This window comes from Gavia stellata, chromosome 2 (genome assembly GCF_030936135.1).
Source record: "Gavia stellata isolate bGavSte3 chromosome 2, bGavSte3.hap2, whole genome shotgun sequence".
Taxonomy (NCBI): domain Eukaryota; kingdom Metazoa; phylum Chordata; class Aves; order Gaviiformes; family Gaviidae; genus Gavia; species Gavia stellata.
In genome coordinates, this window is record NC_082595.1 from 23877016 (window position 1) to 23949104 (window position 72089).

Consider the following 72089-nt stretch of genomic DNA (forward strand, 5'->3'; position numbering starts at 1 on the left):
CAAATTATCTCTATGGAGGAAACAAAAACATTAATTAAAGAAAAGATTATGTTGATCAAAAGAGGAACTCAAAACACCAATAAACAATGTAGAACAACTTCCTGAACAGAAATCAAATCATGCCAGAGCTGCAAGTTCTACACCACAACTAAGCAAAACTTCCCTTCCCTACTCAGGAAACCAGTCAGTTCAATTGTCTTTACCCAAGAGCACCTCTGGCACAAAACATAAGTCTGTTATCTCTTGGAATATGTGCTATGAAAAGAAGAGTCTCTCTAAAGAGACTTATCTGCAGAGACCCACGCTTTGAGTTGTTCACAAGACACTTTTTACAGAAACTAAAAAGGAGCCAACTGCCAAGCCTCAGACAAACTACTGAACTAAAACAGTTGATAGTCACTAATTCCCAGCATCATCACTGGCCCAACACACATGGCAGCTATCATTCTCTTTAGCCTGTATCATTTCCAGCTGCCAGCCTTTAGTTATAGAGACTTGTCCCACAATACATTGCTCGGACAAGTAAAACAAGGTAAAATCCAGAAACAAATGTCACCCCTATCCCATCTTCAGATCCACCCAAAAAAACCAACTAATCATATCCTCCTCAGGGCATGGTGAGACCAAAAGCATCCCTGATTACCTGCTCCCAAGCTCAGAGTTGTAACCCTCTGCCAAGACAGTTGTTACTCAGACCAACGACTCACAACTCATACAGAAATTAGACACTGAGTGGACACTGGTGGAGAATACTTTCATTAACATCAATCACAAGAGAACTTTCTAAAGAAGCATCCTTGGGCCTTGCCATTAAAATCAGACCTCTTGCATCTCACATCTCAAGAGAAGCCCTGGGTGGGTAGGAGGAGTGCCAGTTGAAGGGTTTCTCTGATGCACGCAGCACCAGCTGCTGTTGGAGGCCAAGGGACTCTGGACCTTCTTCTGTGTGGAATTCCTTCACTCCTAAATAACATGCTGGAAATTTGCTTTGGAGGTCTACATTAAGACATGGCACCAGTTGTTGGCTAAAACATGATGCTGACCTGTTGGTACAAGGATTTGCTTGAGCAAATTAATTTTAAACCTTATCATCACAGCAACAAGTAAATTAATATCTCTTAAATCCATGCTTAGTGTAACTGTTTTTCTGAAATAGGTTTGAGAATAACCACATGCTTCAAGGTAGACACTCAGAAACACTGAGGTGGGTTGGAAAGAATGAAATGCAAGTGGTGTCACCAGATACCATTCCTTGTGCCAGCCACGACCTCTGTTTGTTGTTTGGATGATGATCCTTGGCAGATAAGCCATGATGTGGAAAGGTTTGATCCCGTAGGGGTGGGAAGAGTGCTGATGAGCACCTGATCTGATACCAGGAGGCCATTATCTCTGGTGGAGGACTCATGCTGTGAAAGCACGAGGGATTGCAGGTGGCTAGAGTTTGGTGAAGATGGATTAAAGCCAAATGGGACTGACAGGCACACTAGAGAGGGAGAGAGACATGTAAAACTTTGTGTTCTCTTTGCCATGCATAAGTTCATGTAGGTCCTATGTGTAAAATGGCAGTAGACACCTATGTTCAGGGACCTGCATCCCAACCTTCCTGTACTTCCTGTTTTCCTCTCACCTCAAATGATATCCTGACTTGGAGAGAGCAAAGAGCTAGGAAATGCTGATGCTCATGTTACTCCACCTCTGGGTATGGGTGGTCCTCCCAGCAATCCCGCCTCACTTTGACGGCACACTGTGGCAGCCCCTGGTCTGCTTACATTAGTATTTATGGCAGATGGATCAAGCATCTTCCTAAGGCTACAGCTGTCAGGACAGCTAATGAGGTGCATCTGACAGTATTGCTTTCACAAGACTTTACAAGGTGTTGTTAAAAGCTGTTTGCTGTCACAAAGCACAGCGTTTGAGCAAGACGTGAACTCTTCTGTGGAAACCCAGGACAAACTATCAAGACACTGAGATATTAATATAATATATATATATTATTATATAATAAAAAAGAGATGCAGGACACAGTCAGACCCTAAGGGTCTGAACAGTCATTGCAGAACTGTGTTTACTTTTCACTGAACTTGTGCGTATCCACAGGGCATGTAAGTGGGTCTTTACAGTACAGCGAGATCTCCATCACAGCTCTTCCTGCGTCTGCTGTCTCAAACTTACAGACAGGGATGAGACCTGCTGTGGGGACATCACAGCTCAGGATACTTTTGTGTATAATTTCTTAGGATATTAAAGTGGCTAAGGCATCCTTTGTTGTACCTGCCTTGTATCCTTTTTTACTCTGTTATCCTGGAAGAAATAAGTGATGAGATGTAAGTTCCCATGCATGGGTGGATCTCCAAGAAGTGAGACTAGGCAAGAAAGGCACCAAGTGACCTGTGCCGCTAGTTTCAGTACCTGGGAGAGCTTGAATATGGGGTTTCACATCCTAAGGAAAGGCTGGCAGAAGGCGCCCTAGAGCTGAAATCGGTGATGAGCTATAACTGCACTCCACCTGCCTAGAGGCACGTGGGCCCGCATTAAAAGTTCCTCAGTATGGCAGATGGGTACTAACCCAGGTTCAGACAGCCTGAGATGAAGATAGTGCATCTGTCTGGAGATGGAGATGAACTGCAGTCAGTTCTTTGGAATCTGATGTGTGATACAAGACCTGTTACTGAGGTGATTCAGGTGTGATCAAATTCTGAGCTGGTGAAAGAAAGCAATTCAATCCCAAGATAAATTCTTGCTTTTTGAATCTTGTTTTCATTCTAATTTAGGATGAAAAGTCAAAATTTAAATGAATAAACAAAATCTAGAATAAAAATTTGGAGAGAAAGAGAAAAATGTATCCAAAGACATAGAAACCACCTTATAACAGCATTATATAATATAACATAAAAAAATACAACATAAAAAAATATGCAATGTAACAATGAAAGGGAAGTGAGAAGGCTGAAAATAAATTGATAGAGTTGGGGTGCAATCTCCCATTTTCATTTTAAGTCATTCCAATATTATTCTTTTGAAATATTGCATCAGAATTTATACATTCCCTTTAAAAAATGAAATTTCAGGGAAATTAATTTTCCATATGTTTTGAAAATAGTGGAGAAATCACAGTCTTTAGTCGGTAATAAGTGATAACAAAGAGTTCTTACCAATCTGGTCTTCAAACTTGCATTTAAAAGTATTGCATAGATGAAACAAACTCTTTGGAAGCAATTGATTTGCATTGAGCAAATTCCTGTTCTTGCCAGATGAAGCCATAATTTGGGTCAGATGTCTGGGCAATTCACAGCCAGGAATAGATGAAGAATTGTTGAGATTTGCTTTGAAACACATGATGGGGTGAATTTCAATTGTCAAAATTCTTGTAAAGTTGAAGCAGGGTAGGTTCCTGCTGACTAGATATTCATGAAAAATAGCTAGCAGCAGAAGAATGGAAAAAATGAGTGCAAAATGCAAGCCTGGGAATATAGCAAAAGCTTGAACAGGAAGCCCAGTCCTTGAGAAACATTTTGACACCCTGAGTATGAACCTATCTTCAGTGGGATCTGTCGTCCCCACATTGCAGGCCACAGGCGCTTTCAGAGCCGCAAGGGGTTTACTTTGTAATGCACCAGGAACGTGTCGTTGTACCCTGAAGCAGCACTGTTCCCATGCTAAAAAGAGAGACACAAGTTGTTAGAGACAGTCTGGAGCCTGCAAATGAGAGACATACAGCCTTGGCTGGAATGTACGATGGCAGTGGAGTGTCGCTTGATTTCGTAATTGTCTGGGATTTTCCAAGGCACCTCGAGCGGTTAGGTACCTGCTTCTCACTGGCGGGTACTCACAGTGGGACTGTGGTGTGTTGCTTTCCTGCACTCCTTTCAGCATCTTTAATAGTGATGACCAGAAAGAGGCAATTCATTTTTTCGGGGGCAGGGAACCTGTTTCCTTCTGACATGGGAAGGAATATCAACTTAAAATTATTCTCATCAAAGGGAGGTAAAGTCACATGGGTCTAGGATAGCGTGGCTGCCAGGGTGCTCCAGATCCAAGGCCCCCAGTGTCCATTGGTCAGCATGGAGGCCTATGGTCACTGCATTATCCCATGTCTGTCCCTGCACCTCAGGCCTGGGCAGCCCTGGGAACCCACAGCCCACTGGCAAGGCCACCCAGGGGCTCACAGCGAGCGACTCAGCAGGGTTTCCACAGGAGCCAGCATCTTGTACCTGTATTGCGTGAGTTACTGCTCCAGGCAACAGGAATACAAAGCTGAAGTACACTGATGCCTCCTCCCACACAGGTATCCCTGCTGGACTCAGATCAGACTTTCTCAGAGTTTTCTAAGAATCCAAAAGAAAATACTTCTAAAAGCCCTGTAATTTCAGAAAGAAACAAAAGATATAAATTCACCCTATGTTTGAGATCTGCTAGAGCTAGGAAGTCTTCCCAAACCTTACTTGAGCATCCTACTGTACTCATCACAGAAATTACTGCAATTAGAAAAATTAAAATTCTGTGTATAGGAGTTTCTTTAACATTTGACTTGTAACAGTGACCATTAGATGCCAGTCTCTCAAGAAATTACAATTTCTTTAATGCTTTTCAAAAGAGTGAAGAGCATGGAAAAATACAAAAGGAAACCCTATTCTGTCCATACTGACAGTGCTATTGTAGGGAAAATAAGAGTCTTCACAAACCCAAAGTATACTCAAGTTTACTTTTCCAAATTAACACTCACTATTACTAGCCACTGTTACATAAAGCAAAGAAATTCTCCCCTGAAATTGCAATTAAATTTAAAAAAAATTTGAAATTTGAAATAAAAATAATTTAGGTATTACTTTTTTGGCATGACCATCCTGGTTTTCAGACAGCTCTTATTATCTTGTGAACCTTTCTGCTGCAACGTTCCTTTACTACCAATCTGCTTTTCTTTCTTCCACGAAGAAAAATGCAAGACTTTGGTGATGTTTCAATTGATTGTGCTACTGACTGAAATGGAAGTTCAGTGTCACCATGGCTGAGTGTATGTATAACTTGGTCTTTAGGAAATGAAGACAAAGCTTTGAATGTAATTGTGCTAACAAACAAAACACAGTGGGTGCTTAGATCTACTACAATTTGTTCTTATTAAGTTTTGCACCAAGAAAGAGAAAATTATCAGAGAAAAGAGAAAATTTGCCAACTGATCCACATTTTTAAATTAATAAATCAATGGCAATATATTTATCTCTAATATGCTTAGTGTACCTTTTCACCTCTCAAAAGCTTATAAAATCAACAACCCACATCGGCTGAAGTTGTTCAATGCAATAACGTATTGTGGAATAGGCTGCTGTGTCTTTAAAACTTGGTTTTGGTAATGTAGAATTAATTTACTTTCAATGCCAACTTTTATGCTGCTTTTTTATACAGAATTCTGGTTCAAGAACTGTTGCTAAAGAACATAGCTGAGGATGTTATCTCTGCTGTTCAAGCAAACACACACACACACATCTATATAAAACATCTTCTTCTTGTAATCTTTCACTGCTAGATTCAAAGTAAGTAAAAAAATTTAATTTTTTAACAGAATGAGACAGAGAGAATAAGATGGAGTGTACAAAAGTACAAAAAAGGTGTTAAAACTAAAACAAAGGGAACAGGAAATGTCATACAGCAGCCAGCCTCAGATAGAGCTATACATATAATTGATCAGTGGCTTTTCTTTCTCAATAAAACAAAAACTAGGCAAAATAGGATTTTTTAAAAAAGTTTGAATGATCTATTACCTTATGCTTTGTAGATTTAAGCAGTTGTAGCATTAATACTGTTTTTTCAGGTTTTAAATGAAAATGTTCTTTTGAAATGCATAATTGACTTATGTTGACTAATTTTTTCTCTTCATTCGCTTTTGTTGAAATGCTGAACTGAACCTGAAAACATATTTCCATATTTCTCTCCCTGAATTGCTTTAAGCTACATGGTCTACAAAGTACTGAAATACTCTGATGCCAAGATATTTCAAAACTCTAATTTGGTTGCATAAATATTGCATCCCCCTCACTTTCCACGGCTTCATATTGTAGACATTAAATGATATGTTAATAGTACTATTATTTTGAGAAATCTGATTTTATATGCTCTCAGGGTGATAGGCTTTTCAGTAAGTGGAAATCTGATAAAAATCTCTTCTGAGCTACAGCACCAATGTCTGAAGAGTGACCACGAATTTTGGAAGAGGGAAAGAAAAATGGAAACACATCAGGACATGGCTTGAAACATTTGAGAAATTTCTGCCTTGTGTTACCAATGCATATTGTGTTTTAGAAGTTTCTAAAGGCAAATGCCTACTCAGTGGGTGGCAGAATAGCAGAAAACTCTTCCTAGCAGAGTACAGAAGGAGAGAAGGAGAGGTGACTGCTCAGTGCCTCCATCAGTTGGGCAAGTATGTGGAGACACTTCTACCTTTAAAAGCAGGGTGTAGGGGCATTAAATATGCCCCAGTACTTTTTCATGCATCGATTCATGAAAAGCCTCCAACCCTTTTAATGAACTTTAATAGATTGTTGTGGCACATTATCAATTTTGAAGCTGCTGTAAATGTGTTGTTAATATGCTATGGTATTTGTAATTGACTATGACCTCCTGTGACATTAAAAATTTGACTGTCCGTCCCGAAAGACATCCACAAGTTTTATGAGTGTGCTTCAATAAACCTTTTAACCAAGAACATATGCTCAATAAACAAAAAGCTTTTATTGATTTCATAAATAGCAAGACAATGTCAACCCTGAGCCAAGCAAACCATTGCACAGCTCACTAAAGTGCTATGGTATGTGTGTAATGGAGAATGGTAGGTATATGCCAGGGGGACCATTACTGGTCTCCTTGTCTTGGGGCTGGGACCAGTGAGAAAACTGTCTTCCCCCTCAACTCTACGTAGGATTGCAAGGGATTCCCTGCACAGGAGTGGCAGCTATGGAGGAATGGCTGCAAAAGGGTGCTGTGATCATGTTCTGCATCTTCTCTTCATGTCCTTTTCCTTGCATAGTCACAGCATAGATATTCTCCTGACAGCTTTTCAATCATCCTCCAGTTCTTTTGGTTCTCATCCTGTAGCATGTGTCTTGTCTTCCAGTCTTTTAGTCATGTTTGCCATCTCCTGGGAATGACTCATGAGATCAACAAGCATTTTTACATGGGCCATGCCCAGGCAGGGGTTACCAGAACAGAGAAACCACATAGTTACATGGCATAACGATGTTAGCCAACTGCCAGCATAGATAAAATGTTATTTTTCCCTTTTTTTTTTTTTTTCAGTTTTGGAATTTAATTTCTTTTTGCTCTTGCCATTGTGGGGAGTGCCTGAAAATGGAAAGGCATTTTTCCAGTTAAATCTTCTGGCAAATGTCTTGTACCATTGTTATGTGCCCTAACTTAACACTCCTTTGTCAGATGAGTTCTACTGGAGATGTTCTGATGATGATGATTAGATGACATTACCCTTATTTTTTTGTACATATCTAATGCAATTCACTGGTTTTGTCACAACACCTGGTGCATTTCAGGAGTGGCTTTTTTCCCACATATGGTTTACCGCTCTTGATATATTTTAGCATTCTGTGATTGCTGGGAAGAAGCCAATGGGGAGGCACATCTCCATGGAAAGACCTCTCAACAAGTTGTTATGATAGAGTCTGATCCTCCATAAGTTTCTCCATGAGCTCTTTGGCATATGCCAACAATGTTCAGAGAAAAGTGGGACATTCAGCCCAGGCTGTGCCAGAACAATGTGATTAGGCAGGCCAAGCCTAGTACAAGCTAAGGCCTTGTGGGATGGCAGAGGCAGGAATAATTGCAGCTCAAGCTTGGATATACATCAGCATGACGTTTTTACATATTTTGCTTTCAACTCCTAACAAAGTGGTAAAATCCTTTCCAATTATTTTGAGAAAAAATATGGGTTAAATTGGAAAAAAATGGACAATATTAGTAAGTCTTTTTTTTCCCTACAGGAAAAAACAATCCACAGTTACTACTGTGTTCCTTTTTAGTTTCCTATAATGTTTCAGCAGTATCTCTTCTCCGTTCAGGTGTTCATATTATAACATAGATGAAGAAAACTAATTTTCCAAAATAAAATAAAATAAGCATAGTGGAAAAAGGGATAAATAGACCCAGCTTGTTTCCACTATTCTGGAAGCCATTATAAGCAATGACAATAATTATGCCTCTGCTTAATGTTGCTGACACTTCCCTATTTTCTTCCTTCCTGTATTTTCCCTGCTTGGTATCTGCCTAAGACTGATTAAAAGAATAGGTGAAATGTTCAGCATTTTTGGGGAAATCACTCATATGGGGAAAACAATACATTTCCCTCCAGTTTTAGGAAAACCAGAATATTTTACTTAAAATACGATAATTTAAAGTAAAATAATTCAAAAATTAATCCTGAGGAAGATACCAGCCTTTCTGAGGATGAGGTAAAGGGAAAATAAATGTCTTTTCCTTCATAGAAAATTCTTAAAACTAGTTTGTTAAATAGAGAAAAAAACTCCATGTTTTAGAGTTGGTAGTTTTCACTTGACAGTGATTTATCCTGGTGCCATTCCCCACTGAAATATAGTGAAAAGTGTCCCATTTTCACACTTTAGATTACTTGTATGCTTTTTAGAAACTCTTTAAAATTTGCCAGATAATTCTCCAAACACCTGTCTGTATCGAGTATGGTCTAGTCCCTCCCAGCAGGCTGAATATACTTGATCTCCACTAAATGGCTGAACAGCCTCCATCCCATGCCTAAAAATTAAGTAGGATCTTTCTCACCCTTCTCACGGAGTTTCCCAAACACCTGTGATGTGTGACAGCAGTGTGGGTGCCTCCATACCTCCTCAGCAGGCAGCAGATCAATGCTGAAAGCAACCTGCTACTTGTAACACTAGTTCCATGAACTCAAGCAACAAAGGCGTGTTCAATTACTGTGGCTCTGTAGATCCTAATTGTGCCGATTGCCTTTGCAGCAGCTCAGTTAGTTCCACATGAAAACGTTTGTCTTTTTCAGTGTTCAAGTTAGAATGTGATGTTTAAATCAGATTTTTTTTCCCCAAAGGCTTCCAATCATAGTCTTTTAATTCCACAGTAATGAACTGGTTCCTGTTCATATTTTATCCTGTGTGCAGATCAGTTCTCATTCAGTTCTTAATGCATCCAGAAGCTATCTATTAGCTATGTGCATTAACTAAACTACAGCTGACATACGTGGTCTGACAGCTGGCTGGTGACTGAATAGCCAATCTGTGCCTGTCCAAGAAAAGTAGATGTTGCTGTATCCAGTTCTGTTTTATAGCAAGGAAAAGGTGTGGTTTCATACTGAGTCAATACAGCAGGTCCACAGTCAGTCAGCCACTCACTTGATAGCAGTAAACAGTTAGATAAATTCAATGGGAATGATGAGATTTATATTAAAAGAATCATGTGGAAACACGTATTTACAATTTTATATATCTTGAATTGCCTGCATATTTGTAAAAATACGTGCTACTTTGATATATAATACAGGAATTCAGAATTTTTACCTAAGAGAAACTAAAATTTGTCCTGAATTGTTCCTGGGTATGCACTAGTTTAAGTGCTCATTCTAGTTTTCGAAATTTAATTTTAGTTCATTTGAATTCATATTCCACTTGTTATTGCAATTAGACCTTTTTAGAGTTTTTATAAAGCTGTAAGTAGACATTTGCTAAGTTTTAAAAGTGTATAAGTTCTGTATGCTTGCCAATATGTAGAACTTCTAAGTTATGGGACTTAGCATATGGCTTAGTGCAGGCAAGGTTGCTTCTCTCCTGTCACTGACACCAAGTGAAAATGTTCTCAGTTTGTTCTTTTTCTTTATGTAGTTCAGCACTTCAGCTATAGTTGTCCTCTAATTCTGCCAGAATCATGTTGATCTTATTCTAATTCTCTTAATAAAAGCCATAAATTTTGATTTTAGCTCTAGTTAATGATAACAATACTTCTAAATTGAACAAACGTATGTGACTATTCAAGAGAATGGCAAACGCCACATTTCTGAAACAGAGCCTAAATTCAAGTACTCCCAAACAGCAAGTCCCTGTCTCCATCCATGGAGGAGGTACAACTTAAAGAAAATGTTGCCAGAATATCCCCAAGAAGAGGTCATGCCCCTTTCTCTTCCCCCAGCCCACACCAAGTCTCAGTGTGCTGTAGAGCTGTGTTGGTTTTGGACCAGGCTTGTAAGCTAACCGTGACGGAGCGTGCAGCTGATAGGGAGATGATGGAGGAAAGCCACAAATCCCACCACTGTGACCCAAGAGGAGGCTTGGGAGGAAGGGCCTCAGGCATTCAAGCTAAGCCAAGCCTCTGGGGATGGCTGTTGGTAACCCCGTTTACATGGGAGGAAATCTGCTTACAGGGAACAATGTGACTTTAAAGCTACTACTCCAGAGATGCAATTTTTGGTTCACATGCTTCCTCCCTCCTGTTCCTTTCCACTCAGCCCATCTTTGCTACAAGTCCTTGGGAGTTAGTGAAAGGAATTGGGCAGTGAACCTTACCCAGGGCTCTGCAGTGTGGTTGCAGGGAATATAGGATATCAGTGTGAGGTAAAAGGGCTCCTGCAACAGCTGGGGCAGTTTGTGGTTCTCAAATGGACAGTAGGATAGACAATGTCTCTGGACACTCTCATGAGACACACCAGGAGCACATTAAACAAAACAGCAATCTAAACAGTCAGTGTAAGCTTGACACATCCCTTAGCTACAGCCAATCCTTTAGGTAGGCATGCTCAGCAGCTCCAGAAAGTGAGCAACCAGAAAGCAATCAAATGCTTGAAGTACCAAACATAGAGATTTCTACTTCCTGTACAATAGTCAGAGCAGCCTGGCAAAATGGAGGTAAACAGTATTACGGCCCCTCCATTACCACTACTTGTACACCAGGCTTGCAAGCACACAAAAGGCAAATAGAAGAACAACCAAAGCTGCTTATAACATAAGAACAATGACAAACTATTCCTAAAAGAATACTGCCAGGGGTAAAATAAAAGAATTACATTTCAATAGCAGAGTCATAAAATCAGTGTGGCCCATGTTGTTTAAGGTTGTGCCAGGAATATGTCAGCCCCACAGACTGTGAAGTCAGAAATGCTTCATCACTGGTACAGCTTGCTTTGTGCACCAAGGCACATGTACGGGCTGTGCCATGAAGCACTGCTGCTAATGACAAGGTCTTGCAGGGTTGGTGATGCACACTTCCTTCGTTTTAGTTCCTTGTGGTCTATTTTAAGCAAGTAGCTCATAGTATTGTAGTGTTCATGAAACTCGTAGTCCTGAACACACTAGCCTTCTTACAAGCCAGGGGATTGTGACTTAATAGAGTGCTATAATTGCCATTTCACAAACCAGGGACTGAGGGAAAAAGTGATTGAATAACTTGCTCAAAAATACCTGGGGAGTTTCTGGCAGATCTGAGAAGTAAACGTAGATCTCCCAAGTGCTGGGTAAAATATTGAACCATTCTTTCTCTTGCTAAACTTCTATTGTCTGCTCAAGCATATACTTAGGACAACAACAAAGCCTGAAGAAACAATATGTGAAAATACACGTCCCCAGGGTCTCCTCTCAAATGGTACTGATTAAATCCAGCACAAAATGGTAGCCAATGACTAGTATAATATTCCCTTGAAATCTAAGAAAAGGCTATATCCAACCTTCCTCAAGTCAAGAGGTGTCTTTCCAAGTAATCTCAATGAATTTATGATGAATTTATGGGAGCAGGGAGGAGGCATGTAGTGAATAGAGATTAAGCACATGTTAAACAGATGCTATGCTGACTAAAATATGAAAACCACAGACATGTACATAAAAAAGCACCACAGTGTTTGGTGTTAGTTTACAGTTCAGACAACAGCCCTTTCAGCTACATCATGTCACCTGGTAACCCTGCACTGAGCACTTCATACCAGGTACTTCAAACATTCTGCTTGAATCCACAAACATGTCTAATCATATGTTCAGTATGCAGATGCTCTGCCTCCTCACCACACACCTTTCCTTCCTCACATTTACCCCTTGCAGATCTAGCAGCCACTGCTCTATCCTCAATCCATGACCAACCCTCTATGTGTCTCCCCTCCAGTTCCTGCTGGCACTTCAGATGCTGGACTGTAAATCTTTAGCTGTAATAGCAGAAATCTAATTGCTTTTCCCAGATTTTTGTATAAAGGTAACAAAAGGGTCTGGGTACCTTTTATTATCCAGATGGCGTGTTACCCAGATTCTTACTGTAACTGCCAGACGCAACTGATTCTCATTCTGCAAGATAATTTTATAATGGTCTATCCATTGCTTATTATATTGACAGAAGTGAAAGTAGAAATTGGCAAACTGATTTTTCCAGCCAGACTTTTAGAAGTCACAGCACAGCAACATGTGGTGTCCTGTTACTAGATCAAGGCCAAATAGTAAATGAGCCAAAATTAAAACAAACTGTGAGGATAACAAAATACACCAAGAAACAATCAGAGGTATAATCAAGAATACCAGCTTCTAGCAGACCAAGACAAATGAAACTGTTTTTCCAGCTTCTACATTGCACAATCTTTACTGTCACCACTGCCCTATTTAAATTAAACACATTCAATTATTTACAAGTAGGTATATAACCATAAACATGCAACAATCCACCTGATTACCTGATCACATGACCTTTCTTAAATAATCTAGTATCATATTAACTTTACTGCTCCTGTAAGTTTAATTGAACCATTCAATGCAGTATGTGAAAAGCTGAACTCTGGAGGCTGGGCTGGAAACTGTATGTGTTGGTAGTTGCGCTGGTGGCATTGTGCCTCTGTTTACTTTCTCTGGTTTCTGCTGGAGAAACTCATCCATGCTCCATATGACAGGTGGAGGTGGCTGGGTATTGTTAGCATGTCACGCTATTCTGGAGAGCACTATATTTCTAGGCTGTATCCTGACTTCTTGAATGGCCAAAGAAGTGAACAATGTTTCTGGTATGAGCAATACAGCTTCATAAGCTCATGCTTACAATCAGAACAGAAGTGGATTTAATAGATCCAGCAATGGCTTCTTCTTGCTTCTCATAGACTTACTCATTTCAAGGCCAGAAAGAACCTAATTCACCTTATCTGAGTACCTAACAGAGGCCACTTTATTTTATCCAACTACTCAGGTATTGAACTCAGTAATTTTACTCACCAGAAGTATACCTTCTGGAAATGCAGCCAGCCTTACTTGGAAAGCATTAAGCAATGGAGAATCAGCTGCTTCTCTTTGTAAGTTTATTTTATGATAGTCACCTCCAGCTTTAAAAATATACAACTTTTTTATTGAAGTTGGCTGGTTTTTAATTTCAGATACTGTTTTTTGTTACACATTTTTCTGATAAGCTAAAGAGTCACTTAGCACCAAGTATTTTACCTCTATGAAGGTGCTTTCACATGTATAAAGTCACCTCTCAATCACAGAAAACAAGTAATCTTAAAATACTGCTGTATGATTTTTTTCAGTCCTAGAGTAATTTTATAGCTCATTTCAGCACTTTTGAAACATTCCTTATAATAATGTCAATGGTAGATTTGGAAACAGAATTCCCCTTGTAAGTTGCACCATACCATATGGACTTAGAAGTACCCAAAGTAACTTGAAGGAGGTTGGAAAGAGTTGAGAAGGTGAAAACAGAACTCTGGTCTGTTTTCATGTGAGATCAGGAAACAAAGGTCCTCATCTTACAAGGCATCCCATTAGGTCTCACCAAGAGAAAGCAAATTTATTTGAAACAGTTGTTTACATTTGTTTTAGAGAAATATGCGAGGTGCTGATCTTACATAGTTTGTGAAGAACAAACTTGCAAAAGATGGTAAGCCAAAAATGAGCAAGGAGCTATCCAGCCAGGTAGGAGGGAGGATATCCAGGCTCCAAGAGTCAGCTTAACAGATGGGGTCTCAGTGGCTCTGCAGAAGTTGAGGCTGGAATGACAGACACCCATAATTACTCTTTTTGCTCAGATATATGGTTCAAGGAGAAATTCCCCTTTCACTATTTGCACTCTGCTGATTTGACTTACTAAATTGTCAATTGTCCTGCCTTTTTAAAAATGTGACAAACAATAACATGTTGATTTTGTGACTATCAAAATTGTTTTAGAAACTGTTAATGGCTTCAGACTGGTGTAGAGGAATCTAGTCTTTCATCAAAAATAAACACATTCTGGCAACCTTTGGCTGCATCTACTCTGCTGAATTGGACGATGCCATGAATGGCATTAGAGGGCAACTATTAAATTGCTAGTATGATCCTTGGCACAGTTTTGGCCTAAACCAAATAACTCTCAGCTGGGATTATAATGTATGCTTTGGCAGTTAGTGTTGGCAAGGGTCTGTTCACTGCAGACAGCCTGCATGCAAAATAGGTCCAGGAGTCTGCAGATTGCCTGGAGTATGATCACTGAAAGATATGACCTGTTCCATTCCTCTCCTTAATTTTACTGCAACTTTTACTTTAATTGAAGTTTGTCATAATGCTCTAAATGTTAGGATATTAAGAGATTACATGAAGATGTTAGCTTCCCTCAAGTCTTGTAATTGTGGCAGAGAATCCGTCCAGTTACTGAAATAAATGTGTTCGCAACATTCAAATAGTAAACGGTTCACTTTGTAATTTCCCTACCTCAGTTTAAAAGAAATTGCCACAGAATTTAACAGTATCACAGAACAACTGAGGTTGAAAGGGACCTCAGGGTCCAACAAAGGGTTGAAAGGGATGTCATATGGTCCAACCCCCTTGCTCAAGTATGGTTACCTAGAGCAGGCTGCCCACGACTATGTCCAGATGGCTTTTGAATATCATCTCCAAGGATAGATATCTCCACAACCTTTCTGGGAAACCTTTGTCAGTGCCTGGTCACCGTCACAGTGAAAAAGTGTTTCTTGATGTTCAGATGTAGCCTCCTATGTTTGTGCCCACTGCCTCTGGTACTGTCACGGGGCACCACGGGGAAGTACCTGGCTGCATCTTCTTTACATCCTCCCTTCAGATATTATATGCATTGATGAGATCTCCTCTGAGCCTTCTCTTCTCCATGCTGAACAGTCCCAGCTCTTTTGGCCTTTCCTCATAGAACAGATGCTCCAGTCCCTTAATCATCTTAGTGTCCCTTTGCTGGACTTTCTTCAGTAACTCCATCTCTCTATGACACTGGGGAGCCCAGACCTGGACACAGCACTCCAGACATGGCCTCACCAGTGCTGAGCAGAGGGGAAGGATCACCTCCCTCCACTTGCTGGCAACAGTCCCCCTAATGCAGCCTGGGATACCATCAGCCTTCTTTGCTGCAAGGGCCCAGTTTAGAGCTGACTTGCCATAAAAGCAGAACGCTAATACTGCTATGCTATCACAGTTCTGAGAGTTCAAGATACTACATAATACAAACAGATGAACATATAGAGACATTAATGACAATGGTCTTGTGCATCACACTGAATTACCCCCAGCAGCCCATTCTGTCTTTCTGTGAGTAAGGGCTTGGGCTACCCTGGTTTGTCGCAGGCTACCTACGGTTTTCTATCATCTGAGGGTTGCTGCAGTTCACACTCCACCTGTGGAGTCTCCTTAGATATGGAGACTTTCAGAAGGTAATTTGGATACTGGAGTGGCTCAGAGAAGCCAAAGTGGGACTGCTGCCTCAGTGCAGAGCAAACAGGCAGAATGAAACAGCACAGCCAGCTAGGAAGGTGGGTGCTTGCTGGTGAGAAAACTTTCCATGCCTCCCAGTTACACAAAACAATTGCTAGATGTTTAGCAAACCACAGACCTAAAGTATTCATCAAATTTCCTGTTTCTGAAGTTTCTAACCATCATAAGAGCTCAGAACCCAAAACCTCTCTAATTTACATGGTTGGAAACAGACCCTACATAGGCAACTGAGGCATAAATAAGTATCTGCAGGACCTGGGGACTCAGAATTTACTACCCAGCCAACTCTATATATGGATGCCAGCCCTGTTCTGTCAAGGTCCTGTCCCCTTCCTGGACTCTCCATTTCCATGGAGGAGAAACCCAGTTGTATCTCCTGGAAGCTGTGGCACACTCCAGGCAGGTCCCTGATTTTAACAGGGAAGGGTGTAGGACCTCCAGGGAAGGCATCTGCCCTGCAATCCAGCATAGCTGGAGTTTCCATAGGGTGCATGCACTGCTGGCTCAGACCACCCACACCACTGAGTCAAGGCTGGGCAGGCAACAAGTGGTACAGTGGCACAGTGGCAACCCCTGCTGCTGGGATCCAGGCAGGGAAACACAGCAGCATAGGGGCTGCTCTACCTCATTTGTTACTTCCATACATGGCAGGTAGGGGGAAAAAATACCAAGAATCATTAACGATGCCTGGCATTCCCCACTGTTAGGCCCCATCTTACTTTGTTTATAAATTTGCCAGCTCTAACCACACAGTCTGCAGTTTTCCAAGTCTGGTGCCTCTCAAAGTTTTTGGAAAAGGTCAGCCACAATTCAACTGTTTCTGAAAAGAAAGTAACTAAGCACGTTAAAAAAATAGTGACATTTCCTTTGAGCTGCTCTAGCACCCCCAAGCTTTGGAGCATTCACATGAAATTTGTCAGGAGGTGGCCTTCACAGCTGGGACATCCCAAGCAAGAAGTCTTTGAAAATATGTGGTTTACTCTGTTTAGAGTTTATAGCTAATTTCCCAGGAGAGACTGTCTGCAACAACAATGTCCCAGCTTCTGGTGAGCACAGAAACTGCAGTTCTGTGCTGTGTGGACTCAGTGCTTTACACCAGCCACCAGATGAGGAAGATTCTCCTGTGCTCCTCAAGCTCCCCCTGCTTTTCATTCTGTGATTCTCTGGCTCAGCTTCAATGAGCCAGACAGTTAACCTGAGCGTGTTTCCTCATCTTCTTGTAACATTCAGCGGCTAGGATGTCTTAGTGCTAACAAACTGGAATAGGTGGGGCAGTGTGGGCGTAAAGGTATCTTCCTTCTCTGCGGAAAGAACTGTGTTCTCAGGGATCAGAATACGAAAACCAGATAACACAGCAAGAATGTCACTAGGTACAATAAGATGAATTAAAGGAGAGAACTGGAGTTCAGATTTTGATCTTGTGGCTGATTTATATAGATGCTGTTCAAGAAACTCTGAAGTAAAAGGAAAACCAGTCTTAAAATATTGTCTCCCTATTGTTTGTGGGCTTTTGTTTGTCACAGTTTTTATATTCATCCCAGTAACGATGCGAACACACTATTAAAAATAACTTGCTGCAAAACTCTCTGTGCACTAGGTTAAAGTTAATCTTGCAAGACATTTGTTCCTCCTTCTTCACACACTGGAGTAAGCTGCTCTGCTTTACTCAAAACCTGTTCTCACACTTCCACCAGTGTTAGGAGTACAAACAATGGCAGCAGCTTATTTATTAAATTTCACAAGTCAAGTTAATACACACTCCTGCAGTTCTAATTGCTTTTCTGCAGCTGCTTGCACAAGTCACAGAACAGGGCTTTAGAAAATGTAAATGTAAAATGTAGTTTTACTAACCACATGTTGTTTGGTTCCTACTCTTTCTATGCACCAACATCTTCGACTGAAGGAAAATGAAAAGAATTTTCTCTTTTTTAAATGTTTTAACTTTCATCTGCTGGATCTAACATGTGATACAAAGTGTCAGTCATGCAGCTTCTTATGTCAGTAGATGACAATTCCTGCTAAGTAGTAAAAGACTACTTGTAACTGGGAGGGAAATGTCTATATTGGATTATTAACTCTGTGCTCTTGCGGCATTAAAAATTATATAAGGATAGCACAATAGGAAATGAACCATGAGGAAATGAACAGTTTCTTATTCAACACAGGATACATATGATGAAAAACAAAGTGTCAACAGCAGCTGATGGCTCCCAATGTTTCTTAAATTCAGTCTAGCTACATTCATGTCAGCACTGGAAAGACATTTGTTCAAAATTGCACCAGTGCACATATAACTTCTGGGAGATCTAAGGAACTACCTTACACAACTGTTCGTCTTATTGAGCATTCTCATTCAGGACTTAATCCTGCAGCCCTTCCTAAAGATTACGTATGTGCAACTGCAAGGACTGTATACCTAATGGTACTCTCTACGCCCAAGCTCCAGGTCCTTTTGGTAAAAGTGACAGACCACTTCTTACTTCGACTGCACTCTGATTCTGGCTTACAGGAGTTCTCTCAGGTAGGAAACTTCTCTGGACCGCAGGAAGGCAATCAAATCAAAACAAATCATTCTGTTCTCACCCAGAGCTACCGGGGCAGGGACATACACCATGGAATCAGAGGAGGTACAGGCATGTCAGAAGGCAGCAGGCTGTGCTTTGGGAATGCAGCACTCCAGCCATTCTGGGATTCTGCAGTGGGCCATACCAATTCTTGGCTACCTCCTAAACACAGGGAAGATACCTGCAGTAGTACAAAACCACCTTGACTTCCATCTATAATTTTCTTCTGAAAAGCCTCTTAAATCCACAGACCTCTAGATTTATAAATGACCCATATTTTTTCTCCAGATGATTCCTGTTTATAAATGTATACCTCTGGCATACCTCATTTTGTACCTCCTGTACATTTTATACAATTCAATTCTTCAGAAGAGTTGGATTTTTCTCTTTCAAAGATAAAATAAGCCAAGAGTTCTGAAGTTTTATCAGATATGCAAACAGGGCTTAGACTGTATGTTTTTCCCCTCTCCCTTCAAATTCAGCAGGCCTGCAAACACTTTACTGTTGAAGTATTTTTTTCCAACAAATACTCCCACTGAATTATTTACTGTTGAGACATAAAAAAGTATTCATAATATCTGTAATTTACTGGAGGAGAAAGAGTCTGAATTAAACGGTTTGTGTTTTGTAGCTTGATTGTGCTGGCTCAAGATAATTTCAGGGCGAGATTCATTACTGCTTGGTGCTCCTCTGGGCCGGTAAAATGAACATCCACATATGCACCTGTGGGAAAAATAAAGTTTGGTTTAAAATAAAGTTTTGGTGATCCTATACAAACCACACTCTTTCAGCACTGCACCTTGCTGCCTTCTCAAAACCCACTGATGTATACAAAGAATGCTTCTGCAGCACTGCTTTCACCTTTCTCATCGCATTCCCTGATGTGGCATTTGGGCAAGAAGAAGGAATTCTCAGGGGACGATTTGTCCAGTGGTTGAATGTGATGAATAATCATACAGTCTTTGTTTCCAACAATGAACATAAATGCTGTGGTACTTAACTTAGAGGAGTGTCTATTCACAAAAATTACTTCAGAGCTCTAACTCTGAAACAAGAGTACGAGTGGGATTCAGTTCTCCCGACACATTTGCCTAGACATCTTTTAGAACCAACGGAGACAAACAGGCTTTTCTACATTATGATTCATTTATCTGTTTTATTACCTCTTTGGATGAGATGAATCTTACCTTAAAAGTGCCTCCTTCTCTCCATGGACTGGAAATGGTTTCTGTGTGACTAGCTCACTTTTTAAACATTAGAAGAATTCCCACCCCATTTGTCTTCCCCTGTAAACGAGTGGAACTAGGCCCCTTCAGCTTGAATCCAACCAACCAGCATGATGAGCAGGGTTACTATCTGAAGTTACCAGTACTGTGTTTGCAATCACAGCACCCTCTAGTACTTATGCTGTGCCGCCTTTATAGTTTTAGTTTGAATCCTAAGAATACTTTTGAAGGGATTCCCACAATCATCCCCAACTAACTACTGAGCTTTGATTTGCTTCATGAAACAGGCACCTTCCTCCACTGATGGTTCACAGCCAGGAACCATTTCTCAAACACAGATGCCTATACCACTACGCCACTAGCCTCCCATCACCTATGTTGTTTTATGGCTAGGATACGTGGCACAGTTCTGGTCCAGACCAGCTAGCTCTACTTTACAGGCAGCTGGGAGACGCCATGCGCCAGAGGCTGTCTCCAGCAGGCAGCTTGGAGGCAGACAGGCATCTTCTGTGGGATAAGAGTGCTCTGGCACGTGGCTGACAGCCATAATATGCCATACATCTCCAAGGCCAGCAAAGCCTTGACCTGTTTTACTTACTGCAACGAACGTGACCTTTGTGACTACAACACTCTACAAGGATAAGGGAGAAATTGTCCATGGCTGAAAGAGCTCCACTCCTCTGTTTTATGTAACTGCCCCATAGAATAGCCAACATAACAAACCAAGTGCCTCCTGGACTACAGGATAGTCTGTAGCCTGGTGGTTTGTTCAGTCTCTGCAGAAAGAGAATCCACTTAAACAGAGGAGGCAATTTAACCCAAGTCTCCTACATCCTAGATTAGCACATTCACCACTCAGACCTTGAATGAAAAACAGTTACCACCTCTGCTCCACAAGAGCATTTTGTGTGGTGTCCAATCCTTTGCAGAGTTGGATCCAACTGCTTTCTTAGTGAAGCTGCAAAATGACACAGATGCAACTGTAATTCATGGCCTTGAGGTGATATGCTGTAATGGCTAGTAACAATCCAGTTGGTGTCCGGTCAAAAGTGGTGTCCCCCAGGGCTCAGTACTGGGGCCGGCCTTGTTTAATATCTTTATCAATGATCTGGATGAGGGGATCGAGTGCACTCTCAGTAAGTTTGCAGACGACACCAAATTGGGTGGAAGTGTTGATCTGCTTGAGGGTAGGAAGGCTCTGCAGAGGGATCTGGACAGGCTGGATCGATGGGCCGAGGCCAATTGTATGAGGTTCAACAAGGCCAAGTGCCGGGTACTGCAGTTGGGTCACAACAACCCCAGGCAATGCTACAGGCTTGGGGAAGAGTGACTGGAAAGCTCCCCCGCAGAAAAGGACCTGGGGGTGTTGATCGACAGCCGGCTGAATATGAGCCAGCAGTGTGCCCAGGTGGCCAAGAAGGCCAAGGGCATCCTGGCTTGTATCAGAAATGGTGTGGCCAGCAGGAGTAGGGAGGTGATCGTGTCCCTGTACTCGGCACTGGTGAGGCCGCACCTCAAATCCTGTGTTCAGTTTTGTGCCCCTCACTACAAGAAGGACATTGAGGTGCTGGAGCGTGTCCAGAGAAGGGCGACGAAGCTGGTGAGGGGTCTGGAGCACAAGTCTTATGAGGAGCGGCTGAGGGAGCTGGGGTTGTTTAGCCTGGAGAAGAGGAGGCTGAGGGGAGACCTCATCGCTCTCTACAACTACCTGAAAGGGGGTTGCAGAGAGGTGGGTGTTGGTCTTTTCTCCCAAGTGACTAGTGACAGGACTAGAGGAAATGGATGCATGTTGCATCAGAAGAGATTTGGATTGCATATTAGGGAAAACTTCTTCACTGAAATGATTGTCAGACACTGGAACAGGCTGCCCAGGGAGGTGGTTGAGTCACCATCCCTGGAAGTTTTTAAAAGATGTGTGGATGAGGGACATGGTTTAGTGGTGGACTTGGCAGTGTTAGGTTTACGGTTGGACTTGATGATCTTAAAGGTCTTTTCCAAACTAAATGATTCTATGATTCTATGAATAGAGAGCTGAATGTTCTGTTAGCCCTCCTGCAGTAATTCAATGCCCTGACAATCCTTACCAAATGAAGATCCCTGAGGAAACAGGCAAAGAAAAGCCTAATTGCTGGACTGTAGTTTCAGGCAAACTATTGTCAAAATTGCTTTATGTGGTTGAGACTGAAGGGCTTCTGAGCATACTGCAAAGCTAGGGCTATCTTTACTAAAACTTGGAGCACTTAAAAAGTTTAAGCATGCTCTGGTTATCTCAAATATGAGCTGAAGTTGTCAGACTCACAGGTTTTGGACAGGGTTTCCCCAGTCCTACCACGAGTATCTACATTTGTTAATTTTCATCTGGCCTTTAGCACCTCTCTGCCTTTACTCTCTGCCTGCACGCAAATGGAGCAGCACTCCCTGCTACCAGATGGCTGCTCAGCCAGCACATCACAGATCACCTGGCGAGGCACGGCATGGCATTTATGGCGACAGAAGCACTGCAGGCTGAGTTACCTTTTCACGGCCTGCAAACAGCCGCGTGCCTGGTGCCCCAGAAGTCACGCAGCGACGCAGGGTGGGACTGCCAGGCCGCGATGAGCCAAGCCTTGCAACACCTCCCTGGGGCAGAGGGAAGGAAACGCCCCCTCTCCCATCCTTCCGGGAGGAATTGCCTCCCGCGGGGAACCACACACCCGCACCTCCGGGCTGCGCCTTCGCCCCTGAGACGCCCCGCTGCCTGCCGCCTCGCCCCCCGCCACGGGCAGCCCGTCCGCCGCCTGCGGTGCCGCCTGGCCACTCCCGCGCGCCCCCCGACCCTCAGAGACCGCCCTCGCACTGACCGCCAACCGCCGCCGTCACCCCTGGGCCGCTCCCGGCGGAGGGGCCGCCACCGGGCTGCGGGGCCGAAGCGGGCCGGCTGAGGGAGGGGCCGGAGCGGGCCCGGCGGGGGGCAGCTCCCCTCTGGGCGGGCTGGGGCGCCTCGCCCGCGCCGGCAAGAGGGGCTGCGCCCTCTGACGAGCCCGGGCGATGGGAGGCAGTGCGGCGGGGCGGGGTGACCGCCGCGGCTCTCATAAGGCCGGGCTGGCGCTAGCCGAGGGCTCTTTGCCTCGGTGCCCCGCGCTGCCCGGCGCCCCCGCCCGCCCCCGAGCATGCAGTGCTTCCCCAGCCTGGTGCTGGCCCTCAGCTCGCTGCTGGGCGCCCTGGCGCTGCTGCAGCTCTCGCTGTACCTCCGGGTGCCGTCCCGCTACGGGAAGCACGAGGAGCGGCTGTGCCGGCCGCGGGGTCGGCTGCCGGCGCGCTGCGCCTGGTTCCTGCAGGAGCTGCCCTCCTTCCTGGTGCCCGCGCTGCTGCTGGCGCTGCGCAGCCCGCCCCGCCTTGAGCCGCTCGGCTGCCGCCTCCTCTGCTGCCTCTTCTGCTGGCACTACTTCTACAGGTACCGCCGCCGGGCAGGGCTCCCGCGGCTCGCCCCGCCACGCCGCCTGCCCGTTGCGCCGCCCAGAGCCGCCCCGCCACCGGCCCGCAGCGTTCCGGGGGCGAGCGGCGGCTGCCAAGAGCTGCGGCCTCCTCTTGGGAAACGGGGGAAATAATAAACCAAGAGAAGCTGCGGAATGGGCGCAGCCGGGGCCGGGTGGGCGGTGGGGCTGGGGCAGGTCTTGGTTGCAGCATCGCTCCCGTCCGTGTGCGACGCGGTCCCTCTAATGATCGCCAGCGGGAGGGCGCGGGAGCAGCTAATCCGCGCCCCTGGGCTTTGCTCGACACGTGGGGGGCCGGTTGGGTTGGCGTCTCTCCCCCGTCCTGGCCGCCGGGGGAAGGAGCAGGTGGTACTCGGGGGTTAGAAGCAGGGGAGAGAACGTGTGCTTTGGATTTTTAGCTTAAAAAAAAAATAGAACGAGGTTTCGCTAAGCTGGAGCGAAGTTTTGGGTGAAGCTATCCCAAATATTATGTAAAGGAACATGCGAAGTGTTTATTGCGGGCAGGAGAAGCGCATCACATGCAGCGCCGGCAGCAGCGCCGGCCGCCAAAGCAAGCCGTGGGAACACGCGTGAGGATGGCCCGAATGCAAAACCACTACGGCAGTGAGAGAGCGAGGACTGAATGAGCCGCATTGCTGTGCAGTTAGCACAGGAAAAAACAGTCACTGCAGGCTTTCTCTACCACAATACAAAAGTTGGTTCTTTACGCTCAATTCGTCATTCCCACTTCACTACCAAAGTACCAATTAATCTTTTTTCTTGTGGTTTTTTTTTTTCTTTTTAGAAACTTTGTCATATCAGATGTCAATGAAAGCTGTAACTAATTAATTCTGTATTTACTAATCAGGAGCTCAAAGAAAAAGTAGAGTTTTGACTCACTGTTGGTGATAACTTTGAAGTGACATAGCTCTCCAATTGTCACCTGGTTCTGCAGTCAGTGGGACTTGGTTCTGGAGTATATCACCAGAATATATCTTCTGACATATTGAGCTGAGTGTGTTTTATCTTCTGCTCCACTTCCATTTTCTCTGGAGTTCCTTCATGAGCAATTTGACTCTTGGTTCTCTGTTCACAGAAAAAACTGTCTTTTCACAAATGGCAAGTGCATCTGACAAAGTTATGCCATTACATAGTAAAGAGCTATGTAGCTTCTGAGGCAAAACTTTTTCTGACTTGGTTTGACATTTTTTACCCTAATTCCTATTTCATTTTTTTATTTTGCTTCCTAGAAATAGAAGACACTCATGTAATAAGTGATCAGAAATTATTATTTGCAACTCAACCAAAATCAATATGTTGAAAATCCAGATGCAGTATCTCTACAGACAGTTTAGGGATAGAAACTCTAGGCTGTCGTAGATAAATTTAAAACAGAGAATGGTTTAAAGTGCTAAAACACTATGTTAAAGATATATTCGTTATCACTATTGTCTTTTCTTTGCTGCACTAAGCTGGAGGACACTACCTGTAACACATTTGTCTCCCAGAAAGCTAGATGTATTAATTATATGTAGTTATACTAAATTTAATTTAATGCATTCTGCTATTCTCAAGAATTCCTGATTGTTTCAGAAACACAGAAATCAATGAGCACCAGCAGACAACTGAAAGAAATGTTACCCTACCGGTATGCACACATCTTTTGAGTCAGTGGCTTCTTTTTCAATATTACTGCTAGACTTACGCAGAAGCACTGTGTTTTCATACATTTTCTTTCTCAAATAATTCAGGTGTCTTCTCATCTGTGGCTGGAGTATACTTCTTCTCTTGTAAAAATAAAAGCCCTCATTTTAACCAACTCTGTATAACAATTTTGTTTCTAATACTGCATGTTACTCCAGTATTATTCTTACGGTGTCCTGCCTCTTCTCGTGCAAGCCATTCTCAGATTCTACTGAATCAATTAATATTTGAAATATTGTATTAAACATTAGTGCTCTATTGTTACGTAAAAGAGCAACAAAAATCGCAAATTAGGAGTTTTTCAGGGTGTCACTTGATGCTATGGGGATAGGCAGGTTCTTTGAGGGATCCTTGGTAGAATGACCAATGGCCACAGGGTTGTGGTTATAATTCGAGCTTTATTATTACACAAAAATTTTATCAGCATAGCTTATTGTTTTGTACAATTTCTGGCAGTTAGCATAGCTTATTGTTACACAGAATTTTTAGCAATTAGCATAGCTTGCAGTTAAACAGAATTTCTAATAATTTGCGTAGGTTTCTTACTGTCTAGATGTTTTATTTACCTAGACTTTTTAGTCACCTGGACCCTCTGCAGATCAGGTCAAATTCCTAATGATCAGCATGTGATACAATAATTGTAATCTAGACTCAGACTTTACCTAAAAGAACATGAGTTACTCACTCACTCCTCGGAGGAAGAAACGGTGGAAGCATCCCTCACCCCCAGGGGATCACAGGGTTTGCCGTCCAGCAGCAGTTCCCGTCTAAGCCCACTTGCAGCTGCTGGATTTTATAGGCAGTATCTCATGTGCTGTTATGCTTCTCTGTTCCGTAATAGGTGCCACCACATCCTGGCGACAACACTGGTGGGCAAACTGTCTTATCACAATGTTGAAAAAGGGGTAGAAAGAAAGGGGAGGGTGATAGGTGATCAGCGTGCTGACGTATTATGGCTGTTTGCCTTATAAAATGGCATTGGTTACGCTAACCGTATTACGAGGTGTTAGGAGCAGGGGGTACTGGGCACACTGGGTTAAGGCATTTCATCAGCATACAGTATTTGAGAAGAGGTTCAGTACTTTGATATAACAGCCAGACTTCATCTTGATATTTTTTTTGATTTATTATCTTCACTAGAAATAATCTAACAACAGTTTTAAATACTTTCGTGATTAAACTTAACTGCAAGCCTAATGAGTAAAACATACAATTGATCAATAATAAAATTACCTTTACTTAATGGATGTAGCCTACGGCAGTTTTCCTGACTTTAAAATTTTGAAGTGACTAAAGCTGTTCCACTTCTAATTAAAAATATATTTTATTAATCTACTCCTACTTTTACTACTGATCATCTGACATCTGTATTTAGGCATTCCTTTATGTTTGTGTGAAACAGAGAAAAGTTTCTTCGTATATTGTTGCATAATTTAGTGACTTCTTTCTCTCCACAGGGAGGCTTTTCTCATTCCTAATTTTGTCTCATCTATTACACCAAACATGCATGCGGAAGGGAAGGTTTGATTAGAGGTATGCTCAGAAGGACAATATAGTCCATAATGGAGAAACATAGATTTTTAAAGGACCTCTGTGCTAGCTATTTTGCCTTCCTATGTGTTATGACCAGCTGTGCTGTCCCAGTAGCTTGTGTTTGACTGAAGTATGTATTTCGGAGTAACTTCAAGTCTTGATCTGAAGACCCCAGAAGATGGAGGATCCATCATTTTCTATGGAGAATCCACTGTTTTCTTTGGTAGTGTAGTCTTCTGAACTCTTTCACTATCACTTAAAACAACATGTTTAAAATGTCTTGCTTGAATTTGACTAGCCTTGATTTCTTCCCAGTGGTGCTTGCTATTTCTTGCTCTGTGCTAATTTAAAGTACTCCTTAGTATCCTTTAGTATTTTCTTACCATGATATCACTTACACAGTAATCAGATCATCTTTCAATTTGCTTGTACAGAGCTGTCAGGTCCTCCATCTGCACGAGTGTGATCCAGATAATATAGGAGTACATTATCATATTTCTGATGAATTAGCTACTGCACATGATATGATGTTTATGCTGGATTTATGTTTTTATGGTGGATTTATGCCAGCTACAGGGGAACAGACATTACCTGATCTGACACAGAGTGGTGCAGACACATGATACTTCATCCAGCATGAAGCTGGTCAGGATGAAATTACCTTTTCGTAAATTTAGGAACAGGTTTAAACCAGCAAGATTAATTTGTTCTGCTTTTGCACGTGGTATCAAGTAGCTGCAACATTTTTTATTTGATGTGAGGTATCCTAAACGAGATTTATCATGTTACTGAACCACAGCTGAAGTCCCTCAGTTCAAGACTTTTTTTTTTCCCTCAGCCCTCAAATAATTTCTGTGGCTTTTTTCCTGTCTTTTCCTACATCCATTGCAAAATGAAGACATCAGTGTTGGATGTACAATACAATGCCAGAGTTTTAGTAGCATATCTAGAGACAACATCACTGTTCTGTTCCCATACGCTACTCCCATGCTTACAGATCGGAAGAGCGCTTTTTGTTTTGGAGTCACACTAGGAAGCCCTGTGTTTCCAGGCTACTTTGAGCACCCTGGAGCTAATGTAACCACAACTGTAAATGGTGTTACAATCTACCGCTCCCTAGGAATGGTTTGCGTTTGTATGGCTGCATTTCTTTGATTTTAAAGTAACTTTTCTGTATGGGCTTAGTGCTCAGTAATGCTGTTCTACCCACACTGATGTTCACCACTTGTCTAAAATTTGTGCCATGTGCCAGCTTTATCAGTGGTAATTTTGTACTTATTGTTATGTTGTTGAGCAATATGCTGGAGTGTTGTAAGGACCACCCTAATCCTCTTCTGGAAACTCCCTGGGTTAATGCTGATGGCTCCTCACTGACAGGACTTTTTAGGACCTCTCTGCTTGCTCGGTGGAGCCCTGTGACACAGCCAGGTCTGGTAGGTGGTGTGCTCCCATCTAGCACACTGCTGAAAGAGCAGGGAGATGGTCGTCTGAGTACCAACTGCTTGCCAAAGAGCCAACCATCCCAGAGCGCAGTCTAATACAAAGATTTGCTGCTGGAGAGGATGCGAGAGGGGGGTGGATGGAGCCATGAGACCTTCCCCCTTCCCGCCTTGGCCCAGAAGCAACAGTCCAGCCGCCTGTGGTGAACCATGACAGCAGTAAGCTCTCCGTCTTTCTCTGCCACCACTAGGCAGCAGCCTCTCTCTTTGTGGCAAGCACAAGATGGTGCGTTCCCTGAGGCTTTCATGAAGGGCTAAAGGCAGATTGCTGCTGCTGCTGAGGGGAGGAAAGGGAAGGGAGGAATCCCCAGTCCCACCCCCTGCCTCTTTGTCTGCTATCCTTAGTTAGCCAGCTCTTCATCTCTCAATGTGCACTTTATTACCGCAGCATGGTGTGAATTTAATCAAATCCAAATGCTCTATGGCGCTAAGGCAAACATCCTATAAAAATCTGAATTTATCACATCTGGTTTAGGTAAGCTCATAGCTTCTTCATTTTCATAAAGTAGGGCCTGTGATGGTAGGGCCTCCAAAACTGATGAGGTGGGAAGGCAGAGAAAAGGAGGAAGAAAGTGAGAAAAAGCACTGAAAACCAAGTCTGTCATCTGTATATGCAACCTCTGTGAAAAGCTGGCCATGAGCTGAAAATGATGAGTGGCGTAAGATGCATGTACAGGAATACTTCTTGTGATAAATGACTTACAAAGTATTTTGCTTTGAAACGTAGTTTGAAGTACAGCTTTCCCTGCTAGAGAGGCTGTGCTGATTAAGGAATACAGTGAGAATGCCAGCTGAAGACCTCAGGTGGTGAGGAGAAGACTGTTTGAATCATAGAATGGTGCAGGTTGGAAGGCACCTCAAAGATCATCTGGTCCAACCTTTCTTGGCAAAAGCACGGTCTAGAGAAGATGGCCCAGCACCCTGTCCAGCTGAATCTTAAAAGTGTCCAATGTTGGGGAATCCACCACTTCCCTGGGGAGATTATTCCAATGGCTGATTGTTCTCATTGTGAAAAAATTTCCTCTTTTGCCCAATCAGAATCTCCCCAGGAGTAACTTGTACCCATTACTCCTCGTCTTTTTCATATGACTTCTTGCAAAAAAGGGAGTCTCTGTCTTCTTTGTAGCCACCCTTTAAATACTGGAACATGGTGATAAGGTCTCCCCTAAGCCTTCTTTTCTCAAGGCTGCACAAAACCCAGTTGTCTCAGCCTTTCCTCATATGGCAGGCTTCCCAGTCCTTTGATCATATTTGTGGCCCTTCTCTGGACCCTCTCCAGCCTGTCCGCATCTTTTTTGCACAGTGGGGACCAAAACTGAACACAGCATTCCAGGTGTGGCCTAACAAGCGCTGAGCAGAGTGGCATAATGGCTTCTTTATCTCTGCTGGTGATGCCCTTGTTGATGCAGCACAGCATCCTGTTGGCTTGCTTTGCTGCAGCAGCACACTGCTCACTCATATTGAGCTTGTTGTCCACCAGGACCCCCAGGTCCCTTTCCACAGAGCTACTCCTCAGCCAGGTAGATCCCAGCCTGTGCTGCACTCCTGGATTATGTTTTCCCAGGTGCAAGACCTTACACTTGTCCTTGTTGAACTTCATAAGGTTCTTGTTAGCCCACTCTTCCAGCCTGTCCAGGTCTTCCTGCAGGGTGGTTCTCCCTTCTGAAGTGTCCACTTCCCCACTCAGTTTGGGCTCATTGGCAAACTTCATCAGGGTACACTCGATCCCATCATCCAGATCACTTATAAAAACATTAAACAGCGTTGGGCCCAATATCGATCCCTGGGGGACCCCACTTGTGATAGGTTGCCAGTTTGAAAAGCAGCTATTTGCCACCACCCTCTGGGTGCAGCCTGTCAGCCAGTTCCTCACCCACCGCACAGACTGCTTGTCTAGACCGTAATATATCAGTTTCTCTATGAGGAGGCTGTGGGAAATCATATCAAAAGCCTTGGAGAAATCCAGGTAGACAATGTCCACCACTCGCCCCACATCAACGGAGCAGGTTACTTTGTCATAGAAAGCGATCAGGTTTGTCAAGCACGATTTGCCCTTGGGGAATCCGTGCTGGCTTTTCCCAATCATGTGCTTCATTTGACTTGTGATAGCCCCCAGGAGGATTCATTCCATAACTTTCCCAGGGACTGAAGTAAGGCTGATGGGCCTCTAATTTCCTGGATCCTCCTTTAAGCCCTTCTTGTAGATGGGGGTGACATTAGCCTTTTTCCAGTCTTCTGGGACATTCCCCAATCTCCACAACTTCTCAAAGATAATGGAGAGCGGCCTCACAATGATGGCAGCCAGCTCTCTTAACACCCTTGGATGGATAATGTCAGGGTCCATCGATTTGTAGGGGTCAAGCTCCTGTAACAGTTCACATACCAACTCTTCCTTCACTGACGGTGGGTCTGTTTGCATCAACCTGGATTTGTGTTCCCAAGACCTGGGGCCCAACAGTGCTGGTAAAGACAGAGGTGAAGAAAGTGTTGAGAACCTCTGCCTTTTCAGCATTGCTGGTGACTAATTCACCTCTCCTGTTTAACAGCGGGCCACTATTTTCCTTCTGTTTCTGCTTGTTCTTTATGCACTTGAAGAACCCTTTCTTGAAGTTTTTGACATCTCTGGCCAATTTCAATTCGAGCTGAGCTTTTGCTTTTCTAACTGCATATCACACCCTGGCAATGCCCTTGTAGTTCTCAACAGGTATTTGTCCACTTTTTCATCTCTGGTATGCTTCTCTCTTGGTTTTGAGCCGACTCAGAAGCTCGCAGTTAAGCCAAGGGGGTCTTTTGCTCCGCCTACTTTCCTTACCTTTAAAGGGGATGAACTGTTTTTGTGCTTCCAGGAGAGCATTCTTGAAAAACTCCCAGCACTTGCTAGCTCCTTTATCCTCCATGGAATCTTCCCACAGAATCCTTCCCAACTGAGCTCTGAGTGAGCTGAAGTTTGGTCTTCTAAAACCTAAAACCTTTGTCTTAGTACTAACCTTCAGCATGCTCAGCAGGATCCCAAACTCCACAGTATTGTGATCACTGCAGCCAAGGCTATCACTAACCGAGATATTACAAAGCAGGTTTTCTCGGTTTGTGAGTAGCAAGTCCAGCAGTGCCTCATTCCTGGTTGGCACATCTAGCATTTGCATGAGGAAGGAGTCCTCTATGCATTCCAGGAACTTGATGGATGACATGTGAGCTGCTGTATTGTTCTTCCAACAAATGGCTGGGTGGTTGAAGTCACCCATAAGAACCAGGTTCTGTTCACCCGAAGCTTGCTTAGGTGACCCAGATATTGCTTTGTTGGCCTTATCATCTTGGTTTGGAGGTCAGTAGCAGATGCCTACTGCAAGATCCCCCTTAGAGATGACCCGTCTGATCTTGACCCAGAGGCATTCAATAGGGCTTCCACAATCGCCGTATTTGACTTCTATACATTCCTTAACATAGAGCACCTCTCCTCCTCCTCTTCTTCCCTGCCTGTCTTTATGAAACAGCCTATAGCCATCCATCCAATCCTCCAGTTTTATGAGTTGTCCCACTGTGTTTCAGTTATTCCTTTGATATCATAACTTTCTGACTGAGCATTGAGCTCCAGTTCCTCCTGTTTGTTCCCCAGGCTGTGTGCATTAGTATACATACACTTGAGGTGGTTGGTCTTCTGGTTCTCCCGAAGAGAGGTTCTGTTCACCCGAAGCTTGCTTAAGTGACCCAGATATTGCTTTGTTGGCCTTATCATCTTGGTTTGGAGGTCAGTAGCAGATGCCTACTGCAAGATCCCCCTTGGAGATGACCCGTCTGATCTTGACCCAGAGGCATTCAATAGGGCTTCCACAATCGCCGTATTTGACTTCTATACATTCCTTAACATAGAGCACCGCTCCTCCTCCTCTTCTTCCCTGCCTGTCTTTATGAAACAGCCTATAGCCATCCATCCAATCCTCCAGTTTTATGAGTTGTCCCACTGTGTTTCAGTTATTCCTTTGATATCATAACTTTCTGACTGAGCATTGAGCTCCAGTTCCTCCTGTTTGTTCCCCAGGCTGTGTGCATTAGTATACATACACTTGAGGTGGTTGGTCTTCTGGTTCTCATCTTGGGAGGCAGCTAAGGAACACTTGTCGCTGCTGTGGTTGGCCTGGCTTATTCCCCAGCTGGTTGCAAAGGCGAGAGTGTTGCCACTTTGGACCCAGCGCCCTGAGTCCTCCAGTTTAAAGCCTGCCTCACCAAGTTGGCCAGCCTGCTGCCAAAGATTCTTTTGCCTCTTCTAGACAGGTGGATCCCATCCCTCCCTAACAGGCTATAGTCATCAAAGAATGTTCTGTTGTCATAAAAGCCAAAAACCCTCATGACGGCACCAGCCACGAAGCCAGAGGTTGATTTGCATTACACATCTATTTCTGGCTGCACCCTTTCCTCTAACTGGTAAAACAGAAGAAAAGATAACTTGGGCACCAATACTTTTTGCTTGCACCCCCAGGGCTTTGTAGTCTTCCTTGATTCTGCCCAGGTTCTGGCTTGTGGTGTCATTCATGCCCACATGACAAAGTTTGCTGCATTTCTATTTTGCAGTTCAGCTTCAAAAACCAAAGATGGGAAACAAAATATAAGATGATGAGAGGAAGCCATCACAATCAAATTCCATATAAACCTTAATGCTGCATTTCTCCTAGAAGTGAGAAAGACAGAGTAGCGAGGGAGCAGGGGAGATGCCACCATGCTCAGTGGCACGGGCAGAAGGCCTTGTCTCACTGACCTACAAAGCTAATCCTGAAGGTACTGGTGTAAAAGACAGGGTGCTGCACTTGCCACCCACTCTGCTGCCCATAGTATCTGAGGCAACAGCTATTTAAAGAGGCATTTCAGTTTCAAATACCACCTAGAGTTACAGTTGGTTATTTATTGTCTTATCTTGCCATTTTGTCTTCAATCAAAACCATAATCTTTTACTCTGTCAGTATATAAAAAAAAAGTTGCTGAAGTGCACTCAGGTGAATCTGACAGACATTAAGTAGGCTGCTCTTTCAGACACAGCTGGATCCCCAAACCCCTTTGATTGCAGGTGATCCATTTAGTGTGCCTGTACTGGGTTTTCTACAAATTGGCATCTTTCTAAAAAGATCAGGGTAAGCAGGCTTTCATGGCAAAAGAATGGGAAACCAGGAGCATTTGATAACAATATCCCTGCATAAGTTTTTTACACTTCTTTTGGCCAGTTCCTCTCTCTCCAAAACTAAGGTGGGGGAAAAAAGAAAGAGACTCTCCCGCTCCCCAGGCTCTGCAGAATGTGGCTTGTGTAGTTAGTCCCTTTTTAAGCCCACCTGTACTGCCTGGTTGGTCAGGCAGGTGCAGCATTTACCTGGACATGCTGGTCATTTTTTCATGTAGGTGTGCCTACTTGTGATCAGTAAGAAAAGCAGCTCAGGCCTCCAGAGAAATGCAGCTGGACGCAGGCCTCAAAAGAGTAAGTAATTTATAAATTCATTTGCTCATAATTTTTAGAGGTATTTTGTATTGGTTCATAAGGAGTTTTAGTTATGTTTTTTGAAACATGAAGTGGATAAACAGAGAAATTAGATTAAGTCTGAAGTATATCTATATATTTCTAAGTGGCACTCTCCTTGCCAATAGTGAATATAATCAGACCACGTAATAACCACCAGATTAAATCCAGAGTTTAATTTTTTCCCCATAGCAATAGTTATTTTATCCTTTTGTCTTAGAAAATCACCATCGTTAAGTGTCAATAACTAAAGACATTTTCATTATTGGCCTCGTGAAACCTCTCATTAATCTCTCAATACACAACATGCGGGTATTTGACAAGTAACAAATCCTATTCTCTGTTTTGCTTCACCTCGATGCTTTGCAATAGACCCTAACCATATTCATTTTGGCCTTCACCAGCTACACAGTAATACATTTGCGTCCTGTCTCCTGCTGTTTGGACTTACCAGTAACTCTAGATTTGGTAGTGACATCCCTAACAGAGGCTGGCCATTTGCTCTGCCTCTTTCATGTGTTCCTTGCTCGCCAATCAATGAGCTTAACTTTTTGTGATTCAGTAATGCTAATAGCTAATTTCTCTTCAGTGAAAATACTAGATTCATTGCTATTTTTACCCAGGTTCCTCAAATTAATGTATGAATAGTCAACAAAAATATCTCTTTGTATGCTTTGGCATAGAAGTGTAAAAATGTTCATGTACCCAGTGCTGGTATGGAGTTTGCTTCCTTGCAGTCTCCTCTAGCATTATTAAATACCTTCCTACTTATGCTCTTGTAATAGAATACTAGCTGATTGCCTTCCTAACTATTAGCACAAATAATCCTATCTATAAATTCCTTTCCCATTGGGAGTGGGCTAAGATTACAGAAACCTATAGTTTTTGCCCAGCCCAAAGTCTACCCACATAATTTTTCCTTTTATCTCTTGGACTGGAAGAATTTCTGCAGAGGTAACTTAAGACTTTTATCTTTCTTCACTTCTTTTCAAGACAACGTGCCTGTTAACAGTATGTTTCTATCTGATGTCAGTTCATTTGTCCTATTTTGTCATTACCAGGCAGCTTTACAATCCTTTATGGTTTTATAACCATATATGTATTTTTATGTATTTATACTCCAGGTTTTCTTCCCAGATAGGTGTTATTGTGTGCCACGCTCCTGCTCTCAATTCCGCATCATAGCCACCACTCCTACTATGCCACCTAAGGCCGTAATTCCCTAATCTGGTTGTTCAAGAAGGTTTTGTATGCTCATGTGCTGCACAGCGTTACGATTTATGATTCCAGTCAACACTTGTTGTCTTGCAGTCAGTCCACTGGCCTGAGCTCCATACACGGAATGTCTATTCTGTCCTCCAGAAGTGAAGGGAAGCACAGTAAATGCAGAGCAGGTCACAGAAGTTTTTTCTCTATGTTCCATCTCTGCTACCTGGAGCAGTGCCATAGCTAAAGGAGTATTCATGTTTGCTCTGAAACTTCTCTGTCACTCCTATTTGCCTGTCACTGATAAATACACAAAGGCTTGGTGGGTGCTCAGTCCCAGCTGCTCTGCGAAGAGCTGTTCAAATTGCAGTCCCAGGGCAGAGACCTGAAGTCCCAGCCATGAGGCTGTCACCAAGGCACAAATAGGTCCCTCTGATAAAACCTGTGTGAGGTTTGGGCCCAGTGAGGAAGTTACAACGCTTGATATCCTGGGAGTTTAAAGCTTTGTTGGAAGATACATTCTGAGCACTGAACTTTGCTGAGCTTTGATAAGACTGATGAGGATGTAAAGATCTGGATTTGTGTTACCAGATTCCTGCTGTTGATATTGGAAAAGCAGGGTTATAAAGGGCTATACTAAGAGAGAAAAAAGATTAAAGTATATACAGGAGTTTCAGTAAACGTTTTTAATTAAAAGTAATAATGCTTTTACCAAACAAGGAAATTACTTGTTTTAATCAGGGGATGGCTGTAGAATTCCCTTATTGGGGCTGCTCTTTTAAATAGGAAATAAAAAACAAGAGAAAAGTTTTAAGGTTCATTCCATATGCACAGTGGGAAATTTGTTATGGACCTTGCTCTTTCAAGGTCCACAAGTCTATTTTTTTGATTTCTTATCGTAAGAGAGGTAGCCATTATGGGGGAAGGTAGCACATTTTATTGAGCCAATAAATATAGTTTGACAAAAGGAAAAATTTTCACAAGCTCCTTTGTGTACTGAAAAGCTTATACAATTAGGTCATTTCTAAGTTTTGGGGAGCTTAGTTAAGAATAAAAATTTATCAAATAACCTCCATCCCAGACACTGCACCTATTTCCCTTTGTGTAAGTTATATTCTTGGTATCTCCTTCAAAAATCAAAGTAATTTTGGTCAAGACAAATTATGATAGAGAAATACTTTCAAACTATGAATCAAGAGACTATTCTTAAGTTACACAGCTTGAAGTGTCCTCCTCTCCCTCTAGATGTTGATTTAAATGTGGCAGGTGAATTGATCAGTAGGATGATCCTTACTGAATTTGGTCACATAATTAAATTCATGTACATCTACACCCATTTGAACATAAGAGCTTTGTTAATCTTTGCTGACCACTCAGCTGACATTATAGTTATTTTTTGGAACATCTCATAGGTACAACAATAGCAATTAAATTATTTCATAAAAAAATTAATACTAAAACTGGGTTAAAATATTCAGTGCAGGAAGATGGGAAAAGTCAACTGATAAGCAGAAAAATACATATATTTTTCTATACATCCAAATTCATTTTAAGACCCAGCTAAATTCTATCTAGCTGTGAACTTTGGAAACATCAACTGCTACTGTATTAATACCTAAGGATGGGGAGAAAGTTTCACTGTTCCTAGAAAGATGCATCAAAATGTGACCTTCAATAAGAATAAAAAAAGGTCACGTTTGAGGGAAGTTGGTTTTGACCTCCTCCTTCCTAATTACTCTTTATAAACATGTAATAGAGTAGCAACACCCACAGTCAACTTTTGCCATATATAAGATAGCATTTTGCTTATAACTATGCTAGCATTCACCAACTTAATCCAACACTTTCCATGCTGGGAGACTGCCTCCCAGAAATGTCTTTGGAAAATGTCAGTGTATCAAGGTTGTCTGCAAAGAGATGTGTTGTCTACTAGAGAAAGAGGGTTTATCTATCAGAGATATTAAGGAACAGATCAGTTCCCAGGCAGGACTATGCTGGAGCAGATCCTGGGGCAGAGTGACAACATGCAGCACTTCGACATAGTGGTAAAGATGGGCTGAGCAGCTTTCCTAGAAAGCCAATGGGACAATGCATGTGTGTCTATAAAACTTCTGATGCTCCTGTGAACAATGAAGGAGAGGGAAACAACCATTGAATTTACATGATGCTATTGAGTACTTTGTGTTTGTTTGGTTCTCTTTAGAACCTTTTTTAAAAACAGAATCATTAAAGTGTAGAGATGCGTCTCTAGGTGTTCCCAGGAAAAGCAATTGAAACTTGGCGGAGTTGTTTCTGAGAAGTGGGTTTGTATCTGTTCAAACATCAAGTTTGTCAGCTAACATCTTTAGAGTCTGCCCGTGCAGAGCAGTTCCTCTGGTTCACCTGAGGCTATAAGCAGGACCAAAGCGTGTTAGTCTGCAATCCAGCCAAGTATTGTCCAGGCTGCCACTGTAGGGGCAGAGCAAGACTTTTCATGCATTTCTGTCTGGTAGGGTGTTCAACAGGGAAGACGTGGTCTCCCAGCCAGAGTCCTGGCAGCATGGATTAGGAAAATACAAGTTGTCTTGAATGCAGAGAAATAAAAAAACACTGTGAGGCTTGCAGCCAGGGTTAGAAGGTGGGAAGACATAAAAAGGTCAGGTAGGACAGAGTAGCACAGGAAGGGACAAGTAGGACATTTGTTAAAAACAGCTAGGGCAGAAGGTGGGGCAGGAGTGAGAAGAAATGGAAGGGAAAAGGAGATGATGTTAGAGGGCAATAGCAGGGTAAATCCAAGGATCAAGGGATCCTCTAATACTGACAATTTCTGTGTGTTGAGTGTTTCACTTAGCAACTTTCAGTGTTAGGAAATCTTTTGACACATTTTGTGAGGGAGCAAAGATGACTGTGACTCAGAGTCAGCCCATGGTAATGGTTTTTCTCAGGAAAAAAAAAAAGACATTAAGTCCTCTGATCATTTTAATATGAGCACAAACTCAGGACCTGACCTGTCCATTTCAAATTCTCTTCCTCTCTGTGTGTATGTACCTGCCATGGATACCATGAGCTCATACAGGTTCAGAAGAAATTTGGATTGCTACCTTTCCAAATCTAAGACATTTCAACCAATATTCTTCAAAATGTGAGCCTAAGGATTAAAAATTATAATTTTCAGCTTTAACATTTTTTACCATCTTGGAAAAAAATGTATGCAGTGTTTCTGGCCATTTCAGTTATGAAGAAGACTTTCCCAACACACAACAGGTCTAAACTGCTGCAGAGGTTTACTGCTGAATCTTTCAGTTTCTTAGAGCAACCTCAGTTTTCTCATAGATTTTTTCTTTTTTTGCAGCAACACATAGCTTACACATCTCAAACTACTTCGTGTAGCAGAATAAACAACCCAGATGTGTCAAATCTCACGTGCTGAGGGTGAGACTCCTGCAGCTGGCTGTCACCTCATGCACCCGTGTCTTTAGGTGTGTATCTCCATCTCCTGTAGCCCCAAAGCATTGCTCCTGCTCTGTGACCCCCTCTGCCAGGCATGGCTGCTTGGGCTGACCGGCGAAGCAGCTGGGAGCCTGCTCACTGTGCATGGAGCAGTGAGCATGCTGCCTCTGACTCTGAACACATGCCCACAGGTCTCTGAGGGTGGACATGCTCCCCAGCTAGAGACTGGCACCAGAAACCCTCCACCAGCAGGTACCTGGCCTGTTCCTCCCTCACACAAACTAACTGCATGGGCACTTGGGAGAGAGGAAACCCAGGAGATCTGCACCTCCCCTGATGTCCACAGGTGTCCAACTTTGCTCTGGAACAAACAGCCAGCTTCTGTTGCAGCAATTGTGTAGATCAATGCTGTTATATGCCCCAATTATGCAAAGAGTTTGTAGTTTATTGAAACATGACGTTATGGAGGCAGTGCAAAGCCAACAGAATATGGAATTAAATAGTATAGGAAGTGTGATGCATTTTCCATGTACAGGTCAATATAAACCATATTAATCCTATGTCATTGCTGAGTCCTTTCCAGCTACAGGATCAAGCAAAGCTGCTGCAGAGGGAACAAAGACCTGTTAGGAAGCTCAAGAGGAGCAATCCTGTCGCTAAAGATACACAGCCATAACTGCAAAGGGAGAGGGACAAAGGTGAAAGAACTACAATGAAACACAGGCAGAGTGCAGTGGTAGGGCAGCAAGAGGGACAACTCCTAATTGGAAAAAAAGCGCACGAAGAGCGATAAAGAAGGTAAGAATCTGAAGAAAGAAGGACAAAGAAAGGACAGAGTTAGGAAGGCTGGAAGAGCAAAATGGAGACAGGGCAGGAGTTTAGGCATAAAAGAGGAAAAGAAGGAATTATTGGAGTGGAAAAAGTCAGAAGTATTTTAAAGACTATTAGCGATGTGTCTTGCAACTCTAGAGTCTAGTGTATGTTGGTCGGATACAGTCGGACCAAGATTTAGCTTTGGAGGGGCATAGCTTACCAAATACCTGGCTTTGTTTGGTCATTTCTCAGCACCATGTGGACCACTTACGGAAAATAATTACACTTTCTCTAAGTGCAGTTGTAAGAGCGCAGATTTGTGCATCCTTGAATTTTGTACCATTTTTCATGTAGATGTGTCCTTTTGTTCTGCTCACACTCTCAGCCTCTGTGAACTCTTTGAACTCTCTGCTCCAGTGGAGCAGTGAGCTTTTTGAAGTGCATAGCATAGTGTCTGGTTAAGTTACTCTGGCACACGTTTCATGCTTTTGGCAGAGACCCACAGTTTAGCAATAGGAACAAAGTGATCTGTCTTCATAAATATCAAGTGGTTATTTCTGGAGAAGAAGAGAGTGAGATACCTTGCTGAAATATATGCTTTGGCTGGCTAAGCCTTTGACACACCATTGCTTAGATAAAACAACAAACATTCTCATAATCTTTTAAGTACTGCTGCCCTTTAGATACTATCAAGCAGTAGAGGTACGCATGAAGCACCATAAGATCTGCACATTTGTCATCACTGCAATCCATCTAGTCGTGTTGACCCTTGTCCTGTCCTGTAATCCTCATACAAGTATAAATCTGGACAAAGTTTAGTTAGGGTTTCAACTGAGATAGCTGGCCTGGCATTGAGTTCCGTCCGCAGCCTGAGCAAAAAGTTTTGCTCGTGCTAGCTTTTTTGCTCAGCTAATTCCAGATCTCATTCCTGCACCCCGGCTTGTCAGAGTCTCTCTCTCACCAAGATAGCCCCAAGTTCCCATTCCCAGAGAGTTCCTGGCCACATATAGTCCTCAAATTTTCTTCTTAGTGTTTTGGCCTGTGCAGATGAAATTAGCACAGGGGAGAGCTCCATGAGCTCCCGTGCTCTGTAACAACCAAGCCTGCAACAGCCCAGAATTCTAGTTGCTGGGTAAAATACACAGAATAAGGAAAGATGATCAGTCTCAGGACTGCATATGCCTTTGCTGATGGACGTTTGTCTGGCCTGTCCTTAACAATTGCCATTGATGGAGATTCCTCCAACCCTTCAGCTAGTATGTTCCAGTGCTTCTCTGTCCTTCCCTAATGTCTAAGCTGCATTTTCTATACAGCTGTTTAGGCCTCTTACTTCTTGTTGTGTTCCTGACAGACAGGGAGAATGTTTTACTCTTTTCTTCTTTGCAGCAACTTTTTATACATTTGTACATAGTTGTAATGTCTTCCACTGGTTTTCTTTTAGCTTAAATAACCCTGAGTCCTTCAGTCTTTCTACATGTCACATTTCCCTGACCACAGTTGTTTTTCTCTGGGTTGCTTCCACTTTGTCCTTGTCTTTTATAAAGTGCTGGACACAGTATAATTTAAGTTCCTATTAACACCATGCAAAGGGGAAAGATTACTTCAGGTGTCTCCAACAGCACTCCCGTTCTCGCATTACATTTTAACATTTGCCTTTTTCGCAACAGCCTGACATCATTAGCTTATGCTCAGTTTGCTACCTACCAGCACTCCCTCTACTACCCAGCCTGTTCTCCAGCTTGTCTTTTACGTTTGGTCAGTCTTACCCAAGTGTAGTATTTTGCCATTGTCTTTATTGAATCAAATCTACTGTTTTAAAAATATGAAACGAGTATTTCAAGATTATTGTAAACACTAGCCCTCACTCTTGGTGTGCGCAGCATCTCCCAGAGTTGTGCCAGCCACAAGCATTGGGACTATTATTTTTTTTCCCCAGAGGCATATCATTAATGAAAAAAAGCCTGAGTAGTACCAGAAAAGTCTTTTGCAGAACCTTCTATATCCTTCTAGTTTGGTAGTGAACAATTGTTAACTTGATATAATGATATAATTTATCAATCAATTTTGCAGGCACTTAAACTAACATCCTCTAAACCAGGAAATCCCAAGTTACTTATAAGATTGACATGTGAGACAGTGTAAAAATCTTACTAAGGTCAAGACATGGGACATCTGCTGCTGCTACTACTGTCCCTTTCCTATAATATAAACAATTTATGTCAATTCCTTCACTCAACAAACCTATTTTAAGCAAATAGGATTACCTAAGTTAAATATAGAAATGAGTCCTGCCTCCTGATATTGTAGATATCAATCCCAGTCAAGGAGGCTGTTACAAATATTAGTGTTTGGCTTTTTAGACAAAAGGTCCATCATGCCGTACATCCTGGACTTCAGGATCCTGGCTGTGTAGTGTCTGAGGACAAACTGTGGGTCTGTATGGGATGGTACTGATTTCAACAGGGATCTGTACGTATTTCTTTCACTCTATTAGCTTCAGTTTACCTTCTTTGGCTATGAAAAGCAAAATATTTTAAAAACAAATCCCTATCTTTCCAATGAATTTGCCCAGTTTGGCAGGTGATGGTGAGAAAGATATTAACAGCTGGTTTTAGGCTCTTGCTTCAGTCGCCTTTGGTTATAGGCATTCAATCAATTTTTCCCAATCTTTAGTTCAGCTCTCATTCAGATGTCCTTTCCACATCACAAACAGAAAGGAAGAAATAAGTGGTTAGCTAATAGCAAATATAAATAAAATAATGTTTTGTAATTAAGAGTATTTAAAACCTATTTGGTGTTTGTACACCAAAATGGAAACATTTGAAAAACAAATATACCAATATAAATGTACACTGTGTGTAACTTGTTGATGGATTGTGACTTGCTGATGCAGCTTGTTAATGCACGAATCACAATAATTCTGTTCGTGGTTTCCCTTTAGAAAATACATAACAACTGAAGTATAGGGTTTTGTTCCTATACCTGCTAAAGCCAGTAGAAAATATCAATGCTTTTCACGATTCAATGCCTTTTTTACCAGTGACAAGGAAGAATCCTCCTTTGTTGGTTCTAACTAGATGCTGGTAATCACTGGGAGATACCAGATTTTTCCAGTGACAGTTTCAGAAATAATGGAAGAAGAACAAGAGGAGTAAGGAAGTAATTTATAAACAAACTTGCAAAACACTTTTGAAACCTCCCTGCTGTTGTGAATTTAGAAGAGCAAAAATTTTTGCCTTGGAGTCGAGCCTACACAGTTCTTCTTTACTAATTAAATCCAAATACCCATTCTTAGGTCCTGTTCCTTTCCTTTTCCTTCCTTTTTTCAACCACTTGTATTTTATTAAGTATAGCACATCTAATAATTCCTGTATGCAATGTGAAGAGGACTCAATTTCATCCCTAAACTTTGTTTGTCCTTCTTACTTTGCTAACTGTGTAGCACACCTAAAATTTGTAACAATCAATGAAGCACTACTGACTAGTGCTAGATACTCAGGATGACTGACTTCAGGTGTTTATAGTGTTGGAACTGAGCGTTACGTAGCTCAGATTCCTTAAATTTATCCGAGGTCAAATACATCATGGTTTTTTTTCAGCAATGATTGACAATAATATAGAAGCAGCATATTATTTTTAGCCATTCGCATCAGATACACATGCTTTTGCAAATATTTGCATATTTTTCCTATAATTCCACTTTATTCAAATGCAGTTGTAAGCAAATGACCTTTTCTAACCCAGCACCAAGGTTTCAACTTGAAGTCTGTATTTAACTGCGTGGCCAGAAGTCAAGCGCAGTTGCTGATTCCCTTTGACTGTCAGTCTTTGATGGAGTTGGCTTCTGCAAGTGCTGCCATCCACAGTGTCAGCCTTCCTGGGATAGTGAGTATCACTCTGGAGCTTCACTCGTAAATGCTGGTGTTAAGCAATTGCTTATCTATTCTAGGGAGTTTACTCTATAATTTTTAACTTGTTCAGTTTGTGTGTAATGCTGTTAGACTAGTCATGAGATATTACAAAACCCTGAAGTTGTCATACTGGATTAGAGCAGAGGTCCTTCACAGTCAGTACTCTGTTTTGACAGAAGCCAATATTGGATCATTCAAAAGAAAGTGCAGTAAATGGTGGTCTGCTGCCCAGGTGCCCACCAGCATCAACTTCTGCTTCTCTTAAATGGAATACCATTTATCCCCTGAAATATGAAAATGAATATGCATTCCAAACCTTTAGACTTTTTCTTCTCTTTATTAAAGGACCTGCCTGTGTCTGTAACCTGTTGTTATCCCCCTTCTTCTCCCAGTCTTACCGAGCTCTTTACTTCAATATTGTTTCTAGATTACATTTAACAGACATTTCTTTTCACAGAATCATTAAGGTTGGAAAAGACCTATAAGATCATCAAGTCCAACCATTAACCCAACACCACCATGCCCACTAAACCACTAAACCATGTTCGTGGCATTCAAACTTACTTCCCTTCAGTATCATGAAAACTCTTGGTCACAGCTATTCAGCTCTCCCAAATAAATTATTTTCTAATATTAGATGTTATTTTTTATCTCTAATATGTCTGTACTTATTAATCTCCAGTCCAAATTCAGCAGCCTCAATGGTTCAGTACGGCAGTCTCTTCCACGCCTCTTCTTATTTTGCCACTGAATCCTTCTGCATTTCTGCTGTCTTTGCCTTAAATCAGTGCTGCCCAGACTTTCTGCTCTCCATTGCCCTTCTTCTCAAGAACTCCTCAAACCCAAGCATGGTGCCATCTGTCTCGGGGTTTCCTCAGTCCTTCTCCCATCCCTTGATCAGATGTGCGCCTGCGTCTCTTGCCCAGGAAAGATGAGTCTGCTCCTGCCAGAAGTCTTCAGCCAACCCTGAACCTGCTACTAAGAGACCACAAAGAAGTAGTGTCCCTACGAACAGGCTTCAGGTTGGATGAATTTCATAAGTGGGCCACAAACAGCCCACAGATTGTAGATTGAGTAAGTTTTTTTAGACAGAATACTTGGAAATGAACCTGACATGACAGGTTTACTATCATTTTATACAGCTAAATTTTAAGCTTTTCAGTAATATGTATGTCTTTCTTCTTCCTTAAATTATAGTCATCAAAAGTTTGTCCAAAGATCTTTAGAGGAACATGGAAGTAGGATGTTTTGCATGTGGCTTGGAAAGAGGAGCTAATTCCAACTTTGTGTTAGTCATAACTAGATCTGTAAATCTGCATGATTAAAATAAAAGGGGAGTCCTCTTGCTCCCATCACAGTCACTGGACAATGATTTAAGATGAGTTTACAAACTGGGCCATGGACCAGCAAGTGATTACAGTTATCTGATGGTTTCACACAGTCCCAGTGATGCAGGAATCGGGCATGGAGCAGCCCCCGTCCTGGTGAGGAAGACGTGCCCTGCAGCTGGCAGTCATCCGGTGGCATGCACAGCCACTGTGCACCCTCTGCACTGGTGGGCTCCGCAGGCAGCTGCAGCTAGACATCAGCTCAGGAAAAAAAGCTCAGCTCCTGAACTTACAGCCTTCCTTACATCAGGAGATGAGATACAACTGCAATACTGCAGTCAAGAGATCTGCTGTCTGTCCTGTACCTGCAGTGGGTATTGCCAGGGGCTTAATGGCCAGTCCAGCATTCCTGCATGCCAGCGTTACTGGTGTGTGTGTGACCTGGGTCGTAGCTCAGATTTTCTTCCTGAGGCTGTGCCAGATCATGTCTCACTGTGCACACCTTCTTAGCAATAGGGACACAGTCCACCCTCTGCAGTACAAGTGGCTGCTAATAACCTACTTGCTCTCCTTGTTTAAATATTCCTGGCTTGTTGACCTTTTTGGGCTACTGCAGAGTCCATAAGAGTAAGTGAGGAAGGGTAAAGCATCTTAAGGTAAGATGTTTGAAGAGGGGAATATGAGGGGTGAGGAGGCCCTACCCCGGTTTGTGATGCCGGGGCATCTGCAGACATGATGATAAGGGAAGGTTAAAATGCTTCATTTCCGTTTTGAAAGTATGTTGGGGTATTTTATTTTACTTTCCCTTTGAACTGATAGCAAGATTGCTTGCTGCTTGGAACTGACATTTTAACAGTTACATTTGTTTAAACCCAATCTGGGATAACTGAAAAATTTTGAATTGGGCACAGGAAAATTAGATACCAGATTGTGCCCTGGTGTTGACTATGCATGGAGTATAGTCTTGACAAGCTTCTCCTGTAAGTATTCAATGAGAATCAGTGTAACACAACTTAAAAATAGTAAAAGTTAAAAATTACCTCAGAGTGCAATCCACAAATAACCTACAGGATTGGGCTCAAAAAGAGAAAGTATGTGCAGATTTTAGTACAGACTCTTCAGCAGCAAATGTCTTTGGGACATGTTATTTGACATCCGTAAGTCTCCAGAACAATTACAGGCTTTGTGCAGGACATCACAGATACCCCAGGTAGAAGTCCATCATGTTTGTGAACATCTTGAGCCTTCATCCAAGTGGTCAGTTATGCTAGGGGCGCCGGCAGCTCCCCAGCAATGTGATTCCAGTGACAACCTATGGCAAATAAAACTGGTTTGAGGTTGGTGTCATCTCCCCAGGTTTGGACACCAATCTTTTCAACCTGTGCACAAGACAGATTGAAGGGAACTCCCCTGTTTCATAGTAGGGAAATCCTTTCAGGTCTGACTGTTCTGTAGTTAGTGTAACACAAATCACATAGTTTTGCTTATCACCTGGGGTACAGATATCTGTACAAACTAAGAAAACTGAAAGCACCCCCCTAAGAAGGGAGCTGCAGCAATGAGTCTAGAGAAGTGTCCTCTGACTTAGAGAGGCCTTGGTTGAGAAGGTACCAATAAAGCAGTGAGAATTGCAGACAGCACCTCAGCAAGGAGTGAGAAAAGGGACTGCGACATGTGCTCTCGATGTAGCAGGGTGTCTCTACCCTGCTGGAGAGGCACAGCTCACCTGCCTGTGTGACCCCTGCAGCGATGGCGCCCATACCCACCGCTCAGTGGAGCGTTTTCCAACGCTCAGTCCCAGACGGCCATGGAGTCAGTACAGACTGGATATTAGGAAAAATTTCTTTACTGAGAGAGAGGTAACACAGTGGAATAGACTGCTGAGGGAGGTAGTGGAGTCACCCTCCCTGGAGGTGTTCAAGGAGCGTGTGGACGTGGCATTGTGGGATGTGGCTTGATGGGCATGGTGCTGTGTGGTGTGGGTGGGGTTTTGTGTGTGGTTTTTTTGGTTTTTTTTTTTTTTTTTAATGGTTGGACTTGATGATCTTACAGGTCTTTTCCAACATTAGTGATTCTGTGATTCTGTGATTCTGAGCTGCGAGGGCCCCGAAGGCATTGCCCTCGCAGGGGCCTGGCTGCCTGGCCTCACTTGGACCACCAGCCCTCCTCACCTTTTGTACGTCTGGGCGGGATAAGTGAGGAACTGGAGCGTGTGGAGCCCGGACCACGTGGAAATGGTTCTCAGGCACCATTCAGCATGTTGGTTCATCCTCACCAGGGATGCAGGGCAGGCGCTGCTCCCCATCATCCAAGGGGAGCCGAAAAATTGCTGCAGGGACTCAGAGCAGCCCTGGTCAGGAGAAGTACATAACTCTCTTCTGGAGGCTGCCCAGGGTCACAGGGGATGGGCCAGGCATTCAGACAGTGCCCCAGCATGTGTAGGACAAGCTGGGTTATGGCCAGCACCCGCCTTCAGAGCGAAAGGCACCACATCAGCCCTGCCTGCCTTTGCAGTATCTCTGATTCCCGGCCCTTAGTTGATCCCCGTTAGACCCAGGAGAAGGCCTGGTGGCAGAGGGCTAGATGGGCAGATACAGCAGTAGGATGGTGACCCGCAGGGTGGGAGGAAGCCAGGTGCTCCCATTCTTAGCTGCCAGCTCTGAGCCCTGGACCCAGTTGCCCCAGGTTAAAACACCTCATGAGCGCTGGAAACATGCCAAGTTTCCAAACTGGAAAATGTGAGCTGCTACTGTCTGACCTACTGCATCTGGGCCCTCGAGAGGAGAAGACACAGCAGCAGCAGCATAAACATCTCCAATTAACAATCTTTTGGAGGAGGACTGAGAGCCCACTCTTAGTGGGTTATGGTAACATTTGTGAAAAGATTTCCACCTTCTGTGGAAAGAAGAACAAACCTATAGTTTCCCCCCATTTGGGTGCGGTTCTCTGGAGTTTTCCAGGAGCTGGACTAATACCTTTAAGATGAAATTTTATGCAATGTCAAATGATTTTCTCTTCAAAACCTGTCCTTCTAGAAAATAAATGATGGAGAAGAAGATGAATAATTTATTATTCACTCATTTAAAAAGAAGCTGTTGGCAATGGTTTAGTCAGATGCAGTGCCTTTGGCCAGTAAAGATAATAAAGGAATAAAGGATTAGTCATTAATACTGCACTGAAAGAAAAAGGTCAAATTTGTCATGGGTCTAAATCCAAAAGACCAGTTTTTGTTCTGTTATTCTAAAATAGTGGCTTTCAGTCCTCCTTTGATTTTCACACTGCAAAATAATTCCAGTAGAGATGCACTCTTCCATGGAATATTTTAACTATTAAATGTTCCCACTTTATCTCCGTTGCTTTTTCAAAACCCATCAGGAATAGTTTGTGCACCCTCAAGTAGCTATGTAGTACAAACCGACAAGTGCTGTATTCAGACAAAGACTTAGGGCATTGTTCAGACACAGAGAACCGAATCTGGCCTCTGGATTTACAGGCCCAAGGATATTTCCTTGGAGAATTTGCTCCACAACAAAGATTCTTGGATGAAATCCTGATTTGGATTTTCAAAACTGCTCTGAGGCGGGATTTCAGCGATGCCAGGATTTCACTCCCTCAACAAAAAATCCAGCTGATGCCTCCTGGCTCCCCTGTGATTGTATTTATACTTTGCACGCAGGTCCTTTCTGTCCTGCATTCACTGCCTCCATGGTAGAGAGGTCTATGGCTGATTTTTGCTCTCCTGTTACTGCAGGATAAGTCACCTTTCAAGGGTCTATAACCTTTATCCTGCAACAGCAGCATTGGGAAGCACCACGGCAACAATCAGCTTTTCTGGAAGCTGAGAAATGCCAGCTCGTGCTAGAAACTTCTGTTTGCATTAGCTGTAAAAATGAAGATACTCTCAAACATAACTGGTTTTGACAAAGGATAAAGCGGTGTAAGTCCCACTCCAATCTGCTGTATAAATTCCCCTCCTAAGCTCACTTTGTGTTCTTTGATATCATTCTCTCTTCTACACAATTTGCTTTCTCTAAGTTTCCATTTGTAAGTTTCCCATTTTTTCTCACAGCTGTTCAGGTCCAGTTTGTAAATATTGCTTCAACAGGCAGGTTGGATTGCTAAAGCTGGCCTCTCCTACTCGTAAGTCCAGCATCCCATTCCCGAAAGACAAAACCAACAATTATTGGTAACATCATTACTCCAACGAGCATTCCTTTCCATACTGTAATAAATATGGCAAATGTCAAACCACTGAAAAACATCTTCCACACCTCTTAGTTTTCACTATATTTAGAAATATTTAGCACTTCTGCATCACAACTGTCTTAATTGCTGGAAATCTGTCTTACCTTGCATTGGAAAGTAGTGAATACATTAACACATTATTGCTTGTACTCTGCTTGCTCACGTTCAGACATGCTCAGTATGATTTAATCTAGATTTATAATGTTATGACATCTTATTCCTCAGCTTGCTTAAGTTGATATTGGCAACCCAGGATGTGGATTACTTACCAACAATGCTTATATACTGGTATGATGAGCACCATCCAAAGCCCAGGAGGGCAAAGGAAAAAAATTAAGAGTGTAGATTTTTACCACATGCAGAACTTAATTTGCCACGTTAGAAAATACCTAACAAATATGAATATAACTTCTCCATTTCACCCTCCCAAGGATGATATGGATTGTCCAAAGTGTCAAGAGGGATACACCCACCTGAACCAAAGATATAGGGAAATTAAAACTATACAAGCACAAATTATTTGCTCCTACACATGTTAATGCTAACGTTAGCACAGCTTTTGTCTAAGGAAGCCCTAGGTGCCGGAGCTGCATGGAAATCTTGGTGTCTAGCATAATAGCTCTTCTTATTTTAAAGAAAAATTTGAAAGCATGGAGGAGAGGCAGGGACCAGAGGCAAAGCAGCTCCCCTAAGCAGCCAACAACATTGCTCTGCCTCGCGTCGAAGTGTCTGAGCAGAGCAGGACAGAGCTGCTGTGTGTTGGAGATGAGCGGAGGTCTCTAAGTGGAGCGGGAGAGGCTGGGAAAGGGGATTACAGCTTAGGCTCCATGCTGCAGGGGATGAGAGAGCCAGAGGGGTCTCCACACTGCCTTCAACTCCATCTGCCACCATTGGCTAAAGCCCTCAGGGATAGGTCCTCTGGTGGTATCAGGAGTGTTTTCTCCATAACAAAGCTCCTCCACAGTGATTGTGGCATAGTAACTGCTCATTTGGGGAACCAATACTGCAATTGGTACTGCCCCTCACTGCTTTGGTTTGAACATCAGTGTGCCCATGTGCCTCCACAGCATCCTTTGCTCAGCCTCTGCAGCATTACAGGATGGTCTTAAAACGAAAATGCTGTTTGTGGGCACAAGTTCCTCATTTTACCAACAAGGGAGAAGGAAGGCAGGGAGACATTCCTGAGGCAGCAGTGCATCTGGATCAGATTTCTAGCTTCCCACCTTGTACACAGTCCTGAAGGACCAGAAAAATGCGGGTATCCGCAGTATTTCTTGTTCCCATTAGTTGCTGATCTTATTTTGCTGCAGTTGTTTTCCATTTTTTTATCTTTATTGGCCTTTTTTATATTTTGTGTTTTGTTAAAGTTTTTTTTTTTCCTACAGCAGAGAAATTGCAAACACAATGTTATCGTGAGTAATGTGCTGACTTTGTTTTCTTATCTACCTTAGGACATTTATTTACCCCTTCTTCACTAGAGGCAGACCTTTCCCACTGCAATTGCTTTTCTTTGGCACATTATTCTGTATCTATAATGGCTTCCTCCAGGGGTACTACCTGATTTACTGTGCTGAATATCCAAATGATTGGTGCACCGACATCAGATTTACATCAGGTAATTACAGCTGCAGGATTCCCAAGATCTAATCTCTAAGCAATTTGTAAGCACTTTGAATTATGTTCTAATCTTCACTGAACATGTGAGTCAAATCAGTTGTGATGGAAATCAGCATAAAACCTGCCTGCTGGCCCAGATAAGACAAATAAATGTGCGGTGACTTGTTTTTTTTTTTGTGTGCTAGGTAGCCACCTTTGAAGATGTACGATGTTATGTGTTAGTCTCAAATCACCAGCCTTGTTTTACTGACACCACTCCAGAGCTTCCCGCTGCTACGGGCTGTGGAGATGCAATCTCAGGCCTCAGCTGAACAGGGATGTGCCCTTGCTCAGCCAGAAGTGTCCACCCAGCAGTGGCCATGTGCAAGCGTAAACTGTGGCTTTCTCTTCCCTGCCAGGGAGCTTTGCGCTTGATGCAGCTATTCCAGCCGAGAGAGAAAAGAAGGGCAAAACCCCAGCATAATTGAGGCTTTAGAGACAAAGGGCTCTTTTTTCTCGTGTAAGGCACATGGGAAGATTAGAGATCATGCACAGTCTGGTTGTGTGTTAATATGGTTCTTTTATATTCCGTAACTTAATAGCCTGGCTGAGTTTCACCCTGTAAAATCCCTGGAAGAATAATTGAGCAAGAGCAGCTAGGTGGCGTTACACATTTGGTGCTGCACAGAGGATGTTTTTTAAATGCACACATAGAAATTAAGAGACTAACATGGAGGTCTAAGGAAATGTTTTGGATATGACAAGTACAAAATAACCAAGGTACTTTCTGTGCTCTGTTTCAGACTGTGGATGCAAGTTCAGTCTTTTCAGACAGCATCACATATTAAAAATCCTGGGCGTTGTTTAGTAAGAGCTCCCATATCCAACAAAGAAAACACCACATCACATATTTTGCATGATAAATAAAATGTATATTTAATTAAAAAAAAGGAAATCAGCATTAGGAGTACTTGAAATATTAAATAAAAACCAAACAGTATGTCCTTGCTCTACAGACTCTTACCAACTTTCTGTTGCTACTGGAAGTGTTGAGGTTTTATCAGCAATTAGTCTTTTTTCTACACTTCGTAGCACACACCACCTCTATTTCTTTCCTTGCTTCCCAATCATTGCCAGAGGTGTTTTTTCTCAGTGTCTAATGTGGCATGAAATGTAGGGCATGTCACCTGCAGACAATCAAATGCCTCTAGTTTTTCAGCTAAATGGAGTATGGTCAATGAATCATTCTGGCCAGAAGCTGTCAGCATCATTCAGCAAGTAACTGCTACACGTGCACGCCCATAGCTCTGTCCAAGCAGCCTCGCTGGCAGTGGACTGAGCTGTGCTGAGATGTAGGTTCCCTTCCTCTCTCCGGTGATATGCTGGATAAGTTTGTGTTCTCTGTGCTCCTCCTTCCCCAGTTGTAAAATAAGAATAATGGTAGATGCCTACAGCTCAGTGGTTACTCTGCAGTAATGTTCACAGCCATGGCTGGCTGCCATCAGCCAGCAGTGTCAGTTGGGTACTTTGTGTCCCTCCTTGATGTTCAATAAATCGTGACTATGGCCAGCTGGGAAGTTCAGCTTTTTCTCACACCAGCTGAAAGTGCTCTGGTCTCACCAGCAAAACAGTGTGCTCAGGCTGGTAATTGTCCAAAGTTGCTCTCCACACTGAACCTATCCAATGCAGGTGATCCCAGAGGACTGCGATCCCACAACTGACACAGAGATATAGGGTTATTTGTCACCAGTCACCTACGCTTCTCCTGTTCAGTAGCCTTCTCAGTAGCAGTACATCTTTTGACTTGAAAAAGAATCCACCCACCTCACGTTAGGTCTCCTGTCTGCCTGCTCCAAAGATAAACCTCATATATGTGCTTCAGAAGGGATAACTAGGCAGAGCTGTCTTTCTAATCCATTTCTTGTTTGTTTCTTAGGCCTCCTCTTATTTCTCCTGGGAATGGGAATCAACATTCACAGTGATCTCCTGCTGCGCCAGCTGAGGAAACCTGGGGAAGTCACTTACAAGATTCCTCAAGGTATATTCTCATCCCCACCTCCTTGGAGAAAGTAGGGCAGCAGGATAGATAATGTTTTCTGACTGAATTCACAGCAAAGCGACAATAAAAGCAGAGATGCCAGTATCACACAGGTACTCGGTTCAGGTGCCCCTCTGAGCTGCAGGGACTAGTGTGAGCTGGCTGCAGACAGTCCACAAGAAGCAACAAGAGTATCTGGAAAACATGAGCTTGTTAGGAGAGGTTTTAGGAAATGGGCTGGGTAATTTAGAGAAGATTGAAGTGGGACATAGGAAGAGGATTTTAGCCTTGTAAAAGGCAGCTGCAAAGAAAGAAATATTCTTCTCCATGCCCAGGAAGAAGTAGTAGTGGACTTCAAAAGGGAGATTCAAAGTGTAAACTTCAGGGGAAAAAATAACACCAAGGATGCAAGGTGCAGAATTTCCTTTCCATCTCTTTCAAGGTGGGGCTTGGTGAGGAAGAGTGGCCATGGGCCAGAGCGGTGAACCACAAAATATGTAGCTCTGTAGAGCATAATAGATGGGAATCCAGGAGTTTCCTGGTTTTGGTGTTGACTCCTTCTGCTGGCTTGTTAGGGATGGTAGTATGTCTCCACCAGAGTTTCTCACTTCCAATACTTACTTGCCTCTTGTAGATGTTGTGATTAGCTAAGACGCAAAACTGAGATTCAGATTTTGCATTCCCCAAAGGTAGTGGAATTGCAAAATATTTTTTAGGGCCTGAAGAGAATTGACTAATGTTAATAATTTTAATTTAAATCTAATAATGAGCTTTCTTAAGTCCTTTTCCAAATGAAAATAAATGATTGTGAAAGTGCTGGAAGCCTCTGGGTTAGAATCACCCTTGATTCATGTACTTGTACAAGAGTCTTGTACAAGATCCTCCTTTGGCATGGCTCCACAGGCTTCAGGGCAGTGGGTTTAGGTTGCTGTTATGGGCTCTGAATAAGGAAGGTAGCGTATTCTGCTGCTGACTTTATGGGAAAGAACTTTACATGTGCATGAGATGACTGTAAAAATTACCTATTTTGCCTGTCGATGCAGGGGGACTGTTCACCTACGTTTCTGGAGCCAACTACTTTGGAGAAATTGTGGAATGGTTTGGTTTTGCCATAGCAACCTGGTCTCTACCAGCCTTCGCTTTTGCCTTTTTTACTCTTTGCTGCATCGGGCCACGTGCTTATCATCATCACAGGTATCAGACTGTTCCTTGCCATATGCTGCTTCTTGCTCCTGGAGTGCAGTTTGCAAAATGTCAGGGAGGGATGGAGGAGCAGTGCCAGGATTCAAGATAAAATGGAAATTTAATACTATGTCCAAGAAGTGTATTGGCTTATTTGTGACTGGGTGAAAGTAAGGCAGCCGGCTGGAGCCCCTGTTGAGTCAAGTGGGCCTGACAGTCATTTAATCCGACATGAGTTACATCACTGCTTCTCTCATGTTAAAGCCTCTTTTTACTGAGCATTGTAAATGTGAACCTTTCCTAAGGGTTCCCTTGCAACCTCTGCAATCCTTTGGAGTAGATACGGTCCCCTGCTCTGAATTCCTAAAGTTTCTACTTTAGGTCTTTTAGAACCTTAACAGTATTATTAGCTTTCACTTAATTAAATAACCTGGTGTAAATAGTTTTGGAACGCTTTTTTGCAGAGTAACACACAGAGGTTGCAAAGCAAGGCAGTCTGGAGGAGTTTTAAGGTTCCTCAGCTGAGCTGTATTGAAACTGTGCAGTTTCCTTGTTTATATGCAGGTTCACTCTCTTGCTTATTTTCTTTCAGGTTCTATCTCAAGACATTTATGGACTATCCAAAATCAAGGAAAGCCTTGATTCCTTTTGTTTTTTAATGATTGAAATATGGACTCTGTGTTCTGTTTTTATAGGGCTTTTTTCAATTCCTAGTTTTAATGTTAGGTCTGACTATAATTAATTGTACAAATGATAGCCTGGGGTTGTAACAGACAAGAAGGTAATTTGGAACTGAAGTTCTTATTTTTAATTACAGGGGAAATTGCAGATAGTTGTGGGCAAAGGGTCTCCTAAAACAACATGTTCACTTGTGAGTTGAGTTCTACCTATGTAAAATGGATATATAACTGCACTGACATCAGAGAAAAAACATTGGCTAAAAACTGATGCAGAAAAGTAGAAAGTAAGCCCATGACTTCAGAGAAAGTCTTCAGCAGCCACTCCAATTTATAGCACTTCTGCAGCTGCTTCTTCATGCCGTAGCACATGTGCCCTCGCTCTGCCGGCACTGCCCTAGGTGTTGCCACACTTAAAGCCTGAGTAGGGGTCTCCTTTGCCAGGAAAATAACTCAGCCCATTATTTTTCGTCTAAAAGCCAGCTTAGCTCCCAGAACCATAATGCAACAAGAGGATACTTGTGCTGGCACAAGGCTGGGAGCAGTGTGCCATGGCACAGAGGCAAAGTACATGGAGATGGAAGTATCTTAAGCTGGCACTTACAATCACAATGTCTGTGTTCCTTCCTTAAGCAATACTCTTCTCACTGTCAGATGATTAATCTTCAGCCATCAGGGTTTTTTTAAATGTATTTTGTTAAAGGAATTGCAACTCCATTAGAATTTTTTTCTCTTGAAAATCCAGAGCTCTTTTCAGAATAAAAATTTTTCCACTCAAAACCACTCAGTTGTTATTCATAAAAAGACTTGAGATGGTGACGTATGACAAAATTTACAACAAATAAAAAGCTCTGTGTTGAATAAAATGTTCTCCAACACTGGCAGTACATTTTGTCTACGGAGAATATTTTCAGATACTCATATTAGGAAATGATACAGAGATATTATTGAATTTTCACAAAAACACAGGATGTCTCTTCTTAATTTCAGAATATAGTCAGGAGTTTTCCAAAAAATGTCATTAACCCCAATAGGAAGAGTCACCACGGATGCTGATAGTTTTAGTTACCCTCTAGAGCATAAAATCCTGCTAAGAATTATGCTGAGTAGCTGGAAAGAAAAAGACCAGACCGCACATACTAAACATACTACCTGCTGCTGGAGTAACCTGATTGACTGTACACAATTTTCTCCAAAACGCAATAAAATTTATGTAAAACACAGAGCTGTGCTAGCCAATAATTTACTGTTTGCAGACACAAGCGTCTGTGATGTTGCTTACCAAGTCCTGCTCATGCTGGCTTCCTCCTTCTGGGCAAACCCTCCCTTCTTTGCTCGTATTATTGATTGTCTTCATTGCCATAGAGCAGAGCAGCCAGCTGAGGCTGGGCCTCATTGCACTGGTCCCTGTAAAGTGCACAGGAGAGCTGGACCCTTTGCCGTGTGTAGGCAAAGGTAAGGGAGGGACGAAATAAGGCACAAGCAGAATTGTCGTTGCACAGGCCATGAGTTTCACAGCAGCACCACAAACATATTTTCCTTTTGTTTCTTTATTTAAAACCTCCATGTGGAAACACACTGGGAAAGGGGTTGCTGGGTGTGAAGTCAGGGACAGAAAGGTTGGAGGCAACGAGGATGCTGGGTGGGAGGGAATGGCCTCTTCCGCAGGGAGTGGGTGCTGAGTGTGAGCAGCAGCTGCGCTCCCCAGAGCTCCCTGCTTCAGCAGCCCCTCCTTGATGATTCCTCCTCGCGCTTTTTCCCCCACAAAGCCTTGCAAGTGATGAGAGAGCAAATAGCCCTTGGGTGCCAGTGTTCCTAGCCGCTGTCTACTCCATCTATTTCTGAGCCAGGGAGAGAGCAGGGACCAAGTTCTGCTTCACCCTTTGAACCAGAACAAGGCTTGTGCAGACTTCTCTGTCCCTCCTACCTACGCCTCCTGTCAGAACAGGACTATTCTCTGCATTTATTTTGTCTTGCTTAATATTTGCACCAGGTGGACCGTTATTGCCACTGTCCGTCTCAGGCCCAGATATCCCCTGCAAAGAGCCAGGGATCAGGGTGGGAGAACTGGTGCTGGCCCAAGGTGGGAGATGGCCTGCCTGCAGACTGGGAGGCCCCACAGCCTGGCACCCCTGCACTGGCCGAGCACAGGGTGCCTCGAGGTGCTGGATGCCTTGCAGGAGCAACTCCATCCTCTCTGCCATGGGTCTTGGACATATCGCGTGGAAAAGGGCTGCAGGCAGGAAAGACACGTCTTCCTTCTGCCCCCTCCTGTGGCATTTTTGGAGAGCAGGAGCGACACGCGTGCGCTTTAAACCCTCTAGAAGCAACGATTGCAGTTAGTTGTGATGGAGAGGAGACACAGGCTCTCCCCATGTCGAGTTCCCCCGTGGGGCTAGTGGCTGCTCTCCTCCCTGCAGGGACACCAGCCTGCCCCACTGTGCATGGCAATGCCCCAGGGCAGCACACCTGGGGCCACAATGCTCCTGAGACATTTCTTTCATCGTCCCTTATTTTTATAAGGAAAAATATATTCCCCTTGTCTCTGGGAGAAAAAACACAGCGGACATTTTCATATCCCTCTGCTCAAGCCTCTGGAGGTTATGTATACATATGATTTCAGAGTTGACTGTAAAGTGTTTTGAAAAGCAGCACTTTCCTGACTTTCTTTGCAATGTCCTTTTGTTCTGCCAAAAGCTAACAGAAGTGTCCCCTGCTGGTCAGCATTTAAAATAATAGCTCATTCCTTTTCTCCCCCTTTTGCAATACTGTTCCTCTGTTTGGTTTCCTCCCATCATTCACATTTTAGTTTACATTTTTGTTTGGGTGCTGTTTCCCTGGAGGGGTCCTTCCTCAGGACAGCTCTGAGTGTTGCTGCTCTGCTAGAAAGACGTCTCTTATGTGGAGCTGATAACCCAGCCTTCATCCCCACTGGCAGGCTGCTGGGAAAATTAATCCTTTATCCCCAGGACTCTTGTTAATTTAATTATTTTTGTATTGTTTGAGTGCTTTTTTCAAAAGCTGACTTTCTGTAAACATGTGCTGTACCGCTGCGGTAATATACAAATGGCTTAATCATGCATCTGACAGTTTCTTCTGTGAAACGTGTTTTCTGCACCTAAGTGATCAGTCAGACCACTTATTGATACCAGAATTTAGATATCTAGTATCTTCTGACAACCGAAAACAGAATTAAACGCTGTTCACTGGGAGGCAAAGAGGAGAACAATGGCACTTGCCAGTCCTCATTCCCATCTCTATGTGCCACACACACTTCAGCCTTTGCCTGGCTTTAGTCCATGTTTCAGATGAGAGCTCACTCAAGACAATAGAAAACCAGCTCCAGGCAATGTAGGGCATTTGTATAAATTGTTTTAAAGTACATATTTCACATAATATATTTACACAAAAGGCAAAATAACCCCAATTTTGGCCCTTGAGTGACTGCATTTAGGAAAAGCACTCATCTGGGAGCCGCATTCCTGCTCCCATTACTCTCCTGGAACATGAAGCCTCTTACACTTGGCCAAAAGCTCTGAATGTTTCTGCAGAAATACCAAACCACGGTGTGTCCTGGAACCACAAACACTGAGGAACTCTCCCTAGGTAGGCAGAGTGCTCTAATGGCTTGGGCTCAAGAATATCTGTTTTGTACGCTTGACGGTATCTCTGATTGACTAACAAACTTCAGCAAGTTACTCACCACTTTTGGGGGTTGTTTCCCTTTCTATTGCTTGTCTCTGGAAATGGTCTTGAAGGCCAGGATTTGTTTTCATAGTACTTGGCAAAGCAGTCCCAAAGTCAGTTGAAGCCTGTACATACTGATATAACACAAATAAGATACAGCCTGTTGCATATTGCTGGGAGACAGAGTTGTTGTAATATTGCAAAATATTCTAAAGACATATAAGATATCCAAATGCACCGAAATGCATCTCAAGGAGATATTTCTATGATATTTCAACACAGAAAAAGGCTAATACATTTCACCCATTGAACCTTAGGATCATTTGCTGACAGCAGAAGGATTGCCTGCTTCTATTTGAGTCACTTGTCAAATTAACAAAATCCTTTTTAATGCAAATCACTATAGGGTCTCATTTAAAACCAAGCATAGTGCTGGAAGCCTCATATCCTCTCTTCTGCCACCTCTGGGGTCCTTCTGAACTGGTCTAATTTCTCAGAGCAGGCTTTTCTAGAGACATCTCCTCTCAAAAGCAAATACTGCTGTCCCTGCATGAATAATGTGATCTAGGAAACACAAACATCTGATGCTAATTCAGGGCCAGGGCCTGCCGGTTCCTCATGAGTAGTACCACACTCTGTGAGTGAAGGCATTGATGGCTACTGAGCTGCTCGGTAATACTCCATTATTCACTACAAACAGAGGTAGCAAGTTTGATCTCTGTGGGAGCAAAGTCGGTGGGCAGACATCAAGAAATGCCTAATGGTAACACCCGGAAAAGTAAAGGAAGACGTTCTGGTCTGGTTCTGGTTTATGTTACCACAAGTTACAAGTGCCTTTCTAATGAACCTGTCTTTAGCACTGTAAGTCTAAAAGGTAAAAGAAAAAGACACAGTTTTCAAAAGTTCATTAAGTTAGTTGCTTTGCAAGAAAACAGACTGAGCTTAACTGATGCAATGTTTGGAATAATCCCACCACCATGCTTTTCAGCTAGGTGCCGAGGCCTCTCCCCCCAGCAGAGTCAGTGGAGACATTAGCTCCTCCAGGCAGTGATTCACAGCACCCAAGCTGGAAGCCTACAATTCCACACAGGAGACAGGGATGCTAGAGGTATACGCCAGTGTACCCCACATCCATCCATTAATGGCATATGCATTGCTTATGGCCAGGCAGGAGACAGCTGTGTTTGGGCACTCTGATGTGCAGTGTCATTCCCAGAACCCGAGTTATCCTATTTGAACACTTCTCATATCAGCTCCAGCATCACAGGCGCCTGCCAGGTTGCTTTCCAGTTTACTTGCCTACTTTTCCCAAGTTTGCCAGGTGAGATTACATATAACATTGTCACAGCCACACTTCCCTACTGAATGAAACACACCATGTCTGTTCAGGCGGAATTTTTTTCACCCTACAGTGTTGCTGCCACGAGGAAAGGCCCTTCACTATATAGGAACGTGTTGCATTTTTACGCTGTACGGTAAAAGATGAGGATGCTGCTGAAGGGTTCGTTTTAATGGGTTCACAACAGCCTTGCTTGGGCCTGAACCAAGTCTGGGCGGAGTGGATTTCCCCTGCCCATCTGAGTGGTGAGAGGGGGAGCCGCTCCATGAGCCCCCTGTGCCGCCATGCTGTGCCCACCAGCCCTTGGGAGCTGGCCACGGGCTCCCCCTGCCCACAGGGTGCTGGGCATAACACCTGTGAAGGGGAACTCAGCTCTCCAGTAACCCCATGAGAGTGCTCCTCCTCATCTGCATCCTCATCCTCATCTTCCTCATCCTCGTCCTCCCCAGTAGGGGACTGCGGCAGCTTGGGATTTTACACCAGAGCAAAGCCCTCCTCGCCTAGCGTGGCCAGGTACGAGCACACAGCCCTGAGTGAATCTGTTTTCTGTGACGGAAACTCCTGAAACGACTCCTGTCTCCCCAGCAAGAGAGCAGGTTGCAGATGATTTGGAAATCTGCCTCTGCCAAAATAGTATCTCTGCCATTCGACCAGAAAATTTGTGTTTCAGGTCTCTGCAGGAACAGAAAACCTGTCCTTTCACCAATTACAAACTTGGAAGGCATTCAAGTAGAGGAAACCAAGAAAATGTTTTTCATGTGGATTTCTAGAGATGTGTGAAGCTCGCTCCGGCAGGCCTACAGACAATTTTAAAATACCAGCAAACATTACTCTTGGGATAAAAAGCTCCTTTGGAGGAATTAAAATATGTTTGCATCAATGGAGCTGCCTGATCTAAATCCTCTTTTCCCTCTGCTGGGAATTTAGAACTGGCACTCTGGTAGTAAACAGGAAAATGTGTATTTCAGCATTGGACATACTAATCCTGCCTTCTGTGCGATGGAGTGAAACCTTACCCTCGCGCGTCCTGGCAGTTTTGCACACCGAGAAATGTTTCTGGGGGTGTTAACTGAGCTATGTCAGGCAGTCCTCTTACATGTGATACAACTTCGGCTTCACAGCCAACAAGCTAGAGCCCGAGCCCAAGTGGTTATTAGCATATCTCTAGACAAAGTCATAAAGAGCAAAATACGGTGACTGTCCCAAAACTGAGGTGAACGCCCTGGAGCTGTGCTAATAACACTAGGCTGAACTCAGGCTTGGCAACCAGTGCTTCGCAGCATGTCAAATGGCGAAATTCTCCCTGACTTCAGCAAGGCTGTGGTTTCACCCTCGTTTTCTCTGTTCAGCTATATTAGTGGCCTGTAGCCAGTGATTTTCAGCACTGTTCCTACCAAGCATCCATCCATCAGGCAAGCGTCTTTTCATAAAGCAATATTGCTGGTTTCCCCCATTTCTGACTGAGATATTGTTTCACACGTATTTTCAGAATTTCTTCTCTGCCTAGGTCTCGGGCTCTCAATGCATTACCTACAAGGGGGAGTAGAATAGACTTGAGTTTGTACCCCTATGCCTTTCCCTTCTTTTTGTTATCAAAGTAATGCTTTCCAGTCTGGTTTAGCCACCAGCTCAAGTAGAGACTGCCACTCCTGCAGACCAGCTAAGACTGGTCTTAGCATCCCTTCTGGCAGGATGAAGGCCAACCCACACAGCTTCCTTGCTCAGCATCCTGTGATGTACCATTTGATCCCATTTGATTGACTTACAGTTTGCATTGGTTTTCTCTTGTTCATGTGCCAAGAACAATCTCTTCAAAGAGTTTCTTCTCCTTCAATGCCCTCCAAGGTTTCTGAAGTCGTCTGAAATGTGTGTTGTGTTGTTTGGGTCTGTGTCAGCAAGTCCAGCATCACCCTTTAGACCCCACCTGAGCTGGCAGTCCTTGAGCTGTGGCTTGGCTCTGTGAGGTTGATGCCCTGCCATCTCTTGCCACCCCTCTTGGGCTTTTCCTCTGCTGCCTTTAAAATGGAACTCAGCATTTGCCCTGCATTTGGAGGATTTGAACTTCAGGCTCTCTGGGATGCTGCAGCTGGGATTTTGTCACCCTAGGAGATGCAAGCCTGCATACTTCTGTAATGCACCTACCCTGCGTGCAGCCTGCAATCTCAGGTGGTGAATATAAGCCAGTGGAGGAAAGAAAACTAACAGTTTCCTGCTCTAAAAGCAAGTGAAGTCAGAATAGACCAGAAGAGAGCTGAATTTCCACCCTTCAGCAAGTCATAGAGGAGGTGAACACAGGGGCAACTTCCTTGTACCCGGGAGAGACAAAAGGGTCGGGTCCTGGACTAGGGCAGGGGGTCTGTGGCAGGATCGGCTTGCTTGGGAGGTCAGCCCAGGTCAGACGAGGACCTCCATATAAGGTTCAATGGCAGTAAGAAATAGGAAAGCTACATGCACGTGGCTGGGAAGGTCACTGGGGACTTTAAGGAGGGAGTTCAGGATGGCGTGAAGGCAACAGTAGGGCCAGTGCTCCCTGCCCAGAGAAGTCAGCCCCAGCTCTTCAGGCTACGGGTGAAGGAGCACCTTTACCATCAGCTCTGACGGCCAGCAGTGGACAGCTCTGCGTGTTCAGGGTGTCATCCTTGCTCTGAGCATGGTGTTATGTTCCCTGAAGCGGGATGATGCTAGCAGTCAATGCTGGGCTGTGAGGCCCCTGGGACTCTCTGTTGGTCAGGGCTCTGTTTAGACCCAGTCTGTCTCTGACTTATCCCAAACTGGATGAATGACTCCTGGCTAGAAAGGCTACCAAAAAAAAGTTTACTAATTGGGCTTCCTTTATGAGATAAGGTGAGTTCTGATGCTGCCCCAACTTACCCATTTGTCTAAATTTCTTCTCTTCTTGTAATCCAGACATCGTCTGGTTATATCTAACTAATCGTTATCATTAATTTGCAACCAATATTCAGTGAAACCGATCCACACCTTCCGGCCAAGCCCTGGCTTTATGGGGCAGCCGGTGCCATAGCATCGTGTTTCCTCAGTTTTTCTAGCTGTGAGCACATCTCGTCTGAGGTCTACTGACACTGCGTCACTGCTGCTGCTCAGCGGACATGACGAGCTCTTTGCCAGCCCCAGCCACCCCTGCTCCCCTGGGTGAAACAACGACTGGGAACTGAGTAAACTGGAATCTGAGTAAATCAAAGGAATGGTTTTGATTATGCCAGATGCCCTGGGCAATTAGTGTGTTACAGAGAGGGAAAGATCTTAACTGCAGCATTGGGTCTGCCTGGGCATCCCCCAGGAGGGTAGTGAGTGTGTTACAGTTTCTGATGAGAGCACCACACCTCCTCTACCCAACGCACTTTTGTTTGGGGGTTTTCTGCTGTGCTGAAACTCTGAGAGGAGGAACAGCCAAGGAGGGATGACTCACGGCCATGCTGGAGACCAGGCGATGACTCAGAGGTGGAGCTGGCTCACAGGCCCACTACAGCCTTCTATCACAGGGCTGGTGTGGACGACTCAGGTGGTGGTGGGGCTGGAGAGGCTCTCAGCATGCCCTCCTCACTAGCAACCCCGACAAAGGATGCAGTGGCTCCTTCTTGGCACCTTTTAGCACATTCTCTGCCAAAAAATGTCCCAAATGTTCACCTGCTTCCATCTGACTTGATCTTCCCTGAACACGAATGACCAGGCTTAGTCACGGGATTGCAGGCAGGGGCTCAACCTCTGCCTTTATGCGATAGCACCAAAGCCCACTGCAAAATCCGGCCTGACACATCCGACAACTATATTTACCTTGTTTCATGTCTGTATCACACTGGGGACTCATCATAGTCCTGTGGTTGATTAATGCACCATGGTGACCACCCATGACACCTGCTCAAGGGATCTCTGTGGGGCTTGGAAGGACCTCCTGTGGAGGCTTCATCCAGCCTGGAGAACCGCTAAGCTTTACCAGCTGATCCTTGCAAGAAGCAGCTCTTGGTACCACCCTCCGGCAAGAGCTGTCAGAGGGAAGCTGTTGTGACAGCCAGGTGCACGCTCACTCTCCTGAGGTGGATGCAATGCCCTCCCCATCCTGCTGGAGACAGTCCTTCTGTATGAAAACATGTTATCTGGCTGTTATCATGGGAAATGTCAGGAAGAGCTAAGAAACACATTCGGAAGAGCTAAGAAACACATTCAGAAGAGCTCAAAGAGTAAAGCAGACTTCTTCCCCTGGAAAAAAAATATATGCATCCAAGATAGGACACAGATTTATTTCCCCCCTCTTCCTTGAGTTGAGGAAGGTAACAGAAGCAATGATACACTATCCTGAGTGGAAATGGTGAAAGCAAAGGTGTTTTGGGCCTGTTCCTCTCTGAGGAGCAAGGAGTGAAGAAGGCAGGCAGCTGGAGGAGCAGCTTGTCAATAGCACCTTGCCCGAGTTGGGCCAAGCGCTGCATGTGACCTGCTCGTGATGCTGGGTTTGAAACCCTTAGGTATTGTACTTTATTTCTCTTTACTGGAAGGATTTCGCAAATGCAGCAAAGTGGGTTTTGGTGATGGTTTTGTCCCTCAGTCTGAGGAGATGTCAACAGTCTCACTTCCTACCAACTGCGAAGCAGCAATTGCTTAATGCAGAGTGTTGTCACATTACTAGTTCCTCAGACAGAGCATTACAAGTTTCTAACCTCTTATTCAAATGATTTGATGAAAATATCATGATTGTTTCATTGCTATAGCCATAAAAATCAGATGCTGCGCGAGTTTCAGTCCAAACATTCTAAACCCCCACTTACTTCAATAAAATTAGCATGACTAATTTGTATCTTTCCATTTGAAAATGTGTTCACACACACAGGGAATTAACTATTTTCAGATAAAATTACTTATTACCAGTAAATGACTATTATTTTGACTTGCACTAACAGTTGCTAATAATGCAAGATGGGGAGGGAGAGGAAAACATATCCGTACCAGCTGTTGTTTCACTCTTATCCAAAAAGCACGAAGAAGTTGTTGGCAGTCATCACAAAAAGATTTTCTTTCTTCGTCTTCAAGCATGAATATAACAGCTGTTGCCTCTGGTAAGTTTAATTTTTGCCCTATTGATGTTCATCCCATACAGAATTTTATAACAGAGCAAACGAAAAAAAAAACCAAAATGGTAAAAGTTGTACAATGAATCAAACTCATTTCCCATGACTGGCACCCAAATAAGAAAAAAGAATAATCTGGCCACAGGAAATGTAATGGCCCTGAAACCAGACCTGCCCTTTTCACTAACCTAGGAAGAAGGGCAGCAGCAGAAGAAATTATCACTGCTTGTCACTTGGTGAGGTGCTGCCTCAGATTTCTTACAAGTTCTTTTCTGTTGCTGTATCAACAATTGCGCTCCTTCTCCCTGTTTGCAGCAAGTCACTTTCTTGATAGAAACTTTATTTATTTGCTCTACATTGAGCCATGAGAAAATGCCCACCTTGTGACAATTAAATGGCACGGTGTGGCTCTCCTGCGCGTGGCTGCTCGCCTGCTCTGCTCTCTGCTGCTGGCAGACACTTGCAAGCTCTGTCTGGTTCAGAAAAATGACGTCTCCTTTCCTGAGATGATGAAGTAGATGGAAACATGTCATTTTGGTGGTGCACACAGCTTTTTCTTATAATTGTTCAGTGTCATGGCCACAAGAACCGTTTTCTCAAGGGAAGCTCTGTCAAGGCAGACTGGGTAGTACAGCAACCAGCAACCCATATAGCACTAGTCCTACAGGGCAACTAAACCTTTGCTGAGAAAACCCAATTCCTATTACTATGTACCACAGGAAAAAAAATCACCTTCTCAGTACAGGCAACCTCTGAATTCTGATTTTTTTTCTTTTTTTTTGCAGCCAAGCTGCTCAGTTACCATCTTCAGCATCACCCCTGATTTCCCTCAGTTGGCTGTGGGGTTTTAACACCATATGTAACCTCCACACTTTGGGTCCTTGCTTCTCTCCTTTGATTCTGGGGACCTCACCTTTGTCCCTCTGTCTGTCTCACTGGTACATTGCACTATATCCTGGTACTGTCCAAAAAGACTTCAAGCTGAGGTGAAACAATTTGGATCAGTTCACTGCAAAATAGTCTTAAAAGAGATTGACTAGAATTAAGGACTTTGAATTCCCTTATTAAAAATGCAGTGGGTTAACCACAACAGAACTCTTAGGTACATAATTCTAAGTGCATGCCCAGGGATCCAGTATATCAATCTCCAGGGCTGTTTCTTGAGTTACTGCAGCACTTTTTTTCTGGCAGACCTAATGGGCAACACAGTCAAAAGCGAATTCTAGACCTGTTCCTCCTTCACAGGCAGCTGATTTTGATTAATAAAGCAGAAGGTGCAGAGCAGCTAGAATCTACCACATATGCAAGGAGCTAAAATAATTTGTGATACTTTGGGACAAACCACATTCACTCAGAGGGCCGGGGGCTAGGGAGGAGGACTCCCACTCCCACGGTTTAATTCCAGCTGAAGTGAGAGGCACTCATCTAGCATGCATACTATGGCAGTATAATTTGTCATTCAACCAGAAGTCATGATCTTGATGTGGAAATGACTAGGTAAATTCCAGTGATTTGTTCGCATGCAGAAAGAGGGATTAGAATACTGAATTAGCCTCTTACAGCTTGAAAAATCTATGCATCTTTCTTCTCCAAAGCAAGGACCAAGTCACAACGATTATTTTTAGGTAGAATTCTCTGTTGAAATAACAGGTGAATGTGGGCTAGAAGTCAATGGTACCATCGGGCCCTTTGGTAGGTCCTAGTATGCTGTTAGCTTTGCAAAATTCAAGGAAGGGGATGTTAATCATCCAACACGAGCAGCTGCTGCTGGAGCTGTTCCTCGGTTGCAGTGCTGCTAGCCAGGGGCCAGCAATTCCTCCAAAGTATATTTAATTTAGCAGTGTAATTTTTTGAGCATATTTCTCAAGAGGGAGCAGCCACTGGTATGAATAAATATACAGATCCACCTGCTACCCAGTTTGAAGCAGGTCTACTTGAACAAGTGATGGCAGGAACTGGGATACCTGGCTAATGTTCCTGGCTCAGCATTTGATCTGTTGCATGAATTTTGGCAAGGCACTTCTCATTATGGCTGGTTCCCTTCCAGGTGGTCAAACTGCAAGCACTTTGTGAGACAGGCTGAGTATAATCCTGTCTTTATATGAAGCCTAATGAAACAGGACTCTGATCTCAGCCAGTGCATCTAGACTAAATTTGAACTTAAGTGTTTTTAGCTAGGTACATCCAAAAAAAGAGAAGGGCTCAGCAGCCTGTTTGCCAGCAGCAGGAGAGCCAGGGGCACACTGAAATGACTGGAAGACTGCAAAGAAATCTGGGATCTCCTCTAGGACTGCAGGACAAGTCACATAGTGAAACCAGGCAAAACTTGCTTTCAGTGAGATCCCCGACCACAGTCCTCTCACTGACTGGTGCTGCTTTAGACACTACCGTAATATAAATGGTTGTAAATGAAATCATGCAACTTGCTCACAACCAGTTGTGGATCACACAAGTGGTGATGTGTCTAACAGGACACATGTACTGGCTTTTCTTCCTTGCTCTGGAAATCCCTGCTAGCCTTTAAATGTTCAGACCTTTTCTGAATCCTGTGAAATTCTGGATGGAATAATCCTCCACAGGAAGAAGCTAAATACCATGTAGTTACCTGGCACCAGGGTGCCAGCCACGGTGCTGCAGCATGGCCGGTCCCATGCGGTGGCACCCAAGAGGAGGAGCTGGCTCTGCTGGGGGTGCTGGCGGCAGGGAGGCAGCACCCTGCCCTGCGTCCCTATTGAGCTATTGTAATAATTTCTAGATTCGTCCACTGTTTGAGGCTTAGAGTGCAATGAGAGAGCAAAGAAACAAGAAAATAAATTACTTCTTTATCAGCGTTTTTTCAGGGAACCCCATGTTTTTCTCACTGGCTGATGCTGAAAGCCATACAACCTGCAGAAGAAGGGAGAAAACAGTAAATATGCCTGTTTGTTTCCTCACTTAACAGAAGTATTTTCTTACAATCAGCAAACAAACTGCAACACAAGTTGGCAAACAGACTCATTTTAAATGCTCCCTGTAGAACATCAGCATCCGTTTTATTCCTGAAAGCTGCACTGACTTGTTTAACTAGCATGGTGCAAAATGCTGGTGTAGTTTCCAGTGCAGATGAGGAGACAATCCAGCTGATCCCTGCCTCAGGTGATGCATTTCAACAGAGACAGTACTACATACAAGCTGGGACTCTCTGGCAGGGAAAAGACCCCTCCCCAGAAAGTCCCTGGGAGCTCCAGGCAAAGAAGCAAAGTCTGATGCAGGTCAAGTAGTACCAGCGCTGGGAGCTGCCCCAGCCATGGCAGGGACATGATCCCAGCACAAACCAACCAACACATGCATGCAGGGGCAGCCAGGCAGGAGGGTGAAGTACGGGGGCTAACCTCCACAGCCTCCCTTGGAGCACGGCTGGGCATTGGCCCATGCCTGAGGCTGCCCAGGGAGACGCTCCAGCACTCAGTTAATTTCCATTATGCCACTTCCAGAAAAATATTTTCTAGCTTTGAAATGGTGGCGTAGGAGAAGCTAAAAGGACTATTTATTCACAGTGAATCTTTGTTCCAGCAGCTAATGAGCTGATTCAGAAGACTGAGTGATGTCTCCTCTAAATTGCTCACACCAGAGGTCACAGTGGCTCTTTCAAGCTTTGTGTTAGCTGTCTCTGTACGCAAGAGGATGGATAACCTTTATTTTTCAGTACTTATGGGTCAAGCCCAACAAGGTGCTGATCACTTTCTGCAAGCCACCAAGCACCCGTTGACAAATGAGGTGTCTTAGCACCTCTCGGGAGGTAATCAGCATCTGGCAGAATAAAAGGCTGCAGGGCTGAGCTACCCAGACAGCCTGCACAGCAATAAATTAGACATCGCAGATGCTGTGCTGGCAAACATACTAGTTGCTCACACTCAGAGGTGCTTCTTGCACAGCTGGGCACGCTGACATTAAACTTTACCTGCACAGGGAAACAACTCTTTCTCTCAAATATTTTCAAGAGCCGGTCTGTTGCAGATGGTTTGAGGAAACACGGATATCCTGCACCGCCCTGCACATGGCCACGAGGAACTTCTATAATTTGCTTTGCCTGCTTAGAGAGGAACTGCCAGATGCTTTTTAAAAATCTGTACTTGTCAGTCGTTTCAACATATATGACCACATTCCCTATAAAAGAAGCCAGTCTGATTTATTTTCATTTTTCAGGTTGTATTTTCCAGCTTTTGGGTTTTTGCTACTTAAGTTTGGATTTGATTGCTTCCAAGTTTTCTAGTTTACATCTTTTGTTATTTTGACCTAAGGTCACACACAGAGACTATAACCACCAAAGAAAATGCCTAATACCAACAATCTCAAACTGATCCCTTCCCAGCTCAAGTTGTGTTAAATTTGAACACAGTATATATGCAGTATTTGCACAGTGATAATGAACTGTAGTCAGCAGAGTGATTTTGGTGCCAATGAAACAATGCCCCTTTTAGTTATTGGAGTGTTTTTATTTTAGACCTCAGAAAGCATCTGCAGACTAGTGTGCAGCACCTCAGCATAAGCAATCCACTTCTTGGTTCCAGTGCGCTGCCTGTTCCTATTGTGCTGCATAAACTGAGTTCAAAAATCTCTCTGCACCAGAAGTCAAGGGGAAACTGTATTTCAAAGTTAGACTTTAAGACCTTACTCTTTAGGATTGAATTCCTTTTTTTTTTTTTCAAGTGTGCAAACTCATTATTCCTTTGTTTCAAGATGAAAGGTGATGGGGGTTTGACAGAGCTGTAAGAAACACCAGAAATGCAACCTCAGATCTGAATAAAATTGCTTTTTATTTTGTGGGAAAAGCTTGATTTTGGACTAATAACCATTGAGATTTATCAGCAAAACTGTAGGCATAAAAACCATCGTGCTCAAACAGTACGATTAATTCAGCCATGTTGCACACGTGCTGTGTGGAAAGTTCTATTCCTTTCCTATGTAAAGGAGTATCTGTTGTTTACACCATCAAGTATAAACCCCAATTTTCTCAAGATGTGCAATGCAGATCAAGTGCTACTACCAGAACGTGAATGTCCCGCTTTGTTGACTGGTGGGTACTTTCGTTGTCTGACCTTCATGTTGCACAATGAGGGACATCAGTTATCAAAAAGGCTGGGCAAGTGAAATGCTGCTGGAGAACTTGGAATTTCTTGTGTGGTCAGCTAACAAAACACTGAAAAGAAAGAAACTGCCTGCTCCGAATTAACTGGTATAAGGTATATCCACATTAGCACAGCTTACAGAATCACAGAATGATGGGGGTTGGAAGGGACCTCTGGAGATCATCCAGTCCAACCCCCCCGCCAGAGCAGGTTCACTTAGAGCAGATTGCACAGGAATGCGTCCAGGCGAGTTTTGAATATCTCCAGAGAAGGAGACTCCACAGCCTCTCTGGGCAGCTTGTTCCAGTGCTCTACCATCCTCAAAGTAAAGAAGTTCCTCCTCAAGTTTAGATGGAACTTCCTATGACCAAGTTTGTGCCCGTTACCTCTCGTCCTGTCACTGGGCACCACGGAAAAAAGACTGGCCCCATCCTCCTGGCACCCACCCCTTCAGTATTTATAAGCATTAATAAGATCCCCCCCTCAGTCTTCTCCAGACTAAAAAGACCCCAATCCCTCAGCCTTTCCTCACAAGAAAGATGTTCCAGTCCCCCAATCATCTTCATAGCCCTTTGCTGCACCCTCTCCAGCAGCTCCCTGTCCTTCTTGAACTTCTGTTCATCTAACCCACACTTCCTAAGCTTGCCTATGAGGATGATGGGGGAGATGGTGTCGAAAGCCCTGCTGAAGTCAAGGTAGACAACATCTACGGCCCTCCCCTCATCTCTCCATCCAGTCATGCCATCGTAGAAGGCTATCAGATTGGTCAGACATGGCTTCCCCTTGGTGAATCCATGTGGACTCACTTATGACAATGACCCATCTTTTATTTTTTACTGAGGTGGTCTTGATGCAGGGCGTGGTCCGACTAGACCTCGACAACACCTCCAAGCTGAGAGAAGTACCATCCTCACCGTTGTCCAGTTCCCCTTGCAGAGCACTGTACCTGTTTTGCAACGGCACCTGGGAAGGTGAGGTAGTCACTGGGCAGACACACCTGCAGCACCTGTTGCATCAGGCAGCAACATCTTCCCATTGCCTCCCGTCCTGCAAGTCATCACATTCAGCCGGGCAGAGAGAGAACAGGGAGGTCTCTGTAGCAAGGGCTCTGTCTGCCCGCTGGGTTTCTACCATGGGAGGCAGGGTGCAACTCCAAGCACCTATCTCCCTCCCGCACTCCCTGATGGCCCTCCACCTGCTTACTTCCTCCCTGAGCTCCATCACTAAGCGGAGGAGCTCCTCTGCCTGCACACACCTCCCACAGACGTGCTCACCACTGCCACCCAACAGCGGCAGGGCACACCCTACAGCTCCACGCCCGGGTGGCAGCGGGCTCCCACGAGAGCTCCGCCTGGGAAGCTGCATCGGAGCTGGCGCACGCAGAGCTGAGGGATGCCACGGCCTTCTGCCGAGCGGACACCCCGGCTTCCTGCCCGAGCCGGCAGGCGGTCAGCGCCCTCCCGGGAGAACCGCCGCGCGCCGCCTGCTGTGGCGCGCCCTCTTGTTCGCGCGCCCGGGGGGCCCGCCCCCGCCGCGGCGCTCCCCGGTGACGGTGACGCCCCGGGTGACACCCACTCGCCGCGTGCTTGCCCCGCGGGGCTCGCTTAGACCTGCCGCCGGCGGGGCTGGCTCCGCCCACGCCGCGTCAGCAGCCCTCCCACCGGCTGCCGGTTCCGGCGCGGGCTCCCGCCTCTCCCGGCTTCGGGAAGCCCCGGAAAGAGCCCCTTGTCAGCCTTTTTCGCCTCGGTTCCCTTCCCAGGGCGGACTGACCCGCACTGGAGCTGGTCTCCTCAGCGACGCAAAGCCTTAGTTTGTTTTGATATGTTGGTCATTTTGGAGACGCCGAAGCAACCACCAACCTTTACCTGCAAGAACCTGAAAAGAAACGTAAAAGGAAGGGTGAACAAATGTGGGCCATGAACTTCCCTATAAAGAACTGCGACACGTAATTAGAGACTCCTGCGCCTGGGGAGTTATTTTGCCTTTCCTTTCATGATCAGTATGGATAATTGGAAGGTCTATAGAGCAGTCTAACAAGCGCAACATATGGGAGAAGCTCACTTCAAGATTTAATTGGCTACACACTAAACAACTTCCCAACCCGTGATGAAGAGAGCGATTCCTCCCAGCCATCAGTAGCTATCTAAAAGTGAAGCACCCTTCCCTGCAATCTGTCTAGGTTCCATCTAATGTTAGAGGGAGACCCAGGCACCCCAGAGGGACGTTCACGCTGACCCACCCAGGTGCCACTCCTGCAATAGACCAAACAAGGTCTCCTGAAGTGCGTATTCTTTCCTCCAGCTACAGCAAGAGCCCAGATGACTTCTTTAATTTATTGGCAGTGGTGCTGTAGGTGGGAGGGTGTAAGCTCCAGGGCACTGCAGGATTGTAAACGAGGGAAATCTGACTTACGGATCAGTCAGCATAGCTGAAGAAAAAGTCTTTTGGACATACTTAAGCTCGATACTCATCTTTGATACGGCTAAAGTTACATGAAATAAATCCTGTCATAATGACCTGTTTGTTTCTAGAAGCAATCACCTTCCTTGAAGGTACATCTGCATTCTTTCTCAGCCTTGCTATTGACACAATATTAATTTTGGGTTAACATGATTGTTACTGCGTTGTGAAGAAATGCATGTACTTGAGGAGAAAAAAACTGCTTATGTGGGCAATGTAAAGTATTTGAAATCCTTCACTTCCTCACTTCTAAGTGACTGCTTTTTGTAGATTTTAAGTAGATGACATGGTGTCCCTAAATTATGAAATTAAAAGCCTGAATGGCATTAGTCAAGCTACTAATATTACTCAGAGGTTTCCACCTCCCTGAAGCCAGGCCTTACAGCATTCGTCTTCTCTCTGCTGCTCAGTTAGCAACACATGTAAGCAAACTAAGTGTTAGAGCAAAGACAAGTCTTTTTAACACCACAGCTCACACCAAACCTGGTAACTACAGTACCTCCCCAATTGCCACACACAGCAGAGGGGTGACAGAGGATCAGATCCAGAAAGCACCTTCCTGTCCCAACTTGATTTAAGGCCAGAAAAGCCACATTTTCAATCAGGAAGAGGAAGATGTCTAGGCTTCAAACAATCGCCCCCGGTGGAAAAAAAAAATTTAAAAACTTCGTAATATATAACTTTGTAATGCATAAAATGCAGCTGGGAGTAGCCCTTACAATCAAGCTGTAGCGTTTTTTACAGATGAAACCAAGATGTGAGCAATACACAGTGTGCTGCTCAAGAAAGCAGTTTTCAAGGTCTCCTAAGGTCCCT

The 72089-nt window shown here is 43.8% G+C and overlaps 1 protein-coding gene across 1 annotated transcript; it reads left to right on the forward strand.

Moving 5' to 3' along the window:
• The first annotated feature begins 22634 nt into the window (after positions 1–22634).
• Positions 22635–53583, forward strand: SRD5A2 (steroid 5 alpha-reductase 2). The gene is made up of 5 exons (XM_059835743.1): positions 22635–22924; positions 49560–49723; positions 51641–51742; positions 52786–52936; positions 53517–53583. Exons 1-5 carry the CDS (start codon positions 22641–22643, stop codon positions 53581–53583), a joined length of 768 nt encoding a protein of 255 aa, XP_059691726.1. The 5' UTR covers positions 22635–22640.
• The last annotated feature ends 18506 nt before the right edge of the window (positions 53584–72089 follow it).

Coding starts and splice junctions, on each gene's coding strand:
- SRD5A2 (XM_059835743.1), top strand. CDS start 22,641: ATGCAGTGCTTCCCCAGCCTGGTGCTGGCCCTCAGCTCGCTGCTGGGC. Junction 22,925..49,559: donor TGCTGGCACTACTTCTACAG/GTACCGCCGCCG, acceptor TATCTACCTTAG/GACATTTATTTACCCCTTCT. Junction 52,937..53,516: donor CGTGCTTATCATCATCACAG/GTATCAGACTGT, acceptor ATTTTCTTTCAG/GTTCTATCTCAAGACATTTA.